At 38.6% G+C, this 52,401-nt stretch overlaps 1 protein-coding gene across 1 annotated transcript; it reads right to left on the bottom strand.

Moving 5' to 3' along the window:
• Positions 1–1,106: 1,106 nt before the first annotated feature.
• On the bottom strand, positions 1,107–40,747 carry CPB1 (carboxypeptidase B1). The gene is made up of 11 exons (XM_065877067.1): positions 40,674–40,747; positions 40,490–40,565; positions 32,867–32,991; positions 19,335–19,434; positions 19,145–19,246; positions 18,208–18,309; positions 15,813–15,923; positions 15,633–15,723; positions 14,761–14,963; positions 3,203–3,287; positions 1,107–1,479 (listed from the first exon to the last, which is right to left on the bottom strand). The coding sequence occupies exons 1-11, from the start codon at positions 40,742–40,744 to the stop codon at positions 1,292–1,294; spliced, it is 1,254 nt and encodes a 417-aa protein (XP_065733139.1). The 5' UTR covers positions 40,745–40,747; the 3' UTR covers positions 1,107–1,291.
• Between the last annotated feature and the right edge of the window lie 11,654 nt (positions 40,748–52,401).

The following is a 52,401-nucleotide window of genomic DNA, read 5'->3' as shown; positions in this document are numbered from 1 at the left end:
CCCTCTTCAGTCAAATCATTTGCAAATATCTTCTCCCGTTCAGTAGGTTGCCTTTTTGTTTTGTCAATGGTTTTCTTTGCTGTGCAAAAGCTTTTAAGTTTAATTAGGTCCCATTTGTTTATTTTTGCTTTGGTTTCCTTTACTTATTAATCTATGACAAAAGAGGCAAGAATATACAATGGAGAAAAGACAGTCTCTTCAGTAAGTGGTGCTGGGAAAACTGGACAGCCACTTGTAAAAGAATGAAATTAGAACATTCTCTAATACCATACACAAAAATAAACTCGAAATGGCTTAAAGACCCAAATGTAAGACTGGGTACTATAAAACTCCTAGAGGAAACCATAGGCAGGACACTCTGTGACACAAATCGCAGCACTACTTTTTTGGATCCGTCTCGTAAGGCTTCTCATTGTTCTTAGATCAGTTGTTCCAAATCCTTAACATGACCTCTAACCCTGCCTGATATGATCCCCAACTCCCTCCTCAGCCCTTTCACATGCCCGTGTTCCCTCACTTCTCTGAGTTCCACCCTCTCTTGCTTTCTTCTTACAGCTTCTGCATAGTTACAGGGCCTGGAAGGGATGCTCCCTTCTTCGAGCTAACTGTGAGTCATTCTTCAGGCTTTAGCACTTCCTGAGAGAGCTTCCTCCTCCACGTCAGATAGGTAATATAAATTAAATCACTAATTGCTACATAATTAGTTAATTATTTGTTTCATGTCCATCTTCTCAAGTGGCTTATACAACCATTGAGGGCAGAAATGTTTTCTTTCGTTTTCATTGCTCTGTCCTCAATTACTTAGCAGAGTGCTTGGCATGTGGTAAACAGCTCAGAAAATAACTTGAGCGAGCCGAGAGGAAAGCTAAACCATGATTGGATCGTTTCACCTATACCACATTTTACAGTCCTGGATTTCCCCTTACATGTCTTCTTCCGCATCAGCACCTCACTATAACCTGTGCCTGTCTGCAGTCTGCCAGGGTTGGCAACACTCCAAGGACTTTAACTCCCGTATGGCTGACCTACATCATTGGTTGTGTGTGGCTTGCCTTAGTCATTCGTTCACATCTTTTTTCCCCCAGAGAAGTAGACAGTCTGTCAGGTTTTTCAATTGTAATGGTTCATTTTTTATTATGATCAATATTAAAGACCCAGGTAGTTTAATAGACCCAGAATCTTAAAAGAAAGAGGAGGATCTGGAAAACATCTAGGCAAACCAAAGTCAGAATTCAGGATAGAAAAGAAACAAAGAGTGCGCATTTAGAGATAAGGCTGTTAGTGCTCTGGGCTAGTACAGATGTTCCAGGACATAGCCGGCAATGTATTTGATCGCCAGCATTGTCTCCTCACAGGTTGGCCGGATCTGGGATTCAGGGAGGGCAAAGCCATATCTGCCTTTATCCCGGAGTTCAAAGGTGAAGGAATATTTGATTCCTTGGTCATAAGCCCAGTCATCAGAGCCCCCAGCAGCAGGATCTGAAATGAACAAACAGAAGAAAGAAAAATTTTAAATCTAGGAAGGAGATTAAAAAACCCCACCAGCTTTCTTTTATAATTACAAATGTTTTACTGCGCAAAACAGTATAGGTAGGTGAATTTTCTAGTAAACTGGATCACAAGAGCTATGGGGGCTGTTTTAAAAATTTGTCCAGTCTTACCTCTAAGTCTACTTAGTGGGAGTGATGTGTTTAATACCCCAGGAAGTATGTAATTTGTAATATATAAACTTCTCAGAGTGCTTGTATGCTGAGGTAAACTGTGCTATGTAGTGTGTAATCTGTTTACAAAATATATACAGTTTCTGGGAAAAGGATGTGTATCTCCTAGAAAAATAAGGAAAACTGCATGATGACTGGTAAGAGGAGAGGACTCCAAACCCTGCTGAAACTGTGCTGAGTGGTGAAACTGGAGCAGCTTGAGGGCAGGGCTGTGCCTTCATTTTTGTTTCTTCAGGGTCTAGCATATGGCCTGGCACAGATTAGGCATTCCTTCAGTTATTCATTTGGTGACAGTTATGATGTCATTCATTTATTCAATCACTCATTTGTTCATTCATTTATTCAGTCAGCAATTGTACAGCTCTCACTTAGTAGTAGGCCATGTGCTCAATCAACTCTGGAGATGCTAGGACAAAGGAAAGACATGGCCCCTGCCCTCCAGGGGCTTACACTGTAATGGAAAGAGAAACCTCATTGAACTTGCCTGAAGAAGACCTACAAGAAGTTCACCATATGTGAATAGGTGCAATGTCACTGTGGGTTATTTCTGATAGAACCCCCTTAAGAAAATAGTATACCCCATCTGATACAGAGAAGTTTAATAAAGAACAAGAATACAGGAAACTGTATTCTACATGAAGCTTTTAGAAACCCCTCAGGATTGGAGCCTCTCCAACTGCATTGAAGCCCCCTTGATGATGGGACTGGCCTTTTTTCCTTGTATTTCTGGTCCTTTAAGACCTGGGGCAGAAAGAAATCATGCAAAGGCAAATATATGTAGAAATTGAAAATGGGGCCTGCAGAATGCGCCTTCCCAGCGAAATCCGAACTGCAGCCCCAAGGCTCTGGGGTCTAGCCGCTATCTAACTCTTTTGCCACTTGCTTGCATCCCTTGCAAATAGCTTGAGCCTGAAGTAGCCTTTCGAAACTGCCATCTGTTAGCCAGGAAAACCTTCCCTCTACTGCTTTCCTCCAGCAATTGTTCTTCCAGATAAAGCTTCTGTGTCATCATCCTGGGAACTTATTCCTGATACTGTGGAGTGGGGTGGTTAGTCTTTGGGCGTGCTCTTTTCTTAGACATCCTTCTGTCGCAGCACTTAGCTCCTGTATGACAATTAATGTTTACTCTTCCCGCTTCCCTGCTGTGGGTTCTTTGAAGATTGCTCCAGCCCTCCTCCTTCCTTCCCCCTTCCCTCTTGCCTTCTCTCCATCCTTCTTTCCTTTCTCTCCTAGCATCTGTTGAGGGCCTGGCAAGTGGTAGATGCTCAATAGATGTTTACGGAGAGTAAATGTTTCCGTGGGCTGAAAGGGATATTTCTCCCCCTTTTTTCTGAACAGGAAACTGATTACATATTTTTTAAAAAAATTCACTGTCAGGCAAAAGTCACATGCTTTAAATGATAGAAAGGAAAGACGCTGGGAACCATTTGTTGCCTTTGAAGCACGTGGGTTCTTTGCACAGTTCTGATGCCAAGACTTACAGATTGTTGAAGCTCCTGGGCCATATGTGTACTTGGTGCTGTACAGTGTGGCAAGTTCTTTCATGGCAGCTTTAGCCATGCTGTTCTGCAAAAGAGTCAGCAGTAAGTGAGTGAAGAAATAAAAGCACACACCGACAAAAACCAAACATTTGTACATTATTTTTAAGACGTTGAAGACATGTAAGTCACAGTTCGGGTTAGTGTTTTAAACTTATTCAGTGCGCATCCCCATTTTCCAGCGAACTTTGTCATATGATCCAAGTGATTCTTGTGGAAGGGTGTCTTCCCTAATGCCCTCCTCAAGCACTCACTCTGAGCTTCTCTTTGTCACACACAGAGTTGTGTCATATTGTGTCAATACCATTAGCTGCCCTCTGAGTTCTCAGTGACTTTTTCTGTCCTTTATCTCCGTGTCCCCAGGGCCTAGCCCAGGGTTTGTTACTTAGTGGTTACTCAGTAACTGTTGAAGCTCTGAGATGGTTAGCACTCTTCTTACCCTATTATTTGAGAATTAGGTCCTTACATTTATTTTAAATGATCGTTGCAGTAAAATCTGGGTCCTAGCTGTAAACTCTGTTGTATCCAGAGTTTATTCTTTTACTTTGTTTTCTTTTTTATTTACATAGAATTTAGTTGCTCTTTTTTTTCCCCTGGAATTCTTATTTAGGCTTGTTAAACATTTATTTTTAAACCTTAGTTCAGGCTGGAGAAATGAGGCTATAGTGATTTGTAACTGTCCCAGATACCACATTTATTGACATAGTAAAATGTCACTGTGTGTGAAGAATTAGGTTATATCTAAGGATTAGTCTGGCAAATCTATCTTGTCTCTGGAGCTTGTGAGAGAAAAGCAGGAGGCAAGGAGGTCTTTGTGGTTGTGCAAAGAGATTGTCTACCTATTAGAGGCAAACAAAAATCAAAAACATACAAAATAATTCCAAACAAAACAATGCAAAAACCACCTGGAAATAGGGCAGGTTATAAAGTGAAGATTAAGTCATGACAGGATTATGTGAGTTGGGGTAGGAGTGTTAAAAACCACTCAAAAGAATGATTGGATAGTCGGTGCAACCTTCAGTGATAGTGTAAAAATGTTTAAGAATGGACAATTCCAAGGAGGAGTGGTAGTTCCAGCATGGAAGATTTTTTAGACCGAAAAATGAGAGAACATTTATTTTATTTCAAAAGGCAGAACATTTGAATTCCAGAATTAAAAAAAGTAGCAAGTATTAACTTATGGTTTTTTTTTTTTTTTTTATTAGAAGCAGCATCACCTCATCAGACCCACTGCCCTCCTGCCCCTACCCCCAGCCCCTCAGGGAGAAGGGCTGTGCACTCAGTTCCTCCCTGCACAGTAAACTCTCCAGTGTCCACTGACAAATTGTCTATTTAACTGAATCACTTTGAAAGCAAGCTTTACTTTTCTGTCTGGAGAACACAGATTTGTGAATCTGATTGTTACTACAGGAGAATTAGCCATAACTCATTCTGGCTATGAAACTAGCTATATTTCTTACTTTGGCATCATAATTGTCTTGTACATATGCTTGGAAAACTGTTGGAAGTTGGTGATGACATCAGAATAATTCTGTTTCTACAAAATAGCAGCTTCCCTTAATCCTTGTTCTAATATTAAAACCAGTTCAGTCAAGTCTTAAGTCAAATTGATGAGGGCATGGCTGTAAGACTTCAACAATTTCAGCTCCCAAAGCATCAGTGCTTCATCGAAACAAGTGGTAAATTTGGAAATTTAAAAGGAATTATAAAACTTAAATCATGACTTTCTGGTCTGAAATGATGCAGTCAGTTTCTTGGAACTAACTTATTATTCTTAGAGTTTTGGGACAGTAATTTGAACATTTTAGGGTTTCATTTCCCTTTTTCCCAAACTGGTATGTGCTTTGTCATACTGTATGGAATCTTTACTGTTGTGATCTAAAGGTATTGTTTCTGTTGTTTAATTTTATTCTAACCAACATACTAGAGTTAGGTCTTCTCTCTATCCTTTAGTATAAGGCCTGTTGCCAGTTGAAATCAGAAATAATGTGTAAACATTGCACAATGCTTAGAATACATTTAAAACCATCTTTTAGAGATGTGAAACATGGTGAGGTACTTGTTCTTTTGGTAGGCAAACAACATGTTTCCTACTGTTCTACAATTTCTTTAACTTGCGATTCATCCAAGGAAATTTCTAGTTACTTATTTTTCTGTAAGGCAGAACCTCTAATCCTAAAGAACTCTTATTCCTTCCCTAGCTACCTTCCTCAGGCTTTTCTTCTGTTCTGCTTTTTTTCCCCCTTAAACCTTGAATTCTTACTTGTAGTTAGTAGAAATAAGATTCTAATAAATTCCAGGCATGTAATGTACAGCAGGGGTCCCCAACCCCTGGGCCGTGGACCAGTACTAGTCCGTGGCCTGTTAGGAGCTGGGCCGCACAGCAGGAGGTGAGTGGTGGGTGAGTGAGCGAAGCTCCGTCGGCCGCCCCCCCATCGCTCGTATTACTGCCTGAACCATCCCCCTGCCCCACCCCCGGTCCGTAGAAAAATCGTCTTCCATGAAACCGGTCCCTGGTGCCAAAAAGGTTGGGGACCGCTGCTGTATAGCACTGTGACTGTAGTTAACAATACTGCGTCGTATACTTAAAGATGCCAATGAGAATAGAGCTTTAATGTTCTCACCGTAACAACAAAATGACAACAAAATGACAAAACAACAAAATTATGTGAGGTAGAGGGTGTGTAAACTAATGGGGTAAACATTTTACAGTATACACGTGTATCAAATCATCACATTGTTACATGTCAATTACATACCAGTAAAGCTGTAAAAAAAGGAAATTCTTCAGGATTAGTTCCAAATGTGAGAAGTTATGATGACTATAGACAATTTAAGACAAGATCATTGTCTTTATCTCTTGACCTCCTGTGTGTCAGATGGCTTTCAAGTCTCTCAATATTTTTATTGGTGTAACATAAGAATTGAGTTATCTGGCAAAATTGAAGGGGCTTACTTGTGATCTGTTATTGCTTCTGATTTATCAACTTATCCATTTAGTCATAACTACCCTTAGGACCACACAAAAATGTTTAGTTTGCCTTTCCTTAGAGCGATAACCAAGTGCTTTCTAAGCCTTCAGAGTCATCTTTTGGAAACAGTTGCTCTGCCTGTGATGCTGAGGCAATATCTAAGATTGATGTTAACTTAAAATGGCTGTTATTTTGTTCCTGTCACGGGTACCCACTGAAGGAACATCTAGTCTGTGTCTCAGCCTTGGTTCGCCTTGTCCTAAGTTGCTCTCTCATCTTGATGTCTACCTCATCACTTGTCCTCTGACCATCACCTCATCATCATATCCTTCAATGACTCTCTCACCTTCTGTTGAAGTCTGGCCTCCTTTCTTGACATAAAGAGACTTTGTGAGCTTGTCCCTCTCTTCCCTCTCAGGCTGCATCACTTGCCGTGCATCCCCATGTTCCTTCCGAGCCAGGTTTCCCTGAACTACTTTCCGTACCCTTGCCCACCTCTCCTTACCTCCATGACGTTGGGTGTTCTTCTCCCTTTGTAGGAAATCTCTTTCCCTCTTTGTTCACAAGGAGGCTTGCTATTGTTCTTCCAAATTCAGTCTAAATGTCATCTTCTTTGCAAAGCTGCCCCCAACTCTCTTAGGGAGCAATGAGCACCCCTTCTTTGTGAGGGCTCACATGTCTCTATCAGAGTTCCTATCACTCTGTGCTGTAATCATTTGTTTTTGCATCTATTTGTCCCCTAGGTGAGCTTTTTGTGGGGGGAGGATTCTTGGCTATTCATCTTGTATCCTCAGCGGATTGCATTAACACCTAGCACATTGTTGGTTGGTTGATTTAGTCTCTTCCTAGGGCTTCAGGTGAGCCTGATTGGGATGGGGGTGCAGAGTTCTACAAAGGCTGGACTGTGACCCCCCTGAGTGGAGATTGAGGATGCTTGTGGGGAGAGTGGTGGTACCATGCAGTGATGGTTGATGGGTTACCACATTTAGACATTGACCTCTGCTGGGCACTTAACTTATTTCCTTTGATTAAAAAAAAAAGTGAAGTCTGTAGACCCTTTCTCTCAGCCCCTCTGAGACCAAGGGACAAAAAAGTCAGAGCAGACGTTAATCAACCAAAATATCATATTTTAAGTTCCAAGTATTGTAACAAAAATCCCTGGAATCAGTGTGGGTCTTTTTTTTTTTAAGAGTTCAAATACTTTTACAAATGTTGCTCATTTATCTTCCTAACATTATCTGTCCACATTTCATCAACACAGAATTTTCTAGCAGAATGGAATGCCATGGGGGCAGCACGCTTGGTGGGAATGTTCCAACCAAGCTGGGTGACTGACCCCTGCCAGAAATGGTAGAGAGAGGGGTGATTCCTGAATTTGCTAAAATATTAGAGAGGTAACTCCTTTTCCTTGTATGTTTCTGTAAAAAGGGACTAAGACAGCTGACAAAAGACTGGCAGAAACAATAGTACATCAGAGAGCATGATCCATGTCTTCAGACTCTAATTAATGACATTTTCTATGTAACCTGTCATTTGAGGGAGATCTTACATCCTTGCTCAGTGGGTTCAAAATAAGAACTAACATTTACATAAAACCTTAGACTTTGACAAAGAGCTCTTGATAAGAGCTAGATATTTTTATCCCCATTTTACAGATAAAAGAACTGAAACTCAGAGAGGATAAAAGAACTTGCCCAAGGGCATGCAGCCCCATAAGTGGCTGACTTGAGCTAGGTTCTTCTTGCTTTAAATCCTGTGCTCTTTTTCACTTCTCCTTGTGGCCTTGGAATACTTCAAAAGAAGTGTTGCTAGAGCTGGTTTTACCAGTTGTAAAGAACAGAAGGAAGCTAAATATAAATCAGCCTCAGAGAAAACTTTGCTTTCAGTCAAGGCCAAACATGGCCAGCCTTTATTAATCCTTAGATATGAGTTTCCTACCACGTCTTATGCATGTTCTCTTTTGTCACCTGTTTTCTTAAAAAGAGGCCTTGGTCATAGAGCAAAAGACAGAGAGAGTCTAAAATGTCACATCTAACTCAAAGCCCAAGAGACAAAGGACCAACTAGTATAACGTTTCCCCAGGCTCTGAGCTCCAGGGGGCTGGTGAGATGAATAAGGCGAGGGTGTTCTTTTCCACTGACCTGCATTCCTAAGGAACATGTGATCAGGAAGCCCCGTCTCGTGACTGTGCTCATGGTCATCATTGCGACCTCTACGTACACAGCCAAGTGTCATGACAGTGGGGTCTCGCCTCTTCTAATCTTCCACTGGTCCACCATTACCGTACAAGAAAACGAAAGCCCCAAACTGACGGTGGGGTATATACCAATTCAAAGGGAATTTTCTTCAGAACTTTGCTTCTAACTTCAAGTTCTGAGTTTAACCATCCCTCTGGGTGAATACATGTGATAATGGAAGCGTCAAAATGATCTTTAGCGGCAGTTTCCTTCCTTCTGTCCTGTGATAATGGGTAGCTTACACCAAGGGACCAATGAGGAATTGAACTTTTATAAGTTTGGTGCGAAAGGAGAAGCCTCCAAGGCCTACTGAGGCAGGGACTGAGGAGAAAGCCTTGGAAACAAATATGTTTCTGAGAAAAAGGAGGAGAGTAAACAAGTGCAGGCTCTGGTTGCAAAGCCTTGAGATGAAGAAAAGGCAAGGAGTGTGGGAAGGCCTTCTTTAGAGAGCAGGGCTTGTCTGTCCTGGCAGACTCCATGGGGAGCGTGGCAATGCTTTCACTGATGGAAACCAAATTCTTTCTTTGCCTGATCTGAATACATATTTTTAAGCTCTTTAAAATTCAGGTAAAATGTGAAGCACGAGTCAGCTGAAGTTGCAAAGCCCAGAATTTCCCCCTCCCCCCCCCCCCCCCCCCCCCCCCCCCCCGGTGGCGGTAGTGCTTCTTCCAAATAAATGTTAAAAAATAAATGCCGTATGATGGGAATGTACTCTCCCACACTTGAGATTTGCAGAAAATTGTAAGCTCTTTGTGAGGGGGTGTAGGATCCTGAAAGCCAGGGACATTTGGCCAGGAATGAGACTTTTCTTACCTTTGCTTAAAGCAGGGTTTCTCCACCTTGGCACTTGTGACACGTGGGCTGGATAATCCTTTGCTGTGGAGGCTTGTCCTGAGCTTTGTAGGGTGTTGATCAGTCTCCCCTGGCCTCCACCCAAGGCATGCCGGGAGCATTCCCACAGTGACATACAATCAAAAAGGCCCCCCACCCCCACCCCCGCCAGATGTCCTCTGGGGGAAGGGAAGGAGGCAAAATTAGCTTAAAGGAAAGTCAGATAAAAGATGTAATTATGTTAAAGAAGAAAGTATTTTAGAGAGAAAAACTGAAAAAGAAGACAGCTGGTTTTAAAGGTGCTCTGAATGCCTTGTTTTCCTCTGCTGACGATAGTACAAGTGTCTCCGAAGCGCCGCTGCTAGGTCACACCTGCCAAAATCACACTTTACCTGTAGGGTTGCCAGATTTAGCCAAAAATACAGGATACCCAGTTAAATTTAAATTTCAGGTAAACAATGAATGCTTTTCCCGTATAAGTCTGTCCCATGCGATATTTGGAGCATACTTAAACACTAAAAATTATTTGTTGTTTATCTGAAATCAGATCTAACTGGGAGTTCTGTATTTGACGTAGCCATTCTGTTTACCAGGTTACTGGCTCCAGGGCCCGCTGTGACACAGGAGTCATCCTGACATTAAAGTCCTCGGTAACCTGGTTACCTCACTCCCACTCTTCCTTCGAGAGAACATTCACAACAGGCTGACGGCCTCTGCTCCCTTCCTCACGGCAGGAACCAGGGTTTATGCCGAGCACTTAGTAGGTGCTCAGTGGAATTTCTGGTAATTGCCTGATGAGTCATGTACTGACCAGGCCCTGCAGGAGAACTTTAACAGGCCAGAAAGCCACTTAAAATGTATAATGGTAAATCAGCACCCGGTTTCTCTAATCAAAGAAATTCTGCAGTTGTCGTTTAAAATTTCTTTGGTCTTATAAGTGAGATTAGAACTTCTGAGAAAATTCCTGAAGCAAATGTTCTGTGCTGCCAGTCCTGCCTAAGCTGCTGGCAGCCTGCCTGACACAGGGACTGTGACCCGGTTGCTCTTGTTATTAGGCAAGGACGTGGTGACAGCAGTGATGGAGGGTGCGCATGACCCTGTAATTGTCCACCTCCTAATCACAATATTTCTTCCCCCCTGATTTTTACGTTTATCTCTAATCATAGTCCCGGCTTATGCTCACGTGCTTGGGTGGAGCAGTGGGTTTCTGTTTTGGTGGCTCATTAACTAAAGCTTTAATTGAGAGGTAGTGAGGTGTCTCTGGACTAGAAGGTGTTAGATTTTAGAAATGGATTTCTATCTTTTGGTCAAGTTTAATAATTTTTCAGAAATTTTTAGACTGTCATATTTCTCCTGGTTAATGTATGTATACCCATGCAAGTACTGGCCAGAATCATGAAGACTGGGCCCTGAGAAGTCAGGGATCTTACTTGACCAGTGTAAATCCTTAGCAATGTCCGGGGTCAGAGGTAATAATGATATATTTATGGGATAAAAGACTTTATTTAATGAATGGTCTCTTGCAAACCGGCTGCATGGAGCACCACCATAGAACACGGCCACACAAATATGTGTGGGTGCATCTTTGGAAGTTGGGGCAGCTTAGGAAATTCTTCAGCATCCACTAGCTCCATGCCCAAGGCTGCCTCTACTACTGGTGTTGGCTTAACCAAGCCTTCATTGTCTAAGCTAGAAAATGAGAAAGCAGAACCAGAGAAATTCCAAGATTTCCACCTATGAAATTCTGTGCTTCTAATGTAGAAATGTAATGATAGATGCATGCCCTGGATTGGCATCTTTGTGTAGTATACTTCAGCTTTCCATTTGGTCAGTCGGGGAAATGGGTGAAGATACTTAGTTGATTGGTATTATTCTGGGTTTCTGCTTTTGAATTTAGAAGTAGTGTTATAGTAATAATTATTATTAACAGAGCCGTGTGTGCCTCTTTGTGGGGAAGGTAGACCAAAGATTGGGAGCTTTTCCATGCTCAATAAATGCAAAGATATGGATAGGTTTGGGAGCCTTTTCAATTATGTCTCCTAGTTTTTATTTCCTCTGATGATGAAGAGGTCATATAACTCAATATTTCATTACCCTTTAGAATTTTGGAAATGTAAAGATATTCTTTTTCTGGATCTTAAAACTTCCTTTGAAGATAGTGATAGCTTTATACTGAAGAAGTCAACGCTGAGGGACTGGACGTTTATGAAGTCATTGGAAACTCACAGTGCATTTTGTATTCTTTCTTTAAATAATATATGCGTGTAAAAACAGTTTGCAGTCAGGAAAGCATTATGCATGTAAGACACTCTTATGTTTCCTCAAACTTTTTTTACTCCTCTGCTGAAGATGTATTTTTTGGTAGCCTTTGTAATCCAGGCTATTACTTCTGTACTTTAACTTCATTGGTCTTTTGCATTCCCATCTCTGCCTTTCTTCCCTCTGAAGGTTGTCTCCTGATATAAGTAATTGTCAGGTAATCTACATGTAAGATCTTTCAGAAATGAAGCCGTACACATTTTCATCACGACTCAAATGTCAAAGGATTGCTACTTACGGTATGTTCTAAATTTGAACTGAGAGAGTGCTAATGTTTCTATACAGAATAATTCCCTTCCAATTATTTCACTGAAGCATTTTTTTAGCTACAAATATGATTTTATATACATGCATATATATATACTAAAATCTGTATAAGACAAAGTCAGCTTTGTAGCACTGTAAGAAAATTCTGAGTTACCTATAATGTGGTATGGTGCCAATAATTCATCTTATTAGTCTTTTACTATCTTTTGTTTTCTACAGTGGGGTCACATTTTTGTAATTGAGAATTAATATGGAGGCACTAGATTTGGGTGGAGCATTCATCTTTCTAGGTCAAGACTTTTAGTTTTTTAAAGTGTTATCCTCATTACAAATAAAAACCATGGAAAAGCCAATATCTTTCTTCTTGGGAGACTCAAATTCTCTTTTGGCTATACATGTATTTGTGATAACACTATAGTTATGAGTTGTTCTAGCACAATGTTCTTAGGAAGTAAGTGAATTGGATTTATACAAAATAAGAAAAAGACTGAAAGGATTTCTAGTTAACTATTCAAATGATTTAAATTGTTTTGGGGTGCCAAACTAAATTCAGATCTCAGATGAATCAAATAATCAAATAATATGCATCTTAGATTTTACTGATGGCATTTAAATATCTCTTTTAAGATACTAGGAAAAATTTTAATCACAGAAAAGATTATTGGAAATTAAAATAACTTTTAAATCAACGTGTGTGATATAAGTGCAAAGAATTTTTGTATTTTATTCACCTATCTTATGCTCTAGAAAACATAAGAAGTAACATGTCCTTTTCCTTGAATTTATTAGATTTGTGGGTATAAATTTAAACAAGGTAAGATTATTTTGTGGTTTATGCTTGTTTGAGAATTGATTATGAATATTTTACTTTGATATAGTTCTGTTTCACTTCTTTGTTAATTAGAATTTAAAAACAATTTTGGAGGATGGAATTTCTAATATATATATATATATATTTTACTATTACCTCTCTTTCCTTGATTTTAAATGAAGAAGTGGATCACATTCTCTGGAATGGTTTCACACCATTTGGGGCACATATTGAATTGGCCCACTAAACCCACTTTGAGTCTTGGGTCTTTTCCTGGAGAAACCACAGGAAGTAGCAAGAATTATTCATGAGATTCTAAAGGTAGAACTTACTTGATTCTTTTTTTTAAAGGAAAGTTTGTAGACTTCTAGAGCAGTCATATACTATGTTATTGTATGGAGCCAGTGGGGCAACAAAGTTTTCATTGCTAAAAGGGCTTAAACTTATTCCCCAAGTAAGAAAAAGTATTGAAACTTTGAGCAGCAGCTCAATTCCAAAGAACACTTTAAGCTTTTCTGTTAGCATTAGTCTTTTAGTGTTTATGTTTAAAACTAGTTATTAAGCAAATTGGATATATTGGTGGTTACATTTAATATGGTTTATAATTTTAGTTTTAATATTTTACTTACTAACTCATTCGTGCTTAGTTTGTATGGCTTTGTCTTTTTCTCTTTTGATGTGGTACAGCTTAAACATATTCACATGAGTTAAACAAACAACATACCCCCACCTCCTCTCCTCTGGTGGCCCTGGAAATCGAGGACTGAAATGAGGAGCTGACCACACCCATCTCTGGGACAGCAGGCCTGTGAGCACCCACTGCTGGGAACACTTACAGACTGAGCCTAATTGGAAAACTGAAATATTGAATGGTTCCAACTAATGATGTCCTGTTTTGTTTTTTGGCTACAGATAGGGAAAATGGGAAGATTTTCCTGAAATGAAATGAAATGAAAAATAGCATTTTTTTTTTTTTTTTTTTTTTTAAAAACAGGACCTGGCTAACTATTAGCTATCAGTTTTCTAAGAAGCTGAGTTATTTTTCCATTTTGCTTTTCACAAGATATTTACAGCATTACATGTTTTATTTGGTCTCTGAAAGACTGAATCTGAAAGTACAAAACAGTTTCCAGTTGATAAAGTTATTGGGTCTTTGAATTTATGCATTTAGGTAAGCCAAATATCTATGTTGTCTAGGTGGAATACTTTTTTTTTTTGGCATAACTCAAATGCTTTAAATCTTACACTTGTTCTTTCAGATCATTGGTCCCAACTTCTGGCAGCCAGATGTTCATAAATTAAAAAAAAAAGTTGTTTGAAGGATTCAAACCTGCTTATTTAAAAAAATTATACATTGATGTACCATATTTGTTAATTTGAATAGTATAAAACTCTTATATTATTTATCTTTTCATGTGGTTGTATCTTGATTCTCCAACAAGATTGCTAATTTTTTGAGTCAGGGATAGTTCATTTTTTTTGCAATATTTCACATATATAGTAAGGACCCATTCACATCATTTGTTCATTGATTGATTTACATCTGTGTCTCACCTAATCCAACAATTTAGAAATAAGCAATATTAGGATCTTATCACTTAACCAGATATCAACCAAATGTGCAAATTCCTAACGACATCTGCCATACTCTGCCTGTGCATGTCAAATCCAGCTCAAGGCAACTTGATAAAATTGACTTTCTGATTAAGATTATGTATGAGGTGAAGGAACTTTGTTGATTACCTCAGATGCGTCTGAAATCATCATGTGTGTCAGTGCTGTGGTGAAGCAGGAGGAAGTGGAACTGTTGTCATTTTGAATATTAGTGAATTAACCACATTTTGGCGATCATTCTCTACATCAAAATCACATTTCTTCTAGCCAATTTATGTAGCCAACTTCAGATGCCTTGTAAATTTGTGTTGGTAAGTTTTTTGCTTCTATTACCGAAAATCAAGAATGGAACTTCCCGAAATTTTTTGTATATATATATATATGTTTTCCAGGAATAGAATTTAAAAATCTCAACAGTGAAATACTATATCTACTACCATGACTACTTACCAACTCAGCATTGTTCTTGGGGAGTTTGTAATCATAGGAGTAAGGGTAGAGTATCATCTGGGAGTATGAGTGGATTGTCAGATATGCTTTGATGGAAGAGAGGTTGTTGCGGATGAAATTAGCCAGGGCCTTGGTCTCTTTTTCAGACTCTGGAGCAGATCCACAGTAAGTTTCATCACAGGGGTTTTTAGAGGCTCCGATAGCTGGAAAAACGTATTGTTGTTAATGGCAAATGGTCATCTACTGACGTTCCCACAGGTCATGTTTCAAAATTTCAAATTAGAGAGTTAAAAAATAAGTTGTTTTCACAGGAGTTTTTATAATCATCCTCATGTATGTGTACATTATGAAGTATGCATACATTTAGTCACAAAAGTAGGGTGTTTTTAAGCTAACAGGCTAAAAAGTTGCATGTGAAATCACCAATATGTCCCTGTGTAGTGCCAAACAATGAGATCAATATAGTGTAAGAAGATTAATAAGTAGGGACAAACTAATATCCATGAGAAATTTCTATATTAGTATAATCATTTACTGAGAGTTGAATCACAATTTTATTTAAATAATTGTTTAAATAATTATTTAATGATGGTCTCCTCTAGATTTTACATTCCACAAGTAGTAGGATTATGTCTGGTTTGTTCAGTCTTATGTTTCCAGCGTCTAGCACAGCTGGGAACATAATAGAATAAGCAATACATTTTTATTGACTGAATAAACAAGCTGTTTATTGTCTGTGCTTTCAGAAAGTTAGAACTCTAAAATATAAAATTTTATATTTTTTTCTTATTTTAGACACTATTGTGTTTTCCTGTTACTTCCTTCCTATGCTTTTCAAAAGATGCATGCAAAATGGTCAGCCAGATACTTACTGCACCAACCAGCATCAAAATTTCTGTTGGGGTCTGTGCCAATGCAGGTGGATCCAGCGTTGGTGGAGCGGGTCTTTCTCCACATTCGGTACTGAAAAGTGCAGTTTATGGTTAGGACAAGTATAGTAGAAAGTGGTTGGTTTTAATTTCATTAGCCCCTCTCAGTATTGGTTCATATACCTTGGTCCACGTATAGATGTAGCCATCGATATTGACCACAGGCAAGACATAAAAGTCTAGCTTGTCGAGAAATTCTGTCATTTTGCTCTCATGTCCATAGGTGCGAACAGCCTGTGTATAAATTACAAAGCAGAATTTCATGGAAAAATGGAATGCATTATGCTGCTAAAATTTACATAGACGAGATGAATGTTGACTTTAGTAACAAAAGTGGCATCCCCTTTTGAAGTAGATATTATTAATATTTAAAAAGCAAATAGCAAAATATTACTGACAGTTTTGTTTAAAATAGTTTCTAGTTCTTCCCTTTTTCTAGGATACTCTGTTTCAGTGGTCCCCAACCTTTCTGGCACCAGGCACCGGTTTCGTGGAAGACAATTTTTCCACGGATGGGGGTGTGGGGTGTTCAGGCGGTAACACGAGCGCTGGGGAACGGCAGATGAAGCTTCACTCACTCACCCGCCACTCACCTCCTGCTCTGCGGCCCAGTTCCTGACAGGCCGTGGACAGGTACCAGTCCACAGCCCGGGCGTTGGGGACCCCTGCTCTATTTCATCCATATTTACCTCATATAATTATTACTTTTTATTTTAACTATTTACTTTAAAGATGAACGAAAATTCAATAAAATTAAAGACTTAACGTGAATACTCATTTCCTTTGAAATAGTAACTGTAAGAACTTTTTTTCAAAGTTAGTAGGCTATGAGGGTATTCCTAGTAAGTAAGGAATGTCTATGGATGGCTCTGCATGTTCCTAATACTGTCATCTAGAAATTTGTTTAATTTTGGTGAGACCTCCTGTAGATGGTCTCAGTAGAGGAAGAAGAATGAAAAAGGCTCCCACTATGAAGTGAGATCACACTGATGGATTTTGGAGAGGCTCTCACCAAGTCTCAAGTTGCATCATGATGGAAGTCTTCTTCTTATTCCTCTTACTTGAGAAGGGAACTCTGTTAAGGGTCTAGCTCTCCCTGCTAAGTGATGTGGATACCTATCTATGAATGAAGGACCTCATACCCATTTATTATGTTCTCTTAGTCACAGTTCTTCAGCCCCAGGATTATATTAAATTTACGTTTAACTCTTCCCTAGGCTTGCTTGAAGAGATTTTAAAATATTTATGGGTTCTGTGTAGTAACAGTTTTTATATATTCTTCATGGCTCTATACACGTATGTTTATTAAAATAACACATGGTAAAGCATGTGCTTTTTCTGTTGGAAGAGCTATAGAACCATGTTCTGTTAGTGGTCTGTGATTAGAGGTAACCAAAGTAATGATGAAAGTCTTTCTTTCTAGATGGCAGATAATGAGATACTCACTGAAATTAAATGGTGCCAATTGGACACATGTCTAGAAACCAAGAGCCTAAAGAATAGATACAGAAGTGCTTTACCCAAAAGAAATTATGTTGTATATAATAATAGTCTTATATTTTTAAAGTATTTCAATATTTTAAACTTTACTTTTGAAATAATTTTAGACTTATAGAAGAGTTGCAGATACAGGGAGTTCTCATATACCTTTTACCCAGCTTCCCCGCACTGTAGTTGGTCGTCACGTTTCCTCTTATCTGTGACAATTCCTCAGACTTTCCTTTATGACTTTGACACAGGTGTTGTTAACCTTGATCACCCGGTTAAGGTAGTTTCTGCTAGGCTTCTCCACTGTAAATTTTGCCTTTGTAATGTAATACATATTTTTTAAGAGATACTTTGCTGCTGCAAATAACCTAGTTTTCTTTAAACTTTTACCCACTAATCCTTGTATCCATCTGTAGATTTTCATGAAGTAGTTATTACTGTGGTGTTCTAATGGTAACTTTCTATTTTGCTCATTTGTACATCTATTAGTTGTAATTCTTCTATAAGAAAGAGTTGTTCCTTCTCTCCCTTTTTTTAAATTTATTGAATCATCTATATCATTATGGACTCATGGATATTTAAAAGGGTTTTTACATATATCTTACCATTAGAATTATAAAGGAGTGGAAAACAGTTATCATTTAGAATAGGGACCACTATGTATTGTTTTCTTTTACTCTGAAGTATACATTGATTATTATCTAGGAGATAATGATCAAGTTAGTGGTTTTTCCACAATCATTAACTTTTAAATGACCTATCCACAATATTTACTTCCTGTTAGCCTTTCTACCAAAGGTGGGTAAGAAAGTTAAGATGAGTGAAATACAAATAAATACCATTTGCTGACTGTTTAAAAATTTTGCCTTATCAAGTTTCTTGGTGACCTTTATAGCTTGGACCTTGGAATTATGAATTTTTTCTATGCTATTATTCTCTTTTATTATAGTTAGATTACAAGGGATTGATTGAAATTAAAAAAAAAAAAACTTTCTACTTTCCTCTGCCAGTAATCATTCTACATACTGACCTCTCTCACAAACCACTGGCAAAATGCAGGGGAAATCCACTCTCTGGCATGGAAACCGCAGTCCATGAAAATGGCAGGCTTATTTGGTCCAGGTCTGCCAACCTATTACAAACAAAAGGAAAAGGGAAACTGTGATTCATCATATTCAGGGGTTAACATTCACTACCCATCTGGGCTTTGGACTCAACAGGTGAAACCTGACAGCAGCAAGAGGTACATTCCATGATTAAATTAAAACATAATACTAGCACGGTATGTTCTTGCCTCTAGACACTCACAATATTTGAGCTGAAGGCTTACATTGCTGTTTATTATTTTTATTAAGCTTGACAAGCTCATATTTTTCAGAAGATGCTTGATTACCCTGCTTAATTGTACTCACATGGAGGTTATTTTCTGCTGCTACTATTAGGAGACGTGACCAAGACAACTGGATGAGTAATTAGAAGTAATCATGATTGTTGCTAATCTTGTAAGAAGTTTTCCTTCTCTCCCATTTATTCCATGTCTTTTTATTTTCTTCATTAGAATTGCATGATAAAAATGGCATTAGAGGACGACAGAAACAAATTGTTGATACGCTGTGTACCGTTGTCTGATAGATACGAAGTTTATGAACCTCTTTAGCAAATGGATTTACAAACAACATCTGGGAGAGGACAATTTCATCAAGGTAGATGATCATTTACATTGCTTACAGGAATGTGATTAAATTTATAGGACTTCTCTTATTTTATTGCATTTTTTCTTTTGAATAAATCAAAATAATGATTAAAAAATTCACATATGATAAAACAATCTGGGGAATCTGTTTGAGGCAGGGAAAGAGTTATAACAATGTTTGGGATGAATATGTCTGTGAAACAGATGTTAATGTGTTAGAATTCATTGATTTAAAGCCCTCAGACATGGGAAGGTTATGGTTAAAAAGGATTACCTTGAGGAGGTATATAGTGTTTCCTAAAAATGTAGTTCCGATGGCACTGCGAGAGATGAGGTCTGGATTTTCACTGGCGACTTGTTGAGTCCAAGCCTCTATCTACCAAATGGAACCATTGGTGAGTTAATGTGACATTCTTGGTTCAATTCCCAAAGCAATGTCTGTCTAAATCACGTGCGCGTCATACCGTTTCCCAGTTGTTGTACTTCTCGTAACTGTGTCCAGTTGCACGGACCCTGCTATCAAACTGAGCCTCCAGCACAGATCTGAGGTTGCTTATTAATACCCTGTAATAAATCAGAGGGGGTGCTCCTGTAAACATAAGCATGTTTCCCAGTCAGCAAAAACCCAGAGTTTCTGCTTTAGCCGATGGTACAGTACATTCTCCATGAAGTCAGATCTGTCCTCTGATTATGCCTTTCAACTTGAGCTACTCATCACAAAGTAAGTAAATCATTGAGAAGGATACTGGAGACTATGAGCAAGGCAGGCTCTTCTTTGGCCCAAACTTCACCTGTTTGGGGGTCCTTGGACCTTAAACTTGGAAAATGATTTCCCTGGTACCTGGGGCATTCTGCATCAGGGCCTTGGGCTCAACACAGAAGCATGCCCTTAAGCCCTATCGATGGTCTTTCTTCCTCAAGATTTTCCTTGTTTTAGCACTGAAAGTCCCATGTCCCAGGAACCTACTCAATCCCAGGTAGATTGGGACAGCCAGTCACCTGAGGCCTTTCTCTAGGTTTTGAGAAAAATATCTTGATGGGTGGAAATTCAGAAATATTGACAAGCTAAAGATTTTTTTAGACCAAAGAATACTGAGTTTAAAGTATTCGTTTCTGCTTGCCTTTCTTTTGGCTGGTTTAAAGTAATATAAGAATGGTTCTGTAGCAAGGTAATATGAAAATTGGTGACAGAAACTTTGAGGCTTGCTTATTTCTAAAAATGATTATTCAGGAGAAAGGTCTTATTATAAGAGGCACGTGTGAAGGTGTGGGTATATATGACTTTGTTTCTCTTTGCTACTTTTGAGTGGAAAGTGTGTTCTGAAGGGACAAAATTTTATGAGCATTAATGTCCTTGATCATAGACTGTAAATATCATGGGCAGTAGTTAGTTTACAGAAACTTCTATTATCCACAGTCAAGCCTTGAAATGTTTTTATCTGACACACAGAGAATTGTAGCCGCATATCAAAAGTCTACTTCTCCTCCGGCTGCCCCAAGGGCATTCTGATCAAGTATGTCAGGGACATCCTCTGAACCTCCCTCCTGCTCTCTCCTTCTTTTGGTTAACTGTGTGTGAACTTGTGTCTGTTTATGGAAAATACAATAAATTAATACTAAATGATATTTGTTTCCTAGCAAGAGGCAAATACTGTCTTAAGGGCTTAACTATCTTAAGGTAGTATTAAAAAAAAAAAAAGAAAAGGAGAAGAGTTTAATATTTATTCCGTGGAAAGAAAATTTCCCATTAAGCAGCCATCAGTACTTTGTTAGTGCTTTCATTTCTGTGGCTGCTATAAGTTACCACAAACTAAGTGGCTTAAAACAACATGAATTTATTATTTTACAGCTTAGAAGTCCAACACAGGTCTCACTGGGCTAAGATCAACATGTGAACAGTGAAGTGCTTTCTGGAAGCTCTAGGGGAGAGTCTGATTCCTTGCCCTTTAAAGGCTGCCCACATCCCTTGGCTATTTGCCCTTCTCCATCTTCAAAGCCAGCAATAGCAGCTCAAGTCCTTCTCATGTTTCATCACTGTGACTTCCTCTCCTGCCTCCCTCTTCCACTTGTAAGGACCCTGTGGTTACTTTGGACTTCTCAGGACAATTTAGGATAATCTACCTATCTTAAGTTCAGCTGCTTAGCAAACGTTTATTCCATCTACAGTCCTAACTTCTCTTGGCCATTAGCATATATTCAGATATTCTAGGGGTTGGGAGGTAGACATTTTGGAGGGACAGTCATTCTGCCTGCTATAGTTAGGAACAATGATTATAGTAAGTGCTATAATTAATTATATTCAACATCCAAACTGGATTGTTAGAGAATAGGGTGGAATTAGAAAGAATCTAGAATTAGAAATCAAAAGATCAGGGTCATAGTTTTGCCTAACATGTAAATTGGTTTCAGCAAAGTCATTTAATCTCTGGGCCTTATTTCATAATTTGTACAATGGGATATTTATGAGCTGGTATTCAATGTCCTTTTCAGTTCTAAAATGCAATTACTTGACTCAAATTCCTAGGCCTTGGTCATTTACATAGATGTCTTCCAAGGTTTATGAAGAAAAAAAAATTAAACTACAGTAAAGTTGCCAGTTACCACCTTCATAAACTCTAGGGAAACATCTAGAATAGAGATAGTTTAGGTAAATGATTTTCAAATATAGCTAAAAACTAAAAACAAAACCAAAACAAGTAAAACAAAAACCTTGAAAACTGAAAATCAACAGGCAGAAACCTTTAAGAAAACAACTGTATTCCAAGATTATCAGTTTGAAAGAACAAATCCTGCCTAACAAGGATGAACTTCTCTGACAGAATGGCAAAACTAAAAATCCAAGAGGAAATGGTAAATGACATCTACTTTCCCTTTAACAAGATTTTCCATTGACAGCGAGTAAAATAATCATCTAGGTCGCATGGCTTCTTAGTGGTGGTCCAGAGAAAAGAAATCATCAGTTAATTGCTCCCAGGCATTCTACAGCCTCAGGACATTCAGTAGACATTTGTCCCTAAGACCATAGCCATAATGATCTCTGACCTACCAGGAACCAGCTCTGAGTAGAGGGGGGATATAGGGCTTCCACAGCGTATTGCAATATCCTTCTTTTGCATACAATCCTCAAATTCAAATTATTTGGGAGAATAAGTGGCAATGTGGAGGTTAGTGTTTTGTTTGGTACTAAGAAGAGACAATCTGTTAGAGTTATTATTATGTTAATATTTAAACATTTTCATCAACAGTCAGGACAAAGAAGCATAATAAAACCAGTTAGATTTAAGATGACACCCAAGAGTAAAAATGTCCTCTAGTAACTTGCAAAAGAGTATCAGAATGAGGTTGAAATGTGGTGCTTTTGCCTGAAGGTGGGAAATTGACCTTAAATGATCCTTTCCAGCCCTATGATTTTATTAGATTTAGAACAAAGTACTACTTTAGCCACATTACAAAATATTATTACTAAATAATGAGCTTCTATTCTAGGAGATTAAAATAATGACTCATAATGTAATAAGGACTGCATTACAGCTCCAAAATACAGAGGCATGTACACTATTTTATACTTTTATATGTTCCTTTTATAGTGCTATCCCACTTTTTTTTTTTTTTTTTTTTTTTTTAGCATGCAGGCAAATTAGATAACGGGACTCCCAACAAAGCAAGAAACACAATGTCTGAGGAGTAGAGACATGAGTTAGTTTTCTCCCCCTTTCAGATTCCTGAAAAAGGAGTATTAGGTCAGTCCCCAGACTACACACCCATTGCTATTGAAGAACATTACTATGTACACATTGTTATCCAAGGACACTTTACTGATCGAATCTGAAATATGCAGAAAAATGTTACAGGCAGATAGCAACCATCAGTCTCTTCCTGCATTGGATAGGGCATAGACCACCTTACTGAAATTTGTAAGAAGGAATTCTGTGAAGGCCCACCCACCGAAAGATTCTGTCAACTTGGCTTCCAAACCATAAGTGGGAGATGTACAACATCCAATTCCTAGTCTTTCTGTACCTAGGGTGTGACATAAGCATTTAAAAATACAGTTATTGGGGCGGGGGTTGAAGTCAAGATGGCAGTGTGGGAAGATGCAGAGTTCACGTCTCCCCACAACTAGGGTGCCTGCCGGATGCTGGTGGGGGACACCGATGCCCAAGGAGACGGGAAGAACCCCCAAGCGAACTGGTAGGATGTAGGAGTACGGAGGCCAGACAGGACCGGCGCCCCTGAGGGGTGGCTGAAAGGGACCCTTGGGGACTCAGATCAGGGGGGGAATGGGCCCAGCGTTTCCCCTGCCCAATCGGCCAGGGAAGTCTGCCCAGCTCTCAGGCCAGGTCCTATGCCCTCAGAGGTCCCCTCCAGGCCGGGTTGGTCCTGGGAGCATAGGAGGGAGCCCAGGAGAGAACAGGAAAGGCAGGTGGGAGGGGCCCTCCAGGACAAGAGGAGTAGAAAGGAGCAGAGGGCATTTGCCCCACCCACTCGGGCTGGGGGAGCCTGCTGAGCTCCCAAGCCAGTCCCCTGCACTCCAAAGTCCCCTCCAGGCCACGTGGGCCCTGGGGGCATAGGAGGGAGATCAGGAGAGGCAGATGAGAGGGGACCTCCAGGAGGAACAGGAGAGGAGTGGAGGAAGCCTGCTGGGCTCCCAGGTGGGGTCCTCTGCCCTCTGAGACCAGAGGTGGGAAGCACACCTGGGCCTCTTCTGTTGAGCCTAAGGCCCCCCAACCCTTGGACTTTTCCAGCCCTGTGGGTCCTAAGCAGAGGCCCCGCCCACCACCCAAACCTCACCCCTACTTAGGCCCTGCCCTCCACAGCCAAGGCCTTTTCCACCTTTTTTTTTTCTTCCTTCTCCTATTTTTTACTATTGTGGCTCTGTTTTACCTTCCAGTTGTTGTTTCATCTATATTTTTATTTTTATATGTTTTCTAACATAGCTGTTAGTTTCTAATTTTACTTTTTACTTTGTTATTGTCCTTTTTTTTTTTTGGCCATCCTGCACAACTTGCAGGATCTTGGTTCATGAGCCAGGGGTTGGGACAAAGCTCCTGTGGTGGGAGCTCTGAGTCTGAACCACTGGACTAACAGAGAGCCTCAGACCCCAGGGAATATTCATTGGAGTGAGGTCTCCTGGAGGTCCTCATCTCAGCGCCAAGACCCAGCTCTACCCAACAGCCTACAAACTCCAGTGTTGGAAACCTCAGGCCCAACAACCAGTAAGACAGGAACACAAGCTCACTTATAAAAAAAAAGGAAAATGAAAATTGAGACGGCAAAATAAAAATGTCACAGATGAAGGAGCAAGGTAAAAATCTACAAGACCAAATAAATGAAGAGGAAGTAGGCAATCTACCTGAAAAAGAATTCAGAGTAATGATAGTAAAGATGATCCAGAGTCTCTGAAATAGAATGGAGGCATGGATTGAGAAAATACAAGAAATGCTTAACAAAGATCTAGAAGTACTAAAGAACAAACAGACAGAGATGAAAAACACAGTAACTGAAATGGAAAACACACTATAAGGAATCAATAACAGAATAACTGAGGCAGAAGAACGAATAAGTGAGCGGGAAGACAAAATGGTGGAAATAACTGCTGGGGAACAGAACAAAGAATGAAAAGAGTTGAAGACAATCTCAGAGACCTCTGGGACAACACTAAACGCGCCAACATTCAAATTATAGGGGTCCCAGAAGAAGAAAAAGAAAGGGTCTGAGAAAACATTTGAAGAGATTATAGTGGAAAACTTCCCAAACATGGGAAAGGAAATAGTCACCCAAATCCAGGAAGCACAGAGCATCCCATACAGGATAAACCCTAGGAGAAACACACCAAGACACATATTAATCAAACTAACAAAAATTAAATTCAAAGAAAAAATATTAAAAGAAACAAGGGAAAACAAAAAATAACATACAAAGGAATCCTCATAAGGTTATCAGCTGATTTTTCAGCAGAAACTCTGCAGGCCAGAAGGGGGTAGTAGGATATACTTAAAGTGATGAAAGAGAAGAACCTACAACCAAGATTGCTCTACCCAGCAACAATCTCATTCAGATTCAACAGAGAACTCAAAAGCTTTTCAGACAAAAGCTAAGAGAATTAAGTAGCACCAAACCAGCTTTACAAATGCTAAAGAACTTCTCTAGGCGGGAATCACAAGAGAAGGAAAGACCCACAAAAAAAACCCCCAAACAATTAAGGAAATGGTAATAGGAACATACATATCAATAATAACCTTGATACAGATGAAGCAGTTTGCAGGGCAGAAGTTGAGACACAGATGTAGAGAACAAACGTATGGACACCAAGGGGGGAAAGCTGTGGGGGGTAGGGATGGTGGTGTGCTGAATTGGGCAATTGGGATTGACATGTATACACTGATGTGTATAAAATTGATGACTAATAAGAACCTGCAGTATAAACAAACAAACAAACAAAAAAACAACTAATACTAAACTTTCTTTGTGTTATTTGTATGGAAATATGTTAATATAAATGTTTCAGACATTACATGAAATTTCTAAAAATCTTATATGTTCTGGTATAATGTAAGTCATAATTCTAGTTATTACTTTAAAATATATATCTCAGAAATAACTAAATTTCCTTGTCAATTGCATTATTATGAACTTTCATCAAATATTTAACCGTGGTCACTTTTAAGTCTTTTGTCATTTACAGATAGTTCTGGGTATACTCTGATGCTTTTGCAGAAATGTTCCTATAAAAGGGTTTCATCTTCAAGGAATTCATGGAAAAGACTGACAAGTACAGGTTTCTGGTAACTGACTACTGCTGAACTGAATGAATAAGCACTTTCAGAACTCTAATGGAAAACTGATGAATTCATAAAAGTGCTAACAAAAGATCAAGTTGAAAAAAATTAATTACATGGGACTGAGTGAACTGATGAGGATGATTATAATTTTTGTGACTTTCTGTTTGAATAAAAAAAAAAATCCCACAAGGACTCAGAGGTAAAAAATATACAAATCAATTTTCACTGCAAAGTAAAGGAGCTGTTACAGTGGAGGATTACAGGACTGAATGTCAATATTATGACATAGTATGAGTGTGTTTCGTGTTTGGTAATCGCAGTCATTGTTGCTTTTGTTGTGGTCATCCATTTACAATGCTTGGTGTCAGTTTATTTATCTGTTGTAAAAAAAATACAGTGTATGTGTGTGAAAAGAAAAAAAAATAATAACCTTGAAAGTAAATGGATTAAATCCTCCAACCAAAAGACACAGACTGGCTGAATGATACAGAAACAAGACCCATATATATGCTGTCTACAAGAGACCCACTTCAGACCTAGCGATACATACAGACTGAAAGTGAAGGGATGGAAAAAGATATTCCATGCAAATGGAAATCAAAAGAAAGCTGGAGTAGCAAACTCATATCAGATGAAATAGACTTTAAACTAAAGGCTGTTTACAAGAGATAAGGAAGGACACTACATAATGATCAAGGGGTCAATGCAAGAAGAATATATAACAATTATAAATGTTTATGCACCCAACATAGGAGCATCTCAACACATAAGGCAAATGCTAACAACCATGAAATGGGAAATCAACAGTAACACAATAAAAATAGGGGACTTTAACACCCCACTTACACCAATTGACAGATCATCCAAATAGAAAATAAATAAGGAAACACAAGCTTTAAATGACACAGTAGACCAGATAGATTTAATTGATATTTATAGAACATTCCACCTGAAAGTGGCAGAGTACACTTTCTTCTCAAGTGCACACGGAACATTCTCCAGGATAGATCGCATCTTGGGTCACAAATCAAGCCTCAGAAAATTTAAGAAAATTGAAATTGTATCAGGCATCTTTTCTGACCACAATGCTATGAGACTGGAAATCAATTACAGGGAAAAACCTGTAAAACCCACAAATACATGGAGGCTGAAGTGCACTACTAAATAACCAAGAGATCACTGAAGAAATAAAAGAAGGAAAAAAATACATAGAAACAAATGACAATAGAAACATAACGACCCAAAACCTATGGGATGCAGCAAAAGCATTTCTAAGAGGGAAGTTTATAGCAATTCAATCTCACCTCAAGAAACAAGAAAAATCTCAAATAAACAATCTAACCCTATACCTAAAGCAGCTAGGGAAAGAAGAACAAAGAAAACCAATGTCAGTATAGAAGGAAAGAAATCATAAAGATCGGAGCAGAAATAAATGAAATAGAAATGAAGGAAACAATAGCAAAGATTAATAAAACTAAAAGTTGGTTCTTTGAGAAGATAGACAAAACTGATAAACCCTTAGCCAGACTCATCAAGAAAATAAGGGAAAGGATGCAAATCAATAAAATTAGAAATGATAAAGGAAAATCACAACTGACACCACAGAAATACAAAGGATTATAAGAGACTACTACAAACAACTGTATGCCAATAAAATGGACAACCATGAAGAAATGGACAAATTCTTGGAAAGGTACAATTTTCCAAGACTGAACCAGGAAGAATTAGAAAATATAAACAGACCTATCACAAGTAATGAAATTGAAAGTGTAATTAAATATCTTACAACAAAAAAAAAGTCCAGGACCAGGTGGCTTCACAGGCAAATTCTATCAAATATTTAGAGAAGAGCTAGCACCCATCCTTCTCAAACTCTTCCAAAACATTGCAGAAGGAGGAACACTCTCAAATTCATTCTATGAAGCCACCATCACCCTGATACCAAAATCAGAGAGGTATCACAAAAAAAGAAAACTATAGAACAATATCACCGATGAATATAGATGCAAAAATCCTGAACAAAATACTAGCAAACAGAATCCAACAACATATTAAAAGGATCATACACCATGATCAAGTGGGATTTATCCCAGGGATGCAGGAATTCTTCAATATTTGCAAATCAATCAATGTGATACACCATATTAACAAATTGAAGGATAAAAACCATATTATCATCTCAATAGATGCAGAAAAAGCTTTTGTCAAAATTCAACACCCATTTATGTTAAAAACTCTTCAGAAAATGGTCATAGAGGGAACCTACCACAATATAATAAAGGCCATATATGACAAACCCACAGCAAATACTATACTCAGTGGTGAAAAAATGAAAGCATTTCCACTAAGATCAGGAAGAAGACAAGGTTGTACTCTCTTGCTGCTCTTATTCAGCATAGTTTTGGAAGTCCTAGTCACGGCAATCAGAGAAGAAAAAAGAAATAAAAGGGATACAAGTTGGAAAAGAAGAAGTAAAACTGTCACTGTTTGCAGATGACATGATACTATACATAGAAAATCCTAAAGGTGCCACCAGAAAACAAATGGAACTAATCAGAGAATTTGGTAAGGTTGCAAGATACAAAATTAATGCACAGAAATCTCTGGCATTCCTATACACTAACAACGAAAAATCAGAAAGAGAAATTAGGGAAACAATCCCATTTACCACTGCAACAAAAAGAATAAAATACCTAGGAATAAACCTACCTAAGGAGGCAAAAGACTTGTACTCAGAAAACTATAAAACACTGATGAAAGAAATTAAAGATGAGATAAACAGATGGAGAAATATACCATGTTCTTGGATAGGAAGAATCAACATTGTGAAAATGACTATAGTACCCAAAGAAATCTACAGATTCAATGCAATCCCTTTCAAACTACCAGTGGCATTCTTCACAGAATTAGAACAAAAAATTTTACAATTTGTATGGAAACACAAAAGACCCTGAATAGCCAAAGCAGTCTTGAGGGATAAAAACAGAGCTGGAGGAATCAGGCTCCCCGACTTCAAACTATACTACAAAGCTACAGTAATCAAGACAGTGTGGTACTGGCACAAAAACAGAAATATAGATCAGTGGAACAGGATAGAAAGCCCAGAGATAAACCCATGCACATATGATCAACCTAATTTATGACAAAGGAGGCAAGAATATACAATGGAGAAAAGACAGCCTCTTTAGTAAGTGGTGCTGGGAAAACTGGACAGCTACATCTAAAAGGATGAAATTAGAACACTCTCTAACACCATACACAAAAATAAACTCAAAACGGATTAAAGACATAAATATAAGACCAGACAGTATAAAACTCTTAGAGGAAAACATAGGCAGAACACTCTTTGACATAAACCACAGCAAGATCTTTTTTGACCCACCTCCTAGAGTAATGGAAATAAAAACAAAAAAATAAATGGGACCTAATGGAACTTCAAAGCTTTTGCACAGCAAAGGAAACCATAAACAAGATGAAAAGACAACCATCAGAACGGGAGAAAATACTTGCAACTGAAACAACAGAGAAAGGATTAATCTGCAAAATATACAAACAGCTCATGGAGCTCAATATCAAAAATGGGCAGAAGACCTAAATAGACATTTCACTGAAGAAAACATACAGATGGCCAAGAGGCACATGAAAAGATGCTCAACATCACTAATTACTAGAGAAATGCAAATCAAAACTACAGTGAGGGGCTTCCCTGGTGGCGCAGTGGTTGGGAGTCTGCCTGCTGACGCGGGGGGCACGGGTTCGTGCCCCGGTCCGGGAGGACCCTACATGCTGCGGAGTGGCTGGGCCCGTGGGCCGTGGCCACTGGGCCTGCACGTCTGGGGCCTGTGCTCTGCGGCGGGAGAGACCACAGCAGTGAGAGGCCCACATACCGCAAAAAAAAAAAAAAAAAAAACTACAGTGAGGTATCACCACACAGCAGTCAGAATGGCCATTATAAAAAAATCTAGAAACAATAAATAGTGGAAAGGGTGTGGTGAAAAGGGAACCCTCTTGCACTGTTGGTGGGAATGTAAATTTATATAGCCACTATGGAGAACAGTATGGAGGTTCCTTAAAAAACTAAAAATAGAATTACCGTATGACCCAGCAATCCCACTACTGGGCATATACGCAGAGAAAACCATAATTCAAAAAGACACATGGACCCTAATGTTCATTGCAGTACTATTTACAATAGCCAGGACATAGAAGCAACCTAAGTATCCATCGACAGATGAATGGATAAAGTAGATGTGGCATATATATACAATGGAATATTACTCAGCCATAAAAAGAAATGAAACTGAGTTATTTGTAGTGAGGTGGATAGACCTAGAGTCTGTCATACAGAGTGAAGTAAGTCAGAAAGAGAAAAACAAATACCGTATGCTAACACATATATATGGAATCTAAAAAAAAAAAAAATGGTACTGATGAACCTAGTGGTGGGGCAGAATAAAGACATAGACTTAGATAATGGACTTGCAGACATGGGGTGGCAGGGGAAGCTGGGGCGAAGTGAGAGAGTGGCATGGACATTTATACACTACCAAATGTAAAATGGGTAGCTAGTGGGAAGCAGCCGCACAGCACAGGGAGATTAGCTCGGTGCTTTGTGACCACCTAGAGGGGTGGGAGGGAGGGTGGGAGGGCTCAAGAGGGAGGAGATATGGGGATATACGTATGCATATGGCTGATTCACTTTGTTGTACAACAGAAACTAACACAGTATTGTGAAGCAATTATACTCCAATAAAGATCTATTAAAAAAATACTGTTATTTTTCTTGGTGCACACATTTTTAATTTTTTCCCATGGTAATTCAGAATCTGATTAAAACTACCAAATGATGAAAGTCTTAGTGAAGAGGGTTGGAACCACTGAAAAATCTGAAAAGCTATTTTGGTAGAACTGGTACAGTAGATGGTTCCTGTTACATAGAAAAAACAACTACAAATTCTTGCCAGCAGGAAACCATCTAAATACATATTAGTTACCACATGAGGTAATAATGGGATGCACAGGGACTGCTTGCAGCCCCGGCAAGGATATTGCTGGTGTGCTGCTCCAGGATTTCTAGGGAGTTATTATTACTTAATATTTAGGAAATTATACGCCACAAATGTGCTAAGTAAAAATTAACAAGATCCTAGCCTTCAGGGAACATCCCATATTCTGCGTGAGACAGCATTCACACACAATTCCTTAAACGTTTACGCATTAAAAAAAGACATGAATTCTCCTCCTGTTAAAAGGAGATTGTTACCTGATTAGAAGCTGTTTTACTACTTTGTGCTCTGAGTAGAATTAGGATGTCAATTCAGGTGGCTAGGGTTAGCTTATGGTCACTGGTCTTCCTTCTGTTTTTCTTAAAGAACTATAAGGAAACTCATCTTTTTGAATATTATTAAGGGCTCCTATAGGCTAGGATTTTAGAAGTCCATCCTAGTGTAATAGAAAGAGCAAAATATCACAGACGTGAATCTTAATCACATTTTGAAACTTACTGTATTATATCTTTGTTTTAAAAAGGCGGTCAATTCTTAAGGTCACATTTTGACACTTCCCTCAAGCAGAAGCAGATAGCTAAGCTGTGTGAAGCATGATAATGGGGTTAAACAAAACAGTTTCTGTTGACCTTTAAAAGATGTATAATCTACCTCTTTGTACAAGAGTAAACTATAGCAGCATTCACAGCAATAAAAGTATCAGTTGCAATTTACTTACATATTGTTTTATTTCATCTTCACAACAGCCCTTTGAGAGTGGCATTACATATGTCTTCACTTTACGAAGATAAGGTTAGAAGGATCCTTTCCTTATAAAGACAAGGGAACTGAAGCTCAGAAAGGTTAAGCAAATTATCCAAGGTCAGACAGCCAGGAAGTTGCAGAGTCAGGATTTAAGCCTTGTCTGTTTTTTCCCAAGGCATTTGCTTGTTGCATTATGCTGTACCACTTCTTCTAATGGAGATGCAGGTTTTTATAGGTGACAATTCTGATATCTTTACTAGCATAAATACTATTCTGTAGTTTTAGGATGTGAAAAATAAGAGAAAATTTCTGTTAAAATTATGTAGGTGACAGTTTCTCAAAATATAATGGAGACTTGAGCTTATGGTAGGGGATTGTTTGCTAAACATTTGAATGTTCAAGACTGGAGTGTGAGATTGTCTCTTTGCTCCTTGCTGATCCACTCTCTGGAGGAAAAACTCTGCTTTAGACTAAAGACCTCATTTCCTCCTTCCCTCAAATGCAGATTGAGGGAGGTTCTAAGCCTTAACATATAGTCTGTTCTCTACCTAGACTATGATTTTTCATTGTCTTTGTTTGGCTAACTCCTCGTCTTTTAGTTCTCAACTGAAGCCTCCTTTCCTAGTATGGCCCTCCGTGATCCCTAGACTTCATCTGTTCCCTTGCAATTCCAGCTCTTTACTCTTCTTGACATCTGTTACACATATTGCAATTCTTTGTTCATTTTCCTCTGAAGGGGATGGGTCCTATCTATTTTTTCAGCATTTGTTATATGTAGACGCTCACTGTCTACTTGTTGGATCAACGGATGGACAACTGTCTCCACTTAGAGGACATTCTCATCTTAAAAGGCTTAGATGGATCAGTGCGGTATTTGGGGAAGATTCATGGAGTGATCAGCTTAGCCACCTCTACTCTAGGCCTTTGGGGAACCACTTTCCTTTCTTTCAGTCCTTCTCTCCATGCCTTCTCCTACCATTAGAGATAGTTGGGGACTTTGGGAGGAAAAAGGACAGAAGGACCACTCAGTCTGACTCTAGTCTGGTCCTTCATCTAAAGGAGCATGAAGAACCCTCATGGCTCACAATAGGTCTGGTGATCACCTGGCAAGAAGACTTGATATGATTTGGGACTAAAACTGTGTTGGGCTGATAATAGAATATCCATTGGTTTGGCCTTTAGTCTATATATCACTTGTAAACCAGTAGCAGGTCAAATATCTGGCTAAAGAGTTGGGATTCAAGAGTCAAACCTGTTTTTATTAGAGCAATAACTAAACACAGAATCTACCAGACTTGACATCTTAAGACTTGGAATTCAGGGCCAGCTCTGCCATGACCTATTTGTGGGGCCCTGGGGAAGCCATTATCTTGGTCTTATTTTTATCTTCTCAGGTTTTTTTTGGAGACCAGGATGAGAGCATACATGAGAGAGAATTTTCATAACTATAAAACATAAACTTACTCGTATTGTAGTTCATTCTGCTTCAGAAAGTCTTCCACAGTGAAAATATCTTCTGCTTTAACACGGAAGTCAACTGTACTGTGAGGTTTGATTTGTGTGACAGAATCTGGTTTCCAGAAGTCAATCTGAATAAGGAATAAGATGTATTGTACTAGACGCCTATAATTCAATGGGTGAATTATCACCAGCAAGCACACTATTGCTGTACTCCAGTGAGTTATTTTCAGACTCAAATTATCCATGAAATCTCTTAAAAATCTCTCCCTTGAATGAATAAGAGTTGCGACCAAGCAGTTAGATGTCAATAAAAGTGTTTACACATACATGCATAGCATTAATTGATTATGAACAAGCATGAAGAGCATATAGTTATCTCCCATAATGCTAGTTAATGGCAGTATTCTATAACTGCTCTCTTCTATTTATTGATTTTCTAGAACAGTTGCTTATTGTGATAGCAGTGTTTGTGGTAATGGATGCATGTGCTGAATGAATGATGCTGAATTAACTGGAGCCACAAAATTTAAAAGCGAGAAATTGAGCTTTCTCTTACTTTTTAGTGGACTCATTTTATGAGTTTATCTTGGAACTCAGTGCTATACAAGTCATAGTAATGTGTGGAACCAAGAACATCCCTGACCTGTGGAGGATCCATCAGGGAGGAAAAATGTATCTTTCCACAGTGGTTATGTTGGAACCATGGCCAGAAACAAAATATTCTTGAGGATCCAATAATGTGCTGACATTTTCATTTGTTCAATTATTCATCAGCTATTACTGAGGACCTACTATGTGCTAGGCTCTGTGCCTGAGACCAGGAATACACTAGTGAGCAAATCAAACATGGGGAGATTTTAGAGGAAATGGTGCACAAAAGTAGTATGACATATTTGATAATTCTAATGTTTTTCTTTGTGGATGTGTGGTTTCAGATCTCCTTTTTCCTTGGGAAAATATTAACCAATGACATTCCGCCTCTCACAGGTCTCTGTTTTTCTGTTCTTTGCTTGAGCTGAGTAAAGGCCTAGAAACCTGAGGTGACCCTGCCATTGGATCTTTCTCTGCCCTGTTTCTCACTGAATACCTGTTTAGATATTTATGAGCTAGTCTCAGGATGGAGATGTGACAGGTGGTGGTACTTAGGACCATTGCTTTGGAACTTAGAAGGGAGTTTGGGCACACTTAGAGGTTGTGAAATAGAAACTGATGATGTAAGATAATAAGATGACTCAATTTTAGATATACCTGTGGAGAATCCAGGTGCCTATATCCTGTCCTGGTAATCTTCAAACCTCTGTAGATGTCTAGAGGGTACTGAATCATGAGTCAGGGTCATAGGGAAGGTCAGGGGAATGGGAGGCAGGGACATTAGGATTACACAGGAGGGATTCCAGAAGAAATAGTGTGAGGATGGTTGTCACTGAGGTATTGAAAAGAGAGAGTACTGATAATTTGACAAGGATTGGCTGCAGAATGTGATCTATTGAGTCAAAGATGAGAGGATAAAGGTGAGAGGTTAAAAGATAGAGGAGGGGAACTTCCCTGGTGGTCCAGTGGTTGAGAATCCGCCTGGCAATGCAGGGCACGCGGGTTTGATCCCTGGTTGGGAAACTAAGATCTCACATGCCAAGGGGCAACTAAACCTGCGTGCTCTAGAAGCCCGCACACCTCAGCTACAGAGAAGCCTGCATGCTACAATGAAGAGCCCGTGAGCACAACGAAGATCCTGCGTGCCGCAACTAAGACCCAACACAGCCAAATAAATAAATAGATAAATATTAAAAAAAAAAAAAAGGTAGTGGAGGAAGTATAAAGGCTTATCATGATAAAGACAGAGAAAGCAAGGGCTGGTGATGAATTCTAGCTAGCCAGCATTGTAAAGAGAAGGGCCATGAAGACAAGCACATTATAGGAGAAAGCATATTTTTAAAAGTTAACTCTGAATTTGTGTTCTTAATAAATGCTTGTCATTCCATGGTGGGATGGGAGAGGGAGGTGTATCTTTATTATAGACACAGAGGTTTAGAGTTGGTAAAGCACATAAGCATCTGTAGGCAACTTGACAGCGCCTACTCTCATACGTAACACTGGGGCCTTTTAGCGTGCTCAGGAGACTCCCCACTGCCAAGATCTGCATCTCTGTGCTTGAAAACTCCCCCAAACTGGAAAAAGCCTAACAGCTCGCAGCAGGTAGGAGGTGCCAAAGAAATAACTCTTTCCAGAGAAGTGCTTAACCAATGACCCTAGCAAGTTGATGTCTAATATTCCAAATCTGTCATTTCTCAGGTGGGATAATTTTGATGCATGTGGTTTGCACCCTTTCCTGGAATTTCTCTGTAGGATTAAGCTCTAGTCATCCTCTGTGATAGCTGGCTTAATAGTGCCCCTTTTGTTTGCTGCCCTCCCTTCTTTGTATCACTCCTCATTTGTCTACCCAGCCTCCCTGTACTTTCCAAATGAAATCTTTGCCCTTGAATCTTTGTCTAAGGGTCTGCTCTGGAAGAACCTACATTAAGATGGTAGCTTCCCACTTAGAGTAACAAATACCTGCACAATATCCTTGGTGATGGTTCTGATACAATCTTGAGTATATCTAGTACTACTTCAGAACAGCCTAATTGCCTTCTGATGGTTTTCCTTCTGATATTAAGTTGAAAGTTGCCTTCCCTAATCGTCTAACCTCTTGTACAAACGTTTGTCCTGGCTCTGCCAAATATTGGGAGAAATTATATATATATATATAAAATTTCTCAACCCCATTTAAGAAAATATATATATATATTTTTTAATGGGGTAGAGAAATCTCATAAGCATGTTTGACAGAACTTGCAGACCTAACTTGAGGTCCTGTAAAAACTCTCCTTTGAGAAGGAGAAAATTGGTCAGCAAACATACCAACATCCAACACTATGGAGTCCTGCAAATATGATGCAGACTTAGTAACCTGGAGTTAGTCTCCAGGTCTTAGGAGAAACGGAGACAAAAATCAGGAGCAACATTATAGCCTTATAGATGTTTACAATGCATTAAGTGTGGTTACAAATAATGAACTTAAAATATTGGTACAGGGAGATAAATATAAATTTTGGTAATTACCAATACTTTGTGAATGAGATCTATGTTTAAAATATGGAAGTGGAGTAAAGTATGTGATATGAGATATGAGGAGTTGAATTATTATATGTAAAGGAGTTACAAAACTGAGGTTATAAAATTATAAATCCAGGAACCTTAGTGACAACCATTTGTTGGAAGATAAAGCAATATCTTTAAGTGATACCACTGTGGGAATGTCAACTTAATCAGCCAGCTGGCTAATATTTAAAGAGTCTTTCCTAAAATATATTACAAAACCAGCACAAAAGCAAGTAGTGTATTCACCTTAAATTCTTTTGGGAAAAAGAAGGATTCATAAAAGAATAAATATTTGTGTTGGGGAATTTTGGTTCTTCACATATTTACACAAATTTGTTTCTTCATGTTACGTTTGACTATGAGTTGAGCATATGATAGACTCTTCCTTTATCTTGATGGAATTTTCCTTTCTTGTTGGAAGAGGAAATGACTTCTACTCTAGGCCTAGTTCCAGACAGCAGGGAGAAGCTTACAATCATAATGGAAGTGATGGGAACATTGGAAGACTGTAACCAAGTTACCTTGGGCATGCACCTGAAACTACAGAAACAGAGTTCAAGAAAGTACTGAGAAAAGAGAATAGGTTTTGTGGGGAATGTCTCCAATAAAGGAACAAGGAGATAAAATAAAACCCTTACTATACAATTACATATGGAAAGAGGGAGGCTGCTAGAGTCCATTGTGGTCACAGGTCACAGGTCTCAATACATTCAACTTTTAAAAGGGCATGTTCAAAAGCAGGGAGGAAGGACACATGGCCAAGGATGAATACAAAGACTAGATGCCCTTGTAATGATCTTATCAGGAAGGCTACAGTCCAGAATATGCTGCACTTGCAGGATTGCTAAGGAGAGTAAAACTTCCTTTTTTTTAACATCTTTATTGGAGTATAATTGCTTTACAATGTCGTGTTAGTTTCTGCTTTATAACAAAGTGAATCAGCTATATGTGTACATATATCCCCATATGTCCTCCCTCTTGCATCTCCCTCCCACCTTCCCTATCCTAGCCCTCTAGGCGGTCACAAAGCACTGAGCTGATCTCCCTGTGCTATGCAGCTGCTTCCCACTAGCTATCTGTTTTACATTTGGTAGTGTATATTAGTCCACGCCACTCTCTCACTTCGTCCCAGCTTATCCTTCCCCCTCCCCATGTGCTCAAGTCCATTCTCTAGGTCTGCGTCTTTATTCCTGTCCTGCACCTAGGTTCTTCAGAACCATTTTTTTTAAAAATTCCATATATGTATGTTAGCATACGGTATTTGTCTTTCTCTTTCTGACTCACTTCACTCTGTATGACAGACTCTAAGTCCATCCACCTCACTACAAATAACTCAATTTCGTTTCTTTTTATGGCTGAGTAATATTCCGTTGTATATATGTACCACACCTTCTTTATCCGTCCATCTGTCGATTAAAAATCTCTTTTTCAATCATGTTGGAAATAAAATGAATAAAGAAGAAACACGCAGTCTCACTGCTTGGAGCTAAAGTATGTTTGCAGCTGGAAGAGAGGAAGCAGCCAGATTGAACTCTTGTTTGGCTTTTGTCTTTTCTAAGGAGTTATACTATCTCTTGTTTTTTCTACTTCTACCGAGAGATGAAACTACCATAAGTAAAGAAAATTTCAAATATTATGATTTTAGCAGAAAAACCTTCTTTGGAAAGAGAACATTGAGGCCCAGGATAGATAAGCAGGGAGGGGATTAGTCTGGTAATGCAAATTGCATTCAAAATCCTGGATCTAATGACAGTCATGATAACAAACGCTTACATAGTTTTTACTATGTAAGTTCTTTCTAAGTGCTTTACTTATATTACTTCTTTTAAATCTCACAACAATCCTGTAAGGTAAATGCTCTTATTCTTCTTATTTGACAAATGAGAAAGTTGAGACCCAGAGAGGCGTCCAAGATCCAGCTAGCAAGTGGTAGAGCCAGGAATCGAACCCAGGAAGTCTGAGTCCGGATTCTCTGCTCTTGGCCACCAGAAAATGTTGAATTTTAGGTAACTAAAAAAATACTGAGGATGTGATTGCAGAACTTTCTCAGCAATCTTGGAGGAATCAGAGCTTGAAGGGATCACTGAGGAGTGGAGGGGGCATGTCTTGGATTTCGTGAACAGGAAGACACGTGAATCCCAGAAGCGGGAGCTCCAGGGGCCTGGCATGGATACTGGCAAAGTAAACTGGAAGCAGATGGACTGTGAATATTCAGAAAAGGAAGCCATGATCCTTGGGAGCCAGCACGGTTTAAAGCAAGAATAAGTCAAGCCAAAAAAAAGAAAAAAAAAAAAAGAATAAGTCAAGCCCAATTAACTTCATGTTATTCTTGAAAGAGACCACTAGCCTGATAGGATGCTGAATCTGTATCTTAGCAAAGCGTTTGACCAAGTCTGTGCATTTATATTCTTCTTTACAAGCTGGAAAGCACAATGTTAGCTGTAGGTAACACCACAGTAACTTGGGTAGTAGAGCAAACTCATCCAAGGAGAGTTGGTTAATGAACCACTTTCAGTGCTTACTTAACACTGTGTCTGGCATATTGGAGCCTCATGATAAATAGGTATTAAATGAGTGAACCATGAAGGGTGCCTCTAATTCTGTGCTGACCCCTGACTTACTTAATGTTTTTCCTTTATCAGTGACAAAGATAAAAGTCAAGAAGGCATGTTTATCAAACTTGCTGGTGATACAAAGTTAGGGCAAAGAATTATTTGGATGAGTGAATTAATTTTTAAAACTGTCTCAATATGCTATCAAGATAATTTTTAACAGAGTAAATCTAAAATCCTGCATTTAGGTTAAAAAATCAATTAGGCAAGTATAGAAGGAAGAATACCTTGCTTGAGGGTGATTCATGTGAGAAAAAAATAGCCTAATAGTTTTGATCGGCAATAGGTTTACTATAAGCGAAGAGCATTCTAACTGTTCAAGATGCTAAAAAGAATCTTAGGCCCCATTAGTAAGTGTCTGCTTTACAAATGAAAGCAGGCAATGGTCCTACAGTATGTATTAATCAGAGCACACCTGGAGGTCCATTGTCAATTCTGAGAGCTGCATTTTAAAAAAGAAATATAGACAGAAAGATTGAGCTATATTCAGAGGTGACCAGAATGATCAAGTGTCTGTAAACCAGTGCTAAGAGAAATGATGGAAGGCCTGGAAAAGATAAATCTTAGAAGTGAGACAGTATTTGACTCAGCTAGGTCCAGTGGGTCAAAGATAGAGAAGGTAGCTTTCAGCTCAGTGTAACGATTAAAATGATTTGTAAGGGCTTCCCTGGTGGCGCAGTGGTAGAGAGTCCGCCTGCCAATGCAGGGGACACGGGTTCGTGCCCCGGTCCGGGAAGATCCCACATGCCGCGGAGCGGCTGGGCCCGTGAGCCATGGCCGCTGAGCCTGCACGTCCGGAGCCTGTGCTCCGCAATGGGAGAGGCCGCAACAGTGAGAGGCCCGCGTACCGCAAAAAAAAAAAAAAAAAAAAAAAAAAAATTTGTAAGGCAAATTTGCTACCTTGAAAAAGCAGTATTCCTACTATCCTTGGAAATACTCAAACAGTTTTTATCAGGGCTAGTAACCAGGGATGCTGTTTCCACTGAGGAAGTTCAAATTTGAGTGGAAGGCTGCAATAGATGGCTTTATATTCTCTTTCAATTCTAACCTTCTGAATCTGTTTCAGATTATGACACTCTTTACCTTCTTTTTTCCTCCACACCTTAAAAGCTAAAAAGATAACTATAGAAAGATAGATGGATGGATGGAAAGATAGATACTTAGGAGCTAGTAGAATATTTTGGTTTCTATATTCATGAAAAGACAGCATTGGATCAAGTAAACTATTGTGGTCAGCAATAGCTTCCTGACACACTATATATATATAATTAAAACTGTCAGTTTTTATCCCATATACAGTGAATTTTTTAAAATAAAGTAGCCTAGAGATTTTGGTTTCTTGAAAGTAAAATATGAAAATCACTCCTGGCTTTTTACCTTCTTTACCTCCTTCATGCCATATCATTAAGAGGGCCTGAATCAAGGTCATGAAAACTCAAGCTGTTTGATTTGGAATGAAAGAAAATCAAAGAGAACAGATGATACATGGGATGTGGAAATGAATATCAAGTTGGACAAAAGCCCAGTTTTTCTGTAATATCCAAGCTGATCATTTTTCTCTTTTGCCTTAGAAGGGAAGTTACTGTACATTAGATGTTCTATGACCTTTGCAACAGTTTCAGCTCATTCAGTTGTCATGCTCTGGAAGCTGTTTAAAAGTTACCCTGGATTTGTAATACTATAGGGCTTATGGCCATCTAATTTAGGCAGAAAAAGAAGGCATGGGGGCACTAAATGTTTTTCAAGTTTTTATTTCTTGCTACAAAAGCGCTATAGTTAATATTTCATGTCATTCTTCCTTTGATGGAATCATAGTGTAATCTAAGATTTTAAAATAAGTGTGAAGGAAACCCTATAGCATAGAATTGTTATTTACCTGCCTGGTGCTGGCCAATTCACGGAGTAAGTTGATGTCATTTTCATTTTCGACACTGACACGGAACACCTTCTCCCTGAATGGTGAAATACAGAAGAAGGAGAGAAAATTTAAAATTGGGTAATGTGTTCAAATATTTTGGCTAGCAAAGAAGGGTTTCTCATTTAAGGTGTCAGTCACTTACCCTTCAAAGTGCTCACCAGAATGGTGAGCAGAGGCTAGGGTCACAGTCACAAGAATCAAGAACGCCAACATTGTGCCTGATTAGGTCTTTTGGTGGGTTTCACCTGCTTTTATAATTGGGGTGTTCTTTGTTTACTTCTCCTGATTGCAAATAGGCACTATCAAGTCTTGATTAAAGGTTTTCCTGGCATTGCTGCCCTGGTAGCTGTGTAAAGTCTGCGAGTATATCTCTCTTAACACCTGTGGAAACAGCAAATAATCTGAAGTTCAGCCTGTCTGATTTGGATGTCAGACCTAGAATAGTCTGGAGGTAAAGGAGTTTTAAATAAAATCTATTTTATAGCCTTTAACATTTTTTTGATTTGAGAATTATATAGAACAAAGTCTATAGAATTTGACATCCCAGTCAAGGTGTAGAACATTTTCATCAGCCTAAGAAGTTCCTTTGAGCATCTTTCCAGTCTATTTCTGTACTCCCCTCAGGCAACCACCATTCCCATTTCTAGCTGCATGCGTTAATTTTGTCTGTACTAAAACTTCATATAAATGAGGTCATATGGTATATATTTCTTTGTGTCTGGCTTCTTTCATTCAAGATAACACTTTTGAGATTTATTAGTGTTTTGTTTGTATTATTGCTTTGTTCCTTTTTATTAACGAGTGGTATTCTATTGTATACCACAGTTTATTTTCCTGTTGGTGGATATCTGTATCGTTTCCAGTTTTGTGTTATCATGAATAAAGCTGCAATAAACCTTGTATACAAGACCTTTTGTAGATATATGTTTTCATTTTGGAGGGAGGTAAATATAAGAATGGAATTGCTAAATAATAATGTAGGAGGGTTTCACACTATTAAGATTCTGCCAAACATTTTTCCACAGTTGTTGTATCATTTTAAGTTTCCCCCAGTATCCAGTTGCTCTGCATTCTCCCTAACATTTTGGTGTTATAGTCTTTAATTTGGTAATTTTAGTGAGTGTGCAGTGGTATCTAATTGTGGTTTTAATTCATATTTCCCTGATGCCAGTGACATTAAACATCTTGTAATGAATTTGTTGGCCATTTGTAAGTCCTCTTTTGTGAAGCATCTATTGAAGTCTTTTGCCTTTTAAAAGAAGTTAATTGTTTGCCTTTTTATTATTGTTTTTCTTTTATAATTTGGGTCTTTTACATTTTTTCCCAAGAAGTCTTTGACTATCCTAAGGCCTCAAACATATTTGCCTGTGTTTTCTTATGGGAGCTTTGTAGTTTAGGTCATTATGCACAATATAAGTTATGGATCAACACATTTAAAAAAACATGGGTATCCAGTAGATCCAGTACTATTTGTTGAGAAGGCTTTTATTTCCCCATTGAATTATAGTCGGTGTCTGTGTCAAATTCATTTGGCCGTATGTGCGGGGTAATTTCTGGATTTCATATTGTGTTCCATTGATCTGTTTCTCTAATTTCATACAACTATCACAGTGTCTTAATTATATATAGTAAATCTTAAGGTCAGAGAGTATATAAATCCTTCAGCTTAGTTCTTTTCCAAGATTGCTTTGGCTACTCTAAGTACTTTACATTTCCATATATATTTCAGTGTCCACTTGTCAATTTGTATGAAAATAGAAAAATCCTGCTGGAATTTTGATTGGTGTTGCACTGATCTATAGATCAGTTTGGGGAGAATTGATATAATTATACTTTTGAGTCTGCCAACTTATAAGCCTGTTATCTCTGTACATTAATCTGGGTCTTTGTCAAAAAGTGTGAAGGGTCTGAGATACTATCCTACGTACAAGATAAAACGTTATCCAGCCACAGTTTCATAGATGCTGGCAGAAGACAAAACTCCTGGATCAAAATTGAAGGACTTTATTATGCAAGCACAGCATAAGCTTTATGTTTGTTTCAGTCCTTTTACTCCCCAGTCCTATGACGATGATGTGGAGGTGGGCCCAGGTAGATGCTGGGCGCAAAGGTTTGTGTCACAATTGAGGTATACCAAGTTTAGGAACCTATCAGTCTTATAAGGGAGCTGCTAGCAAATCTGCCCAACTTTTACCCCGGAGGAGACATTAGCTTTAATATCCTGAATGGCAAACAGAACTTTCCTTTGCCCTAGAGGGGGATGTCATTTCTGTCTTTCAAGTTGTTTGCTGTACAAACATCTTTGAAAAGATAGTCCAAAATAAAAGCCGTCCCAAGACATGCAGAAACAGAGGGATCCATGAAGACTTGTCTCTCAACAGTTCCTACCTCTTTCTATACACTCTTGACTTCTGGTGAATTTTTCCGTGAGTGTGCTACTCTGTTGGTCACTCTTACTAATCTGACTGAGAGGGACTGGGACCAAATCCATTCAATTTGCCTAATATGGCATTTACTTAAGGTTAATATCAACAGGACTCCCAACAGTATGAGGAAACTAATCTGTAGTATTGACCTCAGCCATGCCTCCCCTAGGGTACCAGATCTAACCAGCTGAAGAAATTCCATAAAACATCAGTGTCTGATTTAGAAAGTCAGGTAGCTTTTTTCTTAAATTTCAGTATTGACTGTTCCACTGAGACAACAATACAGTTACAACAGGAAATATTAGCTATTGTATAAACTCCACCATCGCCTGAAAGAAGGGAGTCTAGAGCAACTCTGTCATGTGTGACAACTTAGAGTAGGGGTTCGGATCTGGATGGCTAAAAAAAAGAATGACATAATCGTTGTGGATGACTTGTGGTATTGTACTTGGGATGGTAAACAGGCTAGAGAATTTATTTCAATTGGTGCTTTGTGAATCCAAGTGGAGGGCAATTAGGATTTTCAGTTAGTAATTAACATTTGTTTTTGTTAGTTGCAATAATTTTTCATAGATATTAAAATTGCTGCTTCCCATCTCATGTTTATATATTTAAATTCTTCTTTTTTATGCACAGCTTTGGTGATTAATAAGCCAAGAGGCACCTTTGTGTCTGTTTGCGTTTCATGTAACAGCATGAGATTTGGGAGAGGCTGTAAACTGCCCCATGGAGTTATGATTCATCCTATGTGATGTCTCACTTTCTGGAAGAGCACTTCCCCAAGCATATTCCATGGTGTTAAGTAGGAAAGGGTTCTAAGGTCAAACGTGTTTGCTTTAAACTAAAGTAAACAAACTCATTTAGTGTAGGACTTTTTAGAGTTGTTAATATGTATTGTAAATTATCAAAAAGGGGCTCTGATACAGCATTTCCCAAACATCTCACAGTAGAGTGCCAGGTTGGTTAAGTCCAGCTAAATTAGAAGGTTTAGGACTATTGCTAGACCATTGTGTCTGGTTGTGGAACGTTTTCCTCAAAAGCATCACTTAGGACCAGTGATTTTGGGAACACATTTTGGGAAACTCTAGACTGAGTTAACAAAGGGAATGACATTAACTTGTGGATTCTTGGTCTGTTTTGTTCAAGGCCAAAAAGTTTATTGTGACTTCAGTGTTAAGGTCAGTGGGCTAGGTGCTATCGGTGTGATTGTAAAATACTAAGAATATATTCAGAAGAATGTTTACAGGCATGTTTTGAACACCTACCTTGGATTATAAGTTATACTGTTTAGATGGAAGTTCAGTGAATATATACAAATGTATATATAGTTACATTTGATTACATTTAATTATATGATTTATGATATTGAAGTATAACTTGTTTTCGGAGCTGTATAAATAAAGCTTCACTGAAGGATAGACAGGTCCAAGAGAAGGAGAGATGGACCTGCACTCTCTATGTTTCTAAACAGTACCCTGCCTCCAGGATGATGTTGTCATGGATGTCAGGCTCTCCCAAGTTTCACCAGGCAGATAAGTCACTCCTCCTCTCAGGAGGGGCAAGTACTGATCACCCCTCCTGGGAGGAGTGACTCAAAGTGACTGAGTATTCAGAGATGAAAAGGGCTTGATTTCTGCTCTTCAAGCCCTGCTGTGCCAGGTATATTAGTGGTTAGACACAAATTTTAAGGAAGTAGTTTTCTTGACATCTTTCTTATTTTTTGTAGAGTGTGGGTTTAACAATTGGGTCAATTGATGATTCTGGGCAAACCATTCTCTCAACTTGGGTGCTACCTAGAACTGATGGGTGAGAAGTAAATAGAGGGCACTTTACTGTTAAAGGACCAGATGATTCAAGGGAAGAGAGATAAATCAGGGAATGTGCAATTTCTGTTAAGTCAGAGAAAACAGTTCTAATGACTTGGAGGAGTTCAATTACTTTATACATATATTTGTGTCTATTGGATACTGAATAGGAAACATTTTATATAAAAATTATTCTCTCAGAAACCCAGTATCATCATCATTGTTGTCGTCATCACCATCATATTCTATCATCAGTTGCTAGACCATTTACTATGAAAGAGGAACATTATTACTTCAATTCTGATGTTTAAAACATGATAGGATTTTAGGTGATAGAAGAGGGAAGTTCCTAAATGGGAAGTTATTTTTGAAAAAAGTTAGCTTTTGTTTCTGTTTGCATACAGTCAAAATAACTGATTGTCAGTCAATGCAATGAAAATTCTGCTCACATTTTATCATAACTGAACTGTCCAGTTGTTTGTGAAGCAGCCAGAATTTCTGTGTAATTTGAGTGGTATAACTGATTGATGACACAGTCTGTGGTATGGCTCCAAGGAGGGCAAAAACGACCTGAAAATGTTATCCAGGTGTACCAATGGCCTGTTAGCTTTGTGTAATTATATTTAATATTCAGATAGACTGCCTTTTTATGGATGTGAAGAGGGAGGCTAGTAAACATTTTCTTGGAGGCTTTTCTCTCTGGCATCTACTGCTTTTGGTACATGCATGTATTTTTTTAAACATGTCATCATCATTAATGGGCATAGTCTGCATATCTCTGGTGGGAATGTTGTTTTGTTACTGAATTGCAGACCAGTATTTTTGAAAGCTGGGGGATAAACAGGACAACTTCATCCCATAAATCTTGCCACCTGACTCATCAGTTTGAGGTTCCTTATTGAAACAAGGAAAACATCTTTAATCATGCAAATATTTGGAAACTGCAAGCATATCTCTATTAGGAATTTGGGACATAATTAAAATGGACAAGTTATGATTGATTAACTCATGAAGAATGGGTTGGTTAAAAGGCTGTTGATTCTTGTTTTATCCTTATATCAACACCCCATCAATAGGAATTAAGAAAACAGCATAACTAGGTTACAGCTCCTTGCTGAGGGCAATTAATCAGGACAGAAGAGTGGGGAGGTAAATTGGAATGATGCCAAATAAATCAGCCTGTTTTTGGATCTACAAAAGATTTATCTTTGTTAATTCTTATAGACCATCTTAATATTTTGGTCTTTGATTTGTGTATTAGATGATAGATTTTAGGGAAAGATTGGAGGTATTTTGAATTTTTAAATTAATAAGTGACCTTTTTTGTATTTCCATCTTAACAGCTTTGGAAACAAACTTGTAAGAAGGTGTACATTTCCACCTTTAATTCAAATAGAAATATTTGTTTTATTCTAGTTTGTAAGATAATGGCGAGCTATTTTTATTTTAAAATGCTGTAACAGAACATTCAAACTCCTTAAAACCTTTTGAGGAAAGGGCAGTGTTTTAATAAATAAATGTTAATAATATAAAATGCCATATGGGTAGAAAAATAAAAGCATAAAATCAATTCTGAAAAGAAAATGTCAATATTCTCTGACAACCTGTTTACTCTTTACCTGATACGAATCTTCAAAAAGGTCTGTGTTCTACTTTGCATGGCTCCAGTTCAATTTCAATTTATTCTTAAAATTAGTTTGGAAGGGAAGCCTCCAGGCACACAGATAATGCCCCTGATGCTGTCATTTGGCAATCTGGTTCTAACTACCAGATTGGTTTTTTTCTCTTCCCAGGTTCTAAGTCATTGAGACTCTTGTGTTTCTTTTATATTATTATGAGGTAATTTTATAGCCAAATACTATGACACCCACTCAGGTTGACACTTGAGAGTAACAGGTTAACAACAGATTCTTCTGTAGTTGTTTGAAAGAGTTAACATTTGAGTGCTCAGAAAGATGGTCAGTACAATGGGTGTTAGCACTTGGATTTTCACCCTTTAGGAGTGGTGTATATTTTAATGTTGGAATGTTTTCAGGTCCCTGTGGAGGACTAGGTATTATATCACCATACTTTTAAATAATAAAATTCTTCCGAAGAACTCTGAGAATTAAATAGCTAAATTGACACCTTTATTGAGATTTAAAAGAAGATTCCAGAATCTTGGCTTGTTCAGTTTTTTTTTTTTTTAACTTCAGAGTTTTTTGGTCTCCAAATGCAAGCAGGGGTGAGCTTGCTTCACAATTAATGACCTAATTTTGTAGCACTGCATGCTGCTCCCCAGCATTGATCTGACTGGGAGGCAAGTCTGTTAAACATGATGTCAGCAGAAATTATTTTGACAGCTGCCAGAAGCAGTAACGTAAGTCTCAAAAAGTATTCATTTTAGAGTGTGGTGGTCTAGAATATTGGTCTGATGTATACATACTAATGGATGATCAAAGACAGTAGCACAGTATTCAAGAGAAGAACTCATAAGGAAAAGCAATAACATTAATGGAACGTTGGGAGATAAGGCCGAAGCCCACAAAAATATCCCCTTTAATTTCAAATTAGAACAGCAGAATCAAAGCACGTTCTTCTTCTTGATGGTCTCTGGTATTGCTTTACTGTCATGAGAAGTGATTCCACACTGTATGAAATGCCATCCCTGATACATGGAGTATTGGCTGTTGATAATACTCTTAATTACTCTTGATATTGGTCCCTCTTAATCTGAAGAGAGTGCCTCTGTGGATGGGCTACTGTTTTCATTCTCAGGATTGATGATCCAGCATCAGATTACGTGATAAACTTGCTCAAAGCATGGTCTTGTGTTTTCTAACAGTGTTAGATAAACATTCAGTGTCTGCATTTCAGAGTGGTAACACAAGGATGAGTCAAATAGCAAATTAAATTTAGGTATGCCATCTGCTGCCTTTATTTTATGAATTCCAGCCCATAGGACATTGACTGGGCATGAATGTATAAGCCATTGTCTTTTATTGTTGGACTTACTACAAACATTGGATAAATGTTCACCCATGCTGTCGGTCTTCTTAGAAAGAGTAAAATTCAGCAAAAATGAATTTTTTTTAGTTGTTGTAAGTTTTTTGTTTTAATAAAAATAAACCTCAACAGAAGAAAAACAGCATGTACTCATTTCTCTGAGTGCCACATCTCAGCAGGCTTCAGGAACTCATCCACAAGGGGTAAATTGTTTAATGTGTAATTGTAAGCAGAACTGTAAAAAGCCATACTAGGCTTCCATGATTTTATTCTCCTCTTCTGGTAAAAGATCATTACTTCTCCCTGGGCCCCTCATGGTTAAGCCTTTTATAACTTTTCCAAGAAAGTTCTTGATTTCTTCTGATGGTGACTCTTATGCTGTGTCTTTCCTTCACAGTGGTTTCTTTAAGAAATCATGTTTTCCCAAATGTTTCTGAGGCATTTTTCTTATTTTCTTTCTAAACTTAAATTATAAAAAGTCTCCATTTTGGAAGGACAATAGGTACATTTTCTTTGAGCAGTTTAATGTAAAGTATGAGTTTATAGACATGAAATTACAGTTTGGTGCCATCATTTAGAGGCATTCTTATCTTTCAATATCTGTTCCCAGTCTGGCTCTTTAAGAGCATCTGCTCAGATGCAGTGCTTACCAGGACCATTAAGAACTGCTTTTCAAGGACTTTTGTAGATTTTTAGCTAACACCATAAAATGAGCTCTCCATTTCCGAGGCTAATAAAAGTCTTAATGATATGTGCATCCAACAGATGGGACAGAGGGCTATTTTGGCAGTGGGCAGTTGAAACCTGCCCTCAGTTGTTTGTATAAGGCTCTCACTAAAGTCAATAAAAGGTAATTTTCACACACAATTTAGTTCAGAGTATAAAATGTGGGAAAGAGTGGCTGGTTTAAGTCCAATGGGCATAAGGGTAGCAGCTGGTAAAAGTTTAGTTTGATGGCAAATTCTAACCGACAGACTGACAAATTGATCAAGAATAATACAGGACCAAGTCACAAACTGTGGACAATGGCAGTGCTTCAGAAGCTGAGAGAAGGATGTAGCTGAAGTAATTATCCCCAACATCTCTGGCATAAGCCTTGATGATTCCTTTTTCTGAAAAGCTCTTTCTCTCACTCTCTTTTTCTGTTCCCAGTCTTCTTTCTTTTTCACTCTCTAACTCATACCCATTTTTAAACTCATTCATTTGCTTATTTCTGCTTAGCATTTTGTCCATCAAATGGAATGTTTATATATATTAATACCTCAGTGAGAGTATCATAATGGCATCAGGCAGATACAGAATATAATGAACATTCCTGCCCTGCAGGGTCAGGTGTGTGGCTCAAATCTGCTGATATGAAAGATGGACTCCATGTATTCTTCCTGGTTATGGTAGGGGATATTATGTTTAAGGCAGGTAAGACTTGAATGGGGATGAGAAAGAGTCTAGAGACAGGTTCATAAGTGAAAGTGATGCATAGAAACTGTCAGGACTTTGCTCTTTCATGCACTTATTAAATGAATTGTTAATGACTTATGCATATTAATAGCTTCATGTATTTTGGAAATTAAAAAAAAGAGTTAACAATGTTTTTGGCATGCATTATTTTATCTGATGCTGGTGATCTCTGAATATGGTTTAAATGTATGCATGGTAGGTATGCAGAGCAGTTTCGTATTCTAGTTCAATCTTTGAAGGCAAGTACTGTAACTCTGTACTCCAAAAATACATGACAAATGAGAAATGAGCTTAAAGTCATGGAATTAATGATATTTTGTTAGGCTACTGCAGGGTTTCTTAATCTTAACGTTATAGAAATTTTGGTCTGGTAATTCTTTGTTCGGGGGTTGTCCAGTGCATTTTAGTCTGTTTAGCAGCATCCCTGGACCCTACCAATTAGATGCCAGTAGTAACCCCCTTATGCCCTCTGAGTTGTGATGACTAAAAGTGTCTTCAGACTTTGCTGAATGTCCCCTCGGGGCTAAACCTGTCCTGTTGAGAACCACTGCTTCACTGGTAGGATTAGCTTGCTTCCAAGCCAAGCTAAGTCTTCTGAACTTTAGTAAGACTGTAGACCCAGATGGAGAGGCAAACCAGGAAGAAGGTATACGTGTAGCATGTTTAGATTAGACATCAGTCATGCCTTTTATGGCTCCATCATCATCCATAAGAACCTATTAGAGCATTACATCACGAAACAACATCAGCGACAATGCGGTACTTACATGCCAGCCTGAAAACGATGCTTGCTCCAATAGATTATTTTCTGGAACTGAGCAGTGCAGAGAGGTTGGTGGCCTTGTAGGCAGCTGCGGTTTTGTGAGGTGAAGTGGAACCACTGTACCCAGGGCAAAAGAAGCCTTGCAACATGGCCTGAGGAGTAGAAGCTCAGATGTGACAAGCGGGAACGCAGCAGCCGTTGCCTACAGAGAGGGTGGCAGTTACTGAGTGGGAGGCTTTTCTTGACTAGAGGTAACTTGAATTCTTTAAAGTTCCTTGGCATTTGTTTCTTCTGAACATCTGCAAGCACTTCGAGTCCCCGAGAGGAACTTGAGTTCCATGCATAGTCCAGCTGGGCCTGGAGCCTGTGACCGCAGTAAACAGACTGATGCTTTCTCACTATTCCCCATATTTCTTGGGCTTGATTCCTTCTACCCTTTCCAGGTGAAGACAAGCTGGGGCAGGGGCAACTAGGAGCTGAGTACTTCTAATTTCTTTCTGTTTTAGTTATGATACTACCGCCCCAGAATGAAGTAAAGAAGAGGGGCCCATTTCTTGTTAATTCTTGTCTCCATGATCCAATTAAACGATGTTTGTTATCCTTGACATTTCCCCATAGCACATTCTGGACTTCAGCCTACCTAATGCTGTTAGTTAAAATCTGTGTAAGCACCAGACATCCTTCCTTATTTATGTTTTTTAATTTTACATTGAACACATATTTTTAAGTTTTAAAGGTATATTCCATTTATTTAGAATTCTAAAGGACCAGTGTAATTTGCTGATTTCTAAGTTATAGAATTCTTAAAAATGTGTAGCTGCTCACTAGGTGATTTAAAAGAGGGTGGTTTCAAGACGGAAGTGAACGGTGCATCTTCTTTTGAAGTGAGATTGTGCTTCAGTGAGTGTTTGAATGTGGATGCTGAGGACATTTCAGAGGTAGGGGATTATGGGTGATTGTTGAAAGCCTGCTTAGTTGCTCAGATCTTTTTGATAACAGGCTGTTTCAAGTTAGTTTTGGTCTTTCCAGGTGCCATAGTTGCCCAAACACACCAGGCATTTTCAGACACCCATGCGTTTGCTTGTGCTCTGCCAGCTGCTTGAAATAGCTTTCTTTCTGAAGCCCAGCTGAGAAAATTCTTCACCTCCTTCCCACAGTTCTTTGAATCCAAGGCACAGTGTCCCCCTCCCCATTTTTTTTTTTTTTTTTTTTTTTAAATTTCGGCCAAGCCACGCAGCTTTCGGGATCTCAATTCCCTGACCAGGGATGGAAAGCAGGCCATGGCAGTGAAAGCGCCACATCCTAACCACTGGACCACCAGGGAACTCTCCCCGTGTTAATGTGTCCTAATTTGCTGTGATTCTTAAAATAAATAGCACATCATAATCAAATTGGTGACTTTTTTTCTTAATGATATGTAAAGTAATGGTTTATTTTGTAACTGATGGTGATTTAGATTTGATGAAATACAATATATGAATCTACACTGCCAATGTGTTACCCAAGTAGAAATGTACAGTAGGCAGTTGGAAGTGATTGTCTGGACCTTTGGAAAGGTGAAGGTACAAAATACATTCACCCATCCCAACATTCCTCAAAGTCTCAGTCCTTTACAGCATCAACTGTAAGGTGGAAAAGCACACTCCCGAGAGATCATGTAATCTGAGGATTGATGAGAAACCAATGAGGATGTAAATTTATACAGCTGTGTAACTATCACCAAAATCCAAATTTTAGGATCTTTCTATGAGCCCAAATAGATCTCTCAGGCCCCGGTGCAGTTAATCACTGCTCCCATCCCCGGTTCCAAGCAATCACTGATCTGCTCTCTATGTCCATAGCTTTTTTTCTGGGCATTCCATATAAATTGAATGACCTGGATTATTTCACTTAGCATAATGTTTTTTGAGGTTCATCCATGTTGTAGTATTTATCAGTAGTTCATTCCTTTTTATTGCTGAATAATATTTCATTGTCTGGATGGACCACATTTTGTTTATCCATTTACCAGTTCATGGGTGTTTTTGTTATTATGAATAATAATAAGAACATTCACATATAAGTCTTTGTGTGGATATATGTTTTCATTTCTCTTGGGTAGATACAGAATAATTTCTTGATCAAACTATGTGTTCTTGTCTCAAGAGCAGGATATTCTATAGACATCTTTGCAATCTTTTTTTTTTTTTTTTTTTGTGGCCTCTCCCGTTGCGGAGCACAGGCTCCGGATGCGCAGGCTCAGCAGCCATGGCTCACGGGCCCAGCCGCTCTGCGGCACGTGGAATCTTCCCGGACCGGGGCACGAACCCGTGTCCCCTGCATTGGCAGGTGGACTCTCAACCACTGCGCCACCAGGGAAGCCCCTGCAATTTTCATTTTTACATGGGGTTGTATTGAAATCTTGAGTTATATACCTAAAAATTAAAATACTAA

Source organism: Phocoena phocoena, chromosome 4 (assembly GCF_963924675.1).
Source record: "Phocoena phocoena chromosome 4, mPhoPho1.1, whole genome shotgun sequence".
Classification (NCBI taxonomy): Eukaryota; Metazoa; Chordata; class Mammalia; order Artiodactyla; family Phocoenidae; genus Phocoena; species Phocoena phocoena.
Note: the sequence above shows the minus strand (reverse complement) of the source record. Positions and strands in the feature narration are given on the sequence as shown.

What these genes read in the sequence shown, in the direction of transcription:
- CPB1 (XM_065877067.1), bottom strand. Translation starts at nt 40,744, where the DNA reads ATGTTGGCGTTCTTGATTCTTGTGACTGTGACCCTAGCCTCTGCTCAC. An exon ending in TTTTGATGCTGGTTGGTGCA is followed by an intron (nt 14,964 to 15,632) that starts GTAAGTATCTGG and finishes ACGTTTTTCCAG; the next exon opens with CTATCGGAGCCTCTAAAAAC. An exon ending in CCAAGAACAATGCTGAGTTG is followed by an intron (nt 3,288 to 14,760) that starts GTAAGTAGTCAT and finishes ACTCTTTTGCAG; the next exon opens with AACAGCATGGCTAAAGCTGC.